Here is a 72,089-nt window from a genome sequence, read left to right on the forward strand (position 1 = left end):
AAAAAATATAAAAATATATTATAATAGATAGATAAAAAAAAAAAAGTGAGACATGGCATCAACCTAACCTTAGTAATCATAATATAAAGAGCCAAGAATCCTCTTTTAAAAGTCATCATATCTTCATCCTTTTTTTCTTCTAATTCAAATTTGAACAGACACTTAGGTCATCAAATAAAGAATCCAAATTAAGAATTTCTAATTTATTAAATTTTCCCTTGAGCAATATATCTTCATTAAAAAACCCTATGCATTCAATCTCAACTCACATATGCTAACTAACAAGGGTTTGTTATGGAGTGATAAATACTCTTTTATTTTAATTAACTTTTTTGGTTCGAGCACCGAGTATATATTCGCATTTGTTAAAGAATGTTTTACCTCCAATGTTGGGCTTTCCGATGCGACTTTGAATTTAGTTCGGTTCCAATATCGATACCAGACATAACAATAATTGTGTTGGAGTAGTAAATATTCTTTTATCCTTAACAAAATATCTTGGTTCAAGCTATGAATAGGAAGTCGACTTTATTAAGAAACGCTTTAATCCCCAATATAAATTTTTCGACAGGAATCAAAAGTTAGTGCGGTTCCAGTACAGTTACTCGACATCGAAAAAAATAAATAAACAAAACTCACACATGATAGAAAGATAGTGGCTTTAAAGGGTCCAAATCAACAAGAAAAGAATTAATTAAGCAAAGTGTAGATCCCCCGTGATTTGCGGCTATCCTCTTAAACTTTGCCTTATTTTCTCCAAAATTTGATAATCATAATAATTTGTTTGGATTTGCAAACGTAAGAAAGCCATGGAATTCTGAAATCTTATTAGGCTCCATCTACCTTTGCACATGTTCCTTATATTCTCCAAATCATCCCACCCCACTCCCCATCTCCCAACCCCCACCCCAACCCCCCAATTCTTCCAACCCAAACTACACACTTGCCTCTCTTTAACTTAGAGCAGGGCAGCCCGTACACAAAGCATCTCGCGTTCACGTAATATTTGGGGAGGGGTCGCACCCTATGAGTGTGACGTAGATAGCTTACTCTAATATAAGAACTAACGACTACTTTCACGGTTTGAACTCGTGACTTATAGGTCACACGAAAACAACTTTAACCTAGTGCACTTGCCTCTCTTTAACTTTTTCTTTGTTTTTGGTTTTCTTAACTTACTTCCATCGTTGGATTTTCAAAATTATGATTTAGCGATTGAGGTATACGAGTAATATTTTAAGATCTTAATATGGTGGACAGTATTATACAACTCATGTGCTTGTATTATTTAGTGATCTCTCGATAATTTGCTCTATTTTTCCATCACATAATTTGTATAAAATTAATCCAAAATATTTTAGGCAAACAAGATTAGTCAGCTATATTATAGTAAATAAAAGTATTTCAAGTGTCGAATTTTTTATTGCGAACTTACTAGTGTAGTGAGAATGATATATTTTTTTTGGCAAATTGTAATTAACTAATAGCCAAGTTAATTATGCATTGTTCAGAACATGTTGTCAATTAAACGTTGTACGTTCACTTTTAGACTCGTCACATTGGTCAACGGACCACAACTCCATTTTTCATAGTTACTCACACTTCAAATTTACACCAAATCATTTATTATCTTTAAATATTAGTTTAGGCAAAAATATATACTCCCTCCGTTTCAATTTATGTGAACTTATTTCTTTTTTAGTCCGTGCCAAAAATAATGACCTATTTCCTTATTTGGAAACAATTTACCTTTATACAATGATTTATAGCCACACAAAATATATTTGCTTCATTTTACACCACAAGTTCAAAAATCTTCTCTCTTTTCTTAAACTCTGTACTCAGTCAAATTGGTTCACATAAATTGAAACAGAGGGAGTATTAATTAACTGTAGTCAAGAGAAAAAAAAGGTGTAATAGTATACATATTTAACACATTCATTCATTTGATATAAACATCGGTTATTGATTTGACCCCCTATTTGAGTCGCGACAAGGATCAAAAGACTTGACAAAATATCATAAACTCGAAATGTCTTGGCAAGATGTTTTTATAACCTAAGCTCATAAGTTACAATTGCAACTAAAACAAATATAAGCTTCATTATATTTGCTTCCTTAGATTAGGTATTGCAACTGGATTGGATTGAAGCAAGTAATGGATAAATCCACAAGATTTAAGTAAATCCAAATTCAACGTAAAAAATCATATAGGTTTCTACTATTCTCAAAATCTAATCTTCATTGAACATAAATTAAAACAACCTACAAATTCACAACTAACTCGTTGAATCAAAACTGTCTTTTCCACAAAAGAGAGAAAGAAAGCTAACAATTCTATTTATAAAAGAGAATAAAAGAAACATATAATGGCCCATGCAGTTTGTCTCAAGTAATAAATAGTGGAATGGGCTTGTAATGAAGGGAAGCGAGCATGCTTTTGCACGTACACATATGCACATAGCTTTTATGCAATAGCAAAAGCCGAATATTCATCAAGAGAATTCAAAAAATAAAAAAAGTAAACACGCGAAAAAGTTAAAGATTATCGACTAAGGAGGTTTGGACTGAACCCCCTTCTGACCATCTAGCCCCGTGCCAATACGTTTAAAAGATTATACGCAAATGGAATGGTTGAATCAAGTTATTGTGAAAGAATCGTTGTCGAGTGCTGTAGTAGGATGGACACGATCCCTTTACCTTTAATTAGGGATTTTGAGTTTGAATTTTGAGAATTAAAAAAATTCTGATAGAAATATTTTTTCTTTTAATAAGCGTTACGCGACAAAAATTCGAATTAATCAAAATTTTAAAATGAGTACCGAACACTGAATGAAAAATAAAAAAATTTAGTATGAAAGAGAAAGGGTGAATGCATGTGCACACATGGATGGGGCATTCCCTTTGTCCTAACAAAGTTAAACAGTCCTACACCCTTCAATCATTAGGGGTATATATATGACCCCTACCCACACACACTTCCTATTGTTCAAAAGTTGGGATATAGCTCTTTGATGTTAATTTTTTTCTTTTGATATTCAAAAAATAAGTAAAAATAATTAATTTCGAAACTCGTAAATTAACCGAGCTAACGTAGAATCTCAAACTCAAATCCATAAGGTTCAAATTTTGAATTATCCTCTATAAAGCATTCACTATCAGAGTTCTCTAGTATAAAAAATATATAACATGCATTTTGTTGGTGGGATAAGGGATATAATACATGCATAGTTATTTTATCTTGCGTTTGGTTGAATTTTCGAATCCGATATTAGAAATTTTGAAATTAATTTATACAAATTGTGGTATTTTTCTATCCCACATTTAGGATAAGAAAATAATTTCAGGATTATTTAATTCCTAAACAAAATACTACAATGACAAAGATGCCATATTTCAACTGTCTTCCCCTAAAGTTTTAAAAAAATCCAAGATTAAACCTAGAAATAAAAGTTTATCCTAATTTCTCTAGTATAACCAAACACATAATTTATTTTATAACCCGCATATCCCATTTTAGTTCAATGAACAAAATATCTTTCAGTAATATTATTTTCACCAAATAATTCTGTTACTATTTAATTTTCATATTATAATCTCGTCATTATAATCACGAAATAATTTATTTTCCAACCAAATAATCCCTAAGACTAAGAGTCTAAGACATTCGGTTAAAGGTGTAATAATTCCAACCATTCTACTACTCCTAACTGGTGTTGTCAAATTATATTACAGTTTTTCATTGGTTATACTTTTTCTTCTCTATCTTTAGTTTTTTTTTTTTTTTGGTTAAAAGATAATCCAAGATAAGCTATTGAATTTGTCTCTTATATTTGAATTTTTGTTACTTTTTGTAGTGAAGGTTATTTCGCTCTTACTGTGTCCAATAGAAATTGAAATTTGGGTTTCGAATCGTTTTTGGCCTTACTAATAGTGACAGCATTTTAACGGTAGAATTATGAGTTATAAACCAATCTATAAATACTTTTCTTATTTTGACAATTGAGGTAAGAAGTTTTTTATCTACTGGTTCCTTTTGTTAATAATATACAACTGTCAAAGGAAAAAAAAATAGTAGAAGTCCACAGTCAACGGTTCATTTAAATCAAGAAGCTGCTACCATATCCGTGATTAGAGGGTCTAATTATTGGGCAAATGATACTGAATAATCGCTCTGAAAATAATAGGCTAAAAAATATATATTTTTTGTATATATATATATTTTGTATGTTATATATAAAAATTATATAAATTTTATATATTTTTTCGACTACCAAATATAAATAAATTTTGCTGCGGACTAAAAGTGAAAAAAAAACTTTATTATTCTTAATTTTCTTCCCACCCACACCATCAATAACTTGCTAACAATTGTAGGAGAAAACAGTGGTGATCAATTATTGTGCTAAAAGGCCGAGGAAATATTTATGGGCATAGTTCTTTTATGCCAATTTATGTGATACGCTTTTATTTTTAATCTATAAAATATATATTTTTTATATTTAAAAGCAATTTAATATATATTAAACTTCTTATAGTATTGTTAATGAGATGATTTATAACTACACAAAATCTATTGCTTGTTTTAAATCATAATTTATCTATTTAAAAAAAAAATTATTTCTTTCTTTCTTATTAAATTTTGAGTCCACTCAAATATAATATCACATATATTGTGACAGAAGGAATAGGGAAAAATACTATGCTTGACGCCTAATATGGCTTTAAGTAAAGTAATTTTTGCCATGAGAAAGGAAAAAAGAAATATCGGAAAGTTGACTTTTTTGCATGCTTTGGGAAAGCAGGAAAGCTAAGAAAAAAACGACAAAAACTTTACCTTAACCTGATTTAAGTCCTAAATGTGTGGCGGGGAAGTGAGTTTTGAAAAATATGTTCCTTATGAACTCATTTTTATTCAAATGGAAGAAAATGACTTCTTACCAAAATGAGGAAAAATATTTTTTAAAACTCTATTTCAACTTTCGCCCACCCCGACCCTCATCTTGGCCCCAATCAAAACCCTCGTCACCTAGGCCACCAAATCCCCGATCCACAACTACTACGGCACCCTTTACCCACCCTCCACCCCCTAGCCAACCAACCACCCCCTGGCCCACCATCCACTCCTCTATGGGCCCCTTCCCCTAGGTCGGGGTTATGATTCAGGGCCAGGGGCGAGTATTAGGGTCACCGTTGGGGACTGAACCCCAATCGCTCTGCTCATCCCCTAATTCACCCATTTCATCTCCCACAATGTTTGCCTAGATTATATATTTTCTAAAAAATATTTTCTGTTATTTTTAAAGAAAATATTTTTCTTCCTACCAAACACACCCTTAACTGCCTCCACATTTGGTTTTCTAGCTCCTTTCCTTTAGTTAACGAATCCTCTACTTAATTCTGCTCCCTAAAGCTATGAAGGAGGAGCGGGTTCCCCGAGTGCTTTAACAATGACCTGCAATCAGAAAAAATATTAGATTAAACCGGATGATAAATGTTTAGCATATTAATCACCTCTAAGGAATCAATGTTGACTTCCAAAGTTCGAAGGCAAAGAGAAACAGTAACACGTGTAAAAATACACTGGATATATTATTATTGTCTTGTTGTTAACACTCAAAGGGCATAGAGAAGAAAAACACAAACAGTAACACAAAAATCATATGAAATAATTAGAAAAAAAGGAATTCTTTTGTAAATTTAACAATCCAAACTTAGAGCCCGTTTGGACATAAGAAATTTTTTACTTTTTTCGAATTTTTTTTATTTTTTTCGAAATCGGTGTTTGGTCATAAAATTTTTAATTTTCATTTGAAGATGCATTTTGGAATTTTTCGAAAATTTAAAAAATTCCATAAAGTTGTTTTTCAAATTTTTTACTCAGATCACTCACAAAACTTCAAAAACAACCCAAAATTATATTCATGTCCAAACACAACTCTAATTTTCAAATGTCATTTTCACTTAAAATGTATTCACTTTTTTTTGAAATTTTACAATTCTTATGTCCAAACGCCCACTTATATACTGAAATCAATCATCTACCTTTTTAATGAATAAGAAAAATACAAAATAGAATGAAAACTCAAAACCAACAACATACCCATCACATTAATTATATGAAGTGATATGCCACATGCACAAAATTCATATAGGTACGTACCATGATAAAGTCTATTGATTGTGACTTAGCAAAGAAAGTTGACCTAAATCTTTATAATAACCTCATATATTGAACTGCTGCCCATATATTTAATCATACCACTAGGCCCCGTCGAAGATATTGTTCTCTTTAGCATCTTAAACTTTTATATTCGATAATTACATACTTCAATATGACATTAGATATAAGTCGAAGGTGCAAATCTTATCACAATCTATTATCATAAGAATTTTCACTTAAACAAAAAAAAATCAAACTTGCATGTGAGGAAGGCAGTCGAAAAAACAATTAAGAGTGTACTATGTCTAACAACCTAAACTTATACATTATAGTAATTTAACCTATTATAAAAGATTACTTTTGTTATTTTCGTTTTACTAAATTCACTTATTATATGTAGTTACAAGTAATTACTCTCTCCGTTTCAATTTATGTGAACCCATTTGACTGGGCATGGAGTTTAAGAAAAGAGAGAAGACTTTTGAATTTGTGGTATAAAATGAGGCACATATATTTTGTGTGGCTATAAATCATTGCATAAAGGTAAATTGTTTCCAAATAAAGAAAGATATCATTCTTTTATACTCTCAGCTTACCGAAGCTAAAATCATGAATGTAACTTGTATATTATAGTAGTAATGTAAACAATTCTTATATTATCAATAAAATTTAACCTATTATAGCATATAATGTATCTGAATATCAGAATATATTACTAATTTTACTTATTATGAATAGCTATTTGTACCTATTATGCAGATGATTTGATAGTTTAAATTTTTTTTATACTATCAATAGATAAAAGATAACTTCTAAACTCATTTACATTCTCCTTATATCACGAACATGCCAGAGATTAGCAGATTAAAACCAACAAGTGGTCCATCACCTAAGCCACAAAAATTCTTTTTTTCTCTCTCCAATGTTTGGTACCTACACTGGAGCCCGACAAAATTTGAATTTGCGCCGGAAAGTCCCACATTAAGGGATAAAGCACTCCCTAAAAAAAGTGACTTCATACCCAACGCTCAAATCCGATACCTCTAATTAAGGATGACGGCAGATGCACGTGGAACGAAGCGTGACACTGCTTTGTCGAAATTTATTACGAAATATAGTAATATTGTATGGACACAATAAGATAAAGAAAAAGACACCACTTGACACATATTGTAATTTGGCACGCTGGTTAAGTTCCTGATTTTCTCTAGATAATATTTTTATCAAATATTTGAGAGAACTTCTATTATTACATTTTGAGGTTAGGTAGAATTGAACTCACAATCTCTTTTAACTTAATACTCAACAAAATCAATGGACTGAAGCTATCACAATCTCTTTTAACTTAATACTCAACAAAATCAATGGACTGAAGCTATTTACTGTCAAATAATGAGATAGTTAATGTTTTTTGTTCTCTATTTTTCTGTAAATATCGACACTGCTTAAAACAAATCCTACATATGCCCCTGGCTGGTAGCCACACAAAATCTTATAAACCAAAGATAGGATAACAGCAAAAAATTAGCCTAAAACGGACGAGCCAAATGAATTGTGCCCATGCAGCTGCCATAAATACATGCACGTGCAACTACTTGAATTGCCAACCTAAGAAAGAGACTTAGACTTCTTTATTTAACTCAAACAAGAGAGGAACCAGCCTACATGCCCATGACTTATCATAAGGAAACTAATGCACGTGTGTCTCATTAATTAGATGTTGATGTTCAATAGTTGGGTTGGGGGTGGGTAGTCTAGCCTGGGAAGGGATCTAGAGACAATTTCTAAATTTAGAACGGGTTCTGTAAGTTCAACTGAATCTTGCTTTCAAATTCATCTAATATTGCTCGGATTCTTCAAAATTATGTGATCGCACTTTATGTGTCGGGTCATATATAAACATGGGTAATGGCTTAATTAGCCCCGAGTATCGTAGGGAGAGAGAATTTCTGGTTTGAACTAGATTTAAAACGGGTTCTGTAAGTTTAACTAAATTTTGCTTTCGGATTCATCTAATATTGTTTGGATCCTCCAAAATCATGTTATCGCACTTGTACATGTCGGGTCATAAAAAGGGGGTGGTGGCTTAATTAGCAAGGAGGGAGAGAGAGTTTCTAGTTTGAGCTATATTTAAATATGTTATGTGAGTTCAACTGAATCTGTTACTTTAATCTCCCGTAAATATTAATTACTCGGATGCCACACTCGTACGTCATGCATGAATAATTGGAAACCATATTTTTAGGTTTAAATTTTAATTAATTTGAGTGGTTATACGTTGGAGCAGAAACAGGTGTAAGTGGTCAAATAAATTATTGTAATAACATTAATATGAATCTCCTATAGGTCAAGTCATAAATGAAATTCAATAATTTATAGCTTTTCTGCATCATTTTTATGATCAAAAGTGATAAAAACTGCATCAACCATTATTGCTGCATGATCAATCACACAGTTCAATTTGATGCTGCAACATAGAGCAGGAAGTGAAAGTTTGGATCAATATTTTAAGATTGGAAATTTTGGAGAATGTGATCGAACGGGAGTTGTACGCATGCAGAGGCGGAACCAGGATTTTAACGTGATGATGGCATCAATATTTGCTCAACTAGTGCCCCATCAAGGCTTTTAGTATCCAGAGTGTCAACTGGTTTAAATGAATCATTTTAAAGATATACACATCTACATATACAAGATTCCGGTCGAAGTTTACGAGGTCTAGTGACCTATCAAGATTACACATAGGTCCGCCTCTGTACACAGGGGCGGGGCTAGGGGATGCAAGGTGGTTCATTTGGACATCTTCGCCAAAAAATTATATTGTATATATAATGGTCCTTTTTTATGTATATAGAATAGATGTCGAATCCCTTTAACACAACCCGAGAGTTTTCACGCACGAATATCCAGTTCTAGGCATGCAACAAGGTGTTAAAATGTCCCCTATTGGTTAAAAAATGGGATATTATATTTATATATAGTCCCGGACAATCCTCAAATATGAGCTAGTTTATAGGGCCGAATTAAACTCAAGTTCCATTCCATTATCTATACAAAGAACAAGGTGCTAGTAAAGTTCTTCCGTCCAACAATAAAAAAAAGATAATGATCCCACATTATTATGCATTTTCCCACTACAATATACAACTATACTGAGAAGCAACTGATAACCTATGTGCGTGTCATCCTTGTGTAGAGGCCATGTTAATCGTTCTAATTTTATCGGATGTTCCCAAAGGGACATGACATCCTAGTTGTTAGGTGTCCTGATTTTCTTACCATATTTGATTCTTCTATTTCTTGAGGAAAGGGCAACATATTTACTATAATTAGATTTTCCTTCTTGTAGAAGAAAATTATATATCTTTCATATTTGGCTAGTCCCTTTTCTTGTAGGAAAAGGTTTGGACTTCTATAAATTGAGGATCCTTCCTTCTCACTCAGTAGCATCCACAGTGTAGCCATATGGGGTTTGAGAGTCGTGTTTAGGGGGAGAACTTTACGGGACAAGTGTTAGTGTGCCACTTGTGTTTGCCTCTTCATGAGGTTGTTCTCTCGATATTTTGTGCTCTCTTTTATATAGTGGATTGCTCATCTCCTCCGTGGACATAGCTCTATTGACCGAATCACGTTAAATGTTTGTATCTCTTTTGGTATATTTCTCGTTTGTTGTCTGATTTATCATCGTTCAGGTATTGCTTTATCAGCTTTCGCATGATACCTGATTTTTTTAAGTAGAGACCAAACAGCATAAAGATAACTGTATGTAAAGGAATATTATCTAAAGCATGGATTATATTTTAGAATAGTAGCATGTAGACAATGCAAATGTTGGAGATGCAACTAAACCAACATTAATACAAGGTGGCAGGTATTTATTCCAAGAAGTCTACACTGAGATTTTGGCAAGGTATTTACTACACTTTTGTTCAGTTCACATTAAAGAGCCAAACACATTTCAATTCAATTAATGTTAACATATTACAAGATACAAAGCTGAACTAACACTTGAAATTAAGTGTGTTGGTCCATAATTTGGTTTCTTCATAATGGGTCAATGACACAAATGACCTTTGAAATGAGCTCTTGAATTTTTGACCTACGGGGCAGGTCACCTTACAATTTGGCGAAACTTCAAAGTTTAATACGGTTTGCCAAGTATAAAACTTTTGACTTTTGACCTTGAAAGTTTACCTATTAACCTGCCTCAAAGGCAAAAATTTAAAGATCACCCCTTATGGTGTCTTATTTCTATTCTTTCCTGCTTCGTAATTATCTTAGGCCTTGAATTAAACTCCATATATCTGATAAAGGTTAGTGCTTTTAATAAATTTGTTCAGTCGGCCAAAATAATCACAGCCACTAGCTAAATATATTAAAAAAATATACACAGATACACTAATTATTATAAGGATTAGAAGAATTTTGGTCCCTTTACTACATAAAATTCATGTATGTAGTTATAAAAGCTTCTCGTTAAGGGTAAAATTGATAAAATAAAAAATTTAAAGTTGAATTATTTCCAATTGTAGAAATGTGTCATTCTTTTTTTAACGGACTAAAAAGGAAAGTGTGTCATCTAAATTGAAACAAAGAGAATATTTATTATTCTGGCCCAAATTAATGTAACCCGCCCAACCCGTTTATATTTGGGCAGGGTTGGGTCTGTAATAAATTGTTGACTGGATCACTTTGGGTTAATGCCTAATTCAGCCCACGCTTCTGACGGGTCATCTTGGGCTATGAGTGCAGCCCAAATGTGACCCGAGAAAACTCAAGAAGAATTAACCTAAATAGCTGCTCACCCAACCACTTAAACTAAAAATAGTCGATGGAAGTATAATATATGCATAATTAATATATATATATATATATGTATAATTATATATAATCTATGTATATAACTAAAAAAAGTAAATAATGAATAAGACCGGCTATTTGTGTACAGATCCCAAAACTCAAATCGTTCATCATAGACAAGTTAGCTTGGGCTGCTCTTACACTTCCTTCAAGTAGTACTTAATCAACGTTTACTACTTCTTATTATATCATAGGTAATTCATAAAATTAGTAGAATGAAAAACCAAAAAAAATTACTTCCTTGTTCTAAGAATTCCATCTTTCATTCTTAAAGTCAATAATTAATTATATTGAATTTAGAAATCTTTAGAAGCGATTTTAAATTAATCGAGATGAAAAATATTCAATTAAATTTTTCTTGATATAGTTTCTACTTTTTTTTTCAAAAAGATAATTTATTCCCTCATCATTTAAAAAAAAAATTAAATAGATCGGATATTCTTTATAAATATGCACAAGAAATTTGCATGCATTATGACATAATATTTCTGAAATCAAAATGTAAGAAAATAAAATAGAAAATGAAAATTATATGACATTTGAAATAATATGTGGTTTAGTCCATTTACATAATAGATATCTTGGTATTTTAGTAGCTCCAAATGAATAAAAGCTTAATTATCTAAGAAAATAGGACTTCAAATTTTTGTGATTGTAAAGTTAGATAAATTTATGAGCTTAGTAATATATATGTATGAAGACTTCTTTGTGTTTGTTAGCTTGAGAATGCTTATTGATATCTGTTTAAACTTTAAAGAAAGAACAAAAGTAGGGTTAAGTTGGGTGGGTTGAGTTGTGACCCATTGTTTAGCCTATCTTGACGCAACTCATCTTAGCACAAATAAACTTGGGTTGGGCCAGTGGCGTACGCATAGATTTTTATAAGCGATGTCACATTTAAAAGAGTAAAGAAATAAATTTGAAATGATTTAGCGAAAAAAAAATAATTTAGATCATATCAATCATTTTTAAAGATCCTAAGGGATTGTTAGCGACATAGAACATCCTTTTGCAGTAGATTCTCTGTTTGTTCTCTCTTTTTGATATTCGATGCACTTTATAAAGACTATTTTTATTTGGTTAAGAAATACAAAAACTAGCCCTAGACATACTGTCTAATGGATTTACAAAATATAAATAAAAAATATAATATTTGTTTACCCTATGTTAACCTAACTCATCTCATGCCATGTCACCTATGGACAAGTTGGACAATAACCCATTTATTTATTCAATCCATTTTGACCCATCTAAGTTCAACTCATATCACCCATTTGCAATTCCTTTGTTCGTTTATTAAACGTTATGGTGTACCAGTAACACATACAATAGGAAATATAGTTGCAGGTTTTGCTTTTCGTTTTTTCTTCTTTTTCTTTTTCAATCTACCAAGTTTTTGGTTTTCTTTGGATGTTGATTGATGTTTGGCATATTTCGATATGTGTTGATGTTACTTTACCCATGTTTTAACAGTTTTTTGATGTTATTTGATCTTTAAAATGCCCAACATAGTTTAATTATTGGTTTTATGACTAATTGAGTTGTGTGTGGTGAATTAGGGTGTTTGGAGTGCAAAAATATGAAGAAAAGGTGCTCTAGGTAGAGGAAGAGAGATTGGATGCGTCGCATCCAATCTAGAAAAAAATCAGATTTCGTGCACCCTTAGCAATGAAGTCGGCCCATAGTATCCGCCATAGCATCCGCACCTGGGCAAAGCTGAGATGGAGGAACAAGGGTTGGATGCGTCGCATCCACCCTCGCATGCAAAACTGAGAAGTAGAGGACGAGGTGGGTGCATCGCATCCACCTTAGCATCAATCCCTGAAGCCGATTTGGTAGGAGAACTTTGGCCCACGACTTTTGTACGCAATATATAAGCTAAAAACGCCTCCTTTAGGTCATCGAACATATTGGGAAGGGGGAAAAAGCCACGACAAAGCTGGGGAACCACAGAATTCATCTTGAGTTCTTATTTTTCCTTCTTTTATTGATTCTTATGTACTCTGGTAAATTATTTGATGATTGCATGAACATGAGTGGCTAAGAACCCTATTATTCTAGGGTCATGGGCGATACATGAATGTTGATATTTGAAGTTTAATTTGACAAAGTTGATTTTATCATATTGGGTTGCTTATTTAATTCTATTTTTAATTAATTTGTTGAGTAGCTAACAGTGAATTACTATCTACGAATCTAGAGTTGAACTCGAAAGTGGAAATTCTAGATTGCATATAGAATTAAATAGAGCAAGTTCTTGAACCCGGACATCGGGGAACGGATTCGCAATTAGGATAGAAATATACCTAATTGCCTTTCTCGGTTGCAATACAGGAATTGTAAATGCGTTCTTGTTAATCTTAATTCCATAGACATATAGGCATTAAGTTAGCTTGAATAGGCGAGTAAGAACTTGACAGAGTTTTATGAGTAATATCAACCATGTCAATCAACAATCCAGATAAATCAATTAGTTATTTTAAACTAAGAATGCAACATGATTGTTAGATAACCCGTGACCCTGGAATATTATATCCTATTGATTGTTATTCAAAACTATTTAAGTATTGTGGTTGATTCCTAGTATTTCATTACTTGAATAGTCTTTAGGTAGTAATTCAGAAAATTATCTATTTTGTGAGAAATCTTTTGAATCAATAAGGCATTTGAGTTAGAATCAGTCGAAAGTTAATCATAGGTCTTCGTGGGAACGATACTCTACTCATTACTCTATTACTTGACGACCACGTATACTTGCGTGAGTGTGCGTTTGGTCTCAACAAGTTTTTGGCGCCGTTGCCGGGACCTAGAAATTAGCTACTTGACTGAGTTAAGCTTTTATTACTTATTTGTTCAAGTTTTAATTTTCAGTTTGCCTTGTTTGTGTTAACGCAGGCTCTTCTCTTGAATGCGAAGGAGTAGAAGTGCAAACAACCTACTTCCTTTTGATCCAGAAATTGAACGAACACTTCATAGAGTGAGAAAGGAAGTCGAAGCTAGAACGAGAATAGAAAGGGAGTTGGACATCGTAGTTCAACCACAGCCAATAGAGATGGCAGGTAATGAAGAGCGTCCGGTGATAGAAGCCGCAAGGCCCAATCTTGCTAATATGACTCAGGCTATCATGAAGCCTGACATCACGGGGTATTTTGAACTCAAACAGTACATGGTACAGCTGATTCAATCCACATGACAATATGTGGGTCTATCTCATAAAGACCTGCAGAGGCACATTCAGAACTTCTTGGAAATTACGGACACTTACAATTATCCGAACGTTTCCAAGGACTATGTTAGGCTGACATTATTTCCCTTTTCACTGTTAGGGGAAGCTAAGGAATGGTTGCAAAAGGAGCCCACAAACTCAATCCACACTTGGGATGATTTAGCAAGGAAATTCCTAATCAAATTTTTCCCTACTAAGAAGACAAAATCGCCGAGGAGCCAAATTCTTGGGTTCCAACAACGGGATGGCGAGACACTTCGTCAAGCTTGGGAAAGATACAAGAAGCTACTCAGAGACTGCCCGCATCATTGTCAGACTGATGAGGTATTGGGTCACACTTTTGTTGATGGGCTAGACGAGGCATCAAAGATGAATCTGGATTCAGCTTGTGGGGGTAGTTGCATGGCGAGGCCGTACAGTGAAATTCAACTCTTGCTAAACAACTTCACAGCTAATGATCATAATTGGCAAGGAGATGGGGATGCAAGAAGAGCAATTAAACAGAAGTCAGCCGGGTTGATTGAGCTTGATGACTTCTCAGCCATGAGAGCAGATATTGCAAAGCTGGCAAATCAGATGAACCGAATGACAACACAACAAATGCAACATGTACAACAGATGTCTATTTGTTGCGAAATATGTGGTGACAGTCATATGAGTGACATGTGCCCCACGAATCCTGAATCTATATACTATGTGGGGCAACAAAACAGAGGCCCTATGAGTCAACATGCACAATATGGGAACACTTACAATCCAAATTAGAGGAATCATCCTAACTTCTCATGGGGCGAAAATCAACAGAATCAGAATCAGTATAGGCCTCAAGGAAATTTTAATCAGCCTCAGAAGCCACCCCAACAAATAGAAGAGAGTACGAATGACTTGCTGAAAAAGTTATTGCTAGACAATCAACAGCTCAGGACCGATTTCAGAAATCTTGAGAGGCAAATGGGGCAGTTAGCAGCAAATCAAAATACTAGACCTACAGGCTCTCTTCCCAGTGATACAGAGAAGAACCCTCAAGTTAATGCAGTTACACTTAGAAACGGGAGGGAACTAGAGGAAGTGCCAAAGAAGAGAAAGGACAAACCTATACCTGAGGGGGAGCTGACCCCTAAGGCAATACACGAGTCAAAGAAAAATGATGTAAGTTCAGAGCCAGTGGAGGCTGTAAGGCTACCACCACCTTTCCCCCAGAGATTGCAGAAAAAGAATGATGATCAAAGGTTCAACAAATTTCTCTCTATGCTGAGTCAGGTTTGTCACACCTCCTTTTTCCCGAACGGATGGGGGATAGGGGAGTTTTTCTAATTAAAGTGACATTAAACGAAATGGGATTATTTATTTATTTCAGAGTCGCCACTTGGAATAATTTATGGTGTCCCAAGTCACCGGTTTATTCTAAATCCCAAATCGAGGAAATTGACTCTTATTTATGGTCTGCGAACACAGAAGACCGAGTAAGGAATTCTATTAACCCGAGAGAAGGTGTGAGGCACTCCCGGATTCCGTGGTTTTAGCAAGGTCGCTCAACTATTATTAATTGGCCTAATTATCTGATTTATTACATGTTTGAACCTATTGTGCATTTTAGCTTCTAACCGCTTTTAATTATTTATGGAGTTTATTTGAACAAGTCGCGATGTCGCGCACTCATTGGTTTTTGTACACATTACGAATCGCGCCACGTGAAACGCACTTGCGACCTACAATGTGTTGATTTTATTATTAACATTTGAAGTTATGGTCGAGTCACGTGAAACGCACACTCGAATTGGGGTTTATGTATCATGACTAAGCCACGGGAACCGTACCCATAGTCACAATGATTTATTTATGAATCGCGCCTAAAGCAAGCTACGATGTTCATAAGTTATTTATTTAAACTACCATGAGATTATTGGTGAAGCTATTGAATTATGGGTAACAAATTCACATGGAAAATATACAAACCTGTATCCAACCCCAAATTATTTAACCATGTATAGTTAACTAACTAACAAAATCAAAGATCGGCTATATGAAACCATGGACAACTAACATTAACAGAACTATACTAACAGAATGTGGAAGCTTTTCTGAAATAAGGCCACAATAACAAATTAAAATAAACTAAAGCTATTGCTCATGCTTTCTATCACAAGAACCAAACGAAATATCATACAAATTAGCAAAATAAAAGGTGTAATAACGAGAGAGTGGACCTTTAAGCCAAATAATTTTCCATGACTTGATCTAGTAGACAACTCCAAGTGAGATTTACAGTAGAGTAAAGCCGACAAAACTTGAGCGGCGAACAACAAAAATAGCTTGGACGCCTTTGACCGGAAACTCAAACGGCAACCTCGGGGGCAGCGGTTATGGTTGTTTGTTAGTGATTTCCATAGTGTTTTGTGGGAGTAAAGGTGCTGTATTTTTAAGGGCTATTTGCAGCAGGTTTTTTGCTGCCTTTTGGACTTATTTTCACTGGAGTTTGGGGAGGAATTTGTAGTTTTGTTTGATGAAATTGTGAGGAAGAAGAAGAAAGCTTCCTCTTTTGCCCGTCCCCTCTCGTGTTCCTCCTTTTTAGCAGGCTGCAGCTGTTTTTCTTGCTGAGCTCTTAATGTTAGGGCGGGGAGGGTCTCCTCTGATATGTGTGTCCGTTTGGTGGTGTTAAAGAGTAGGTATTTATCTTTAGGTAGGGAGAAGGGGCTTAGGGTTAAGGGATTGGGCTTGGATTTAGGAAATTGGGTTGGGTCCATGTCTTGTTGGGTTTTAATTTTGGGCTAAGAAGACTAAAATAATATAATATATTTATAAAAATCACTCTTAATAAACTACTAAAATAAAATTAAATATTAAAAGTAAAACTATATTTTTGTATTTTTAAATATTATAATAAAGTAAAAAATAGAGAAAATAGGCTAAAGTCATGGTAAAATTAAAATACTATAAACATAAATATACTAACTGACCTTAAACTAAAAATGAAAATATTTTTTGAGTTTTTAAATTGTAATTTGAAGTAAAAATTGATTGAAACTCTATAAAAATTAAAGTTAAGTTAAATAAATATTTTAAACACTAAAATAGCTCAAAAACGTGCCGGATCAAAAATTACGTGCTTACAGCTGCCCCTCTTTGCTTGGAAACACGAAGAGTTTTCGGAGCAAAGAACAATAAGCAACGTAATTGATTTATGACCCGATGCTTATTTAAAACGAAACAAAGACGGATAAAAAATTGTGACCGAGCCCTGATATCTGAAATACCTACATATCCTTAGCTTTAAAGGAATCAGGTCACGTGTAGTTCAGAGGTGAATGCAGTGCTGGAGTGTGTGGAGAGGATGACAGAGTCGAGTGAGGTGCCGTTCCGTCGAGGTTCCGGTCCGCGGCCTGTTATTACATCAAAATCAAAAAATAAAAAAGACTAACTAAGCATGTCAGCTATGAGTTACAAGATTCCTATCTATAAGTCTTCTGAAGCTTGATCTTGAGTCTTGAATGGTTCTTCATGCGGACTTTTGACTTAAACCTTGATGTTTGCTAGCTGCAGGTGCTAGGTCTCTCTTCTTCAGCTTTTCGGATCAAGACGGGACATGCAAAGCTTGTGACTTCAGCCATGTCTTGAGCAGTTCACATCTTTCATCGGCTTCTGCATTTTGGATTCACCCTTTTCCTTTTATTCTAGATTGAGACTTCTTCCTTTGGTTATCTCGGACTGTCAGCTCGCATTCTTGAGGCGAACTTTTGCTACTTCTAACTTGGATTGGATTCTTAAGTGACTTCCCTCGTTCTCCAGGTGGGCGCCTGATGACTTTAAACTGAAATGAATTCCCTCGTTCTCCAGGTGGGCGCCTGATGACCTAAAAACTTGAAATATATTCCCTCATTCTCCAGGTGGGCGCCTGATGACCTAAAAACTTGAAATATATTCCCTCATTCTCCAGGTGGGCGCCTGATGACTTAAAAAACTTTGAAATAAATTCCCTCATTCTCCAGGTGGGCGCCTGATGACCTAAAAACTTGAAATATATTCCCTCATTCTCCAGGTGGGCGCCTGATGACTTAAAAACTTGAAATAAATTCCCTCGTTCTCCAGGTGGGCGCCTGATGACCTAAAAACTTGAAATATATTCCCTCATTCTCCAGGTGGGCGCCTGATGACTTAAAAAACTTTGAAATAAATTCCCTCATTCTCCAGGTGGGCGCCTGATGACCTAAAAACTTGAAATATATTCCCTCATTCTCCAGGTGGGCGCCTGATGACTTAAAAACTTGAAATAAATTCCCTCGTTCTCCAGGTGGGCGCCTGATGACCTAAAAACTTGAAATATATTCCCTCATTCTCCAGGTGGGCGCCTGATGACTTAAAAAACTTTGATATAAATTCCCTCATTCTCCAGGTGGGCGCCTGATGACTTAAAAAACTTTGAAATAAATTCCCTCATTCTCCAGGTGGGCACCTGATGACCTAAAAACTTGAAATATATTCCCTCATTCTCCAGGTGGGCGCCTGATGACTTAAAAACTTGAAATAAATTCCCTCGTTCTCCAGGTGGGCGCCTGATGACCTAAAAACTTGAAATATATTCCCTCATTCTCCAGGTGGGGGCCTGATGACTTAAAAAACTTTGAAATAAATTCCCTCATTCTCCAGGTGGGCGCCTGATGACCTAAAAACTTGAAATATATTCCCTCATTCTCCAGGTGGGCGCCTGATAACTTAAAAACTTGAAATAAATTCCCTCGTTCTCCAGGTGGGCGCCTGATGACCTAAAAACTTGAAATATATTCCCTCATTCTCCAGGTGGGCGCCTGATGACTTAAAAAACTTTGAAATAAATTCCCTCATTCTCCAGGTGGGCGCCTGATGACCTAAAAACTTGAAATATATTCCCTCATTCTCCAGGTGGGCGCCTGATGACTTTAAACTGAAATGAATTCCCTCATTCTCCAGGTGGGCGCCTGATGACTTAGAAACTTGAAATAAATTCCCTCATTCTCCAGGTGGGCACCTGATGTTGACTTAAAGCTAAAATGAATTCCCTCATTCTCCAGGTGGGCGCCTGATGCTGACTTAAAACTTGAAATAAATTCCCTCATTTTCCAGGTGGGTGCCTGCTGACTTAGAAACTGAAATGAATTCCCTCGTTCTCCAGGTGGGTGCCTGCAATTATGACAACACAGACAAAACAGAGAAAAGTTTTTGCCCCAGTTTGTACCAGGAACATTCATTGATTGTTAGTTGCATCCCATTATCCAGGAGGGTCCTGAAAAGTTGAAATTAACTCCCATTGTCCAGGAGGGTCCCGGAAACTTAAAACTGAACTTATCTGGAACATGCTTTCTCATGGAGGATTCTTGGCAAAGCAAACAAGATTTCTTGCCCCTGCTTGAAACAAAGAAAATTTTGTCAGTTTGAAACTGTGGCGGTTAGTTTGTGGCATCTTTGCTGAAGGTGTATGCTTCTGTCACTATCCCGCTTCACAAAGAATTGTTTGACCTTTCAATCGGACCTCGACCACAAAACCTCTGAATGACTTGAATCCCTTACACTCAAATCGCCGTATGGTACTTTCATTCTGACAACTATCGAACCTTTGCATTTCCTACAAATTCACGAATCACTTGACCACCTGAACTTCAGTTACCCCCGCACTGCTAATTCTACATCATGTCACTTGGGATGTGCCTGGCCGAATTTCGCTTAGTGCAAATAAAAAGTTGGTAGTGGGCTTTGAAGTCCTTTCTTGCTTGCTTAACAACAGACTAATTTGACTGAGACTTAGAAGAATAGACCCAAAAGAAACGAAGCGAAGTGACTTCGAGAATTAGGAATAAAACAAAAGAAAGAAAAAAAAAGCGATGACTATTTGAAGAAAAATGGAAAAGAGACTTATCTGAATGAAGCAACTGGCTCCAATGATCATGACATGCATTTCAGACTGATCAGCCTAATCCATCCAACTAATCACATTTCAGTTCATGCCATGTCTTCATACTTCAAAACCGGGTTTTCCATAATTCAATTTCTTTGTAAAGTCATGAACCTGATTCAGCTTGTAATGCCCCGAGGGGTTTTCACCAGCAAACCTCTCTCATTTGCTCCTCTCTCAACTCATTGTCGCCTTACAGTGCCCGTAAGGGTTTTCACCAATAAGACTCTCTCATTTGAATTTTCTCTCGACTCACCATCGCCCTATGGTGCCCGTGAGGGTTTTCACCAATAAGACTCTCTCATTTGAATTTTCTCTTGACTCACCATCGCCCTATGGTGCCCGTGAGGGTTTTCACCAATAAGACTCTCTCATTTATTCATTTTTCCTTGTGCCCATGAACCAAGGTGTTACCCGTGATGTAAATCGCACCTCCATCTCATTTGGCTTGGCATCCTCAAAGTTGATCAGAAGGTCTTTCTTTGGACTGTAGTGTAGGTTTCGGACAGGGTTAGAAAGAAAGGGTAGCATGCGGGCTCAAAATAATTCAAGATGAAGGGGTTCAAAATTACAACTTTTGGAATCAGATCTTTTTACAAAACTAAAACTTCTGCCCCAGTTTCTTCGAATTTGGGGAATTTTGGACTTTTATTTTGAGGGGACCGAACCGTGTAAGGTTGCCTACGTATCCTTAAAAGGAATCAGGTTGAACGTAGTTCAAACATAAGAGTTTTGCTTTTGTTACTTTGCTCTTCTTTTTCTCCTCTCTTTTCTTTTTTTTTCTTTCTTTGCTTTTCTCTTTTCTTTCTTTTTTTCTTCTTTTTTTCTTTTTTTTTTCTTGATTTTTTTTTCTCTTCTTCTTCTTTTCTCTCTTTTTTCTTTTATATTTCTAACACTGCTTTTGATTCCAAAAGAGAGGTATGAAAGAAAATAAATAAGGCTCAAAAAGGGTAACAAATGATAAAAGTGTTTGGGATAGCAGAATAAAATGCCTTCGTCATTCCAACTTTGAACGTGTCTAGTACAAAATGCGATTGAAGATAAGCAAAGAAATCATACATAATATCTCTTGACTGCATCATAATTAATAGCCATATCCACACATTTACCTTCTATGTCTGTTAAATACAAAGCACCATTGGGCAACACCTTTGTCACAATGAAAGGCCCCTTCCAGTTTGGGGCGAACTTGCCTTTAGCTTCAGCCTGATGTGGAAGGATGCGTTTCAATACCAGCTGACCCACTTCAAATTTTTGGGGCCGAACCTTCTTGTTGTATGCTCTTGTCATTCTTTTCTGATACAATTGACCATGACATACTGCTGCCAATCTTTTTTCATCAATCAAACTCAATTGCTCTAGCCGGGTTTTGACCCACTCATCATTATCAATTTCAGTTTCAACAACGACCCGCAGGGATGGAATCTCAACTTCCGCAGGTATCACTGCCTCGGTTCCATATACCAGCAAATAGGGGGTTGCACCTATTGAAGTGCGGACAGTAGTGCGATAACCTAGCAAAGTAAACGGTAACTTTTCATGCCATTGCCTCGAACCTTGTACCATTTTACGAAGTATCTTCTTTATGTTCTTGTTAGCAGCCTCAACAGCTCCGTTTGCCTTAGGACGATATGGAGTGGAGTTTCGATGCGTAACCTTGAACTGTTGGCATACCTCTTTCATCAAATGACTGTTGAGGTTAGCAGCATTATCTGTGATGATTACCTTGGGAATTCCGAACCGGCAAATGATGTTTGAATGAACAAAATCTACCACTGCCTTCTTGGTCATGGACTTAAAAGTTACAGCTTCGACCCACTTGGTAAAGTAATCAATGGCTACCAAAATAAACCTATGCCCGTTTGACGCTGCCGGCTCAATCGGTCCAATGACATCCATGCCCCAAGCAACAAAGGGCCAAGGTGCCGACATTGTGTGCAGCTCAGATGGCGGGGAATGAATCAAATCACCGTGCACCTGGCATTGATGACATTTGCGAACAAAGCTGATGCAATCACGTTCCATGGTGAGCCAATAATAACCTGCTCGAAGAATCTTCTTCGCCAAGACGTACCCACTCATATGTGGGCCGCAAACCCCAGAATGCACTTCGGCCATGATAGTCGAGGCTTGTTTAGCATCTATACACCTTAGTAATCCTAGATCTGGAGTTCTCTTGTACAATATTCCCCCACTTAAGAAAAATCCACTAGCCAGACGTCGAATGGTTCTCTTTTGATCGCCTGTGGCATGTGCCGGATATACCCCTGATTTGATGTATTCCTTGACATCATGGAACCAAGGCTCACCATCAAGTTCCTCCTCAACCACATTGCAATAGGCATGCTGATTTGGATTCGCAGAGGGTCGACATAAATCTCATCCGGATGGTGTAACATTGATGCCAGAGTAGCCAAGGCATCGACAATCTCATTATGAATCCTGGGAATATGCCTGAATTCTACCGACCTGAATCATTGACAAATATCATGCAGACATTGTCGATACGGTATGAGCTTCAAATCACGGGTCTCCCATTCTCCCTGAATCTGGTGAACCAGCAAATCTGAGTCTCCCAAAACCAATATTTCTTGAACTCCCATATCTATAGCTAGCCTCAAACCCAGAATGTATGCCTCATATTCAGCCATGTTGTTAGTGCAATAAAATCGAAGTCGAGCTGTTATAGGGTAGTGATGCCTTGTTTCAGAAATGAGTACAGCACCTATTCCGACACCTTTCATGTTAGCAGCTCCATCAAAGAAGAGTTTCCAACCTGGCTTTTCATCATGATCAGCCCCGTCAACATACATCACTTCTTCATCAGGAAAATAAGTCTTCAGTGGCTTATATACTTCATCCACCGGATTCTCGGCCAAGTGATCGGCTAGGGCTTGGGCTTTTATCGCGGTTCGAGTCACATAGATGATGTCAAATTCTGTGAGTAAAATCTGCCACTTTGCCAACCTCCCTGTGGGCATAGGCTTCTGAAAGATATACCTTAGAGGATCCATGCGAGAAATGAGGTAAGTAGTGTAGGATGACAGATAATGCGTCAACTTTTGCGCCACCCAAGTCAGGGCGCAACATGTCCTTTCAAGAAGAGTATACTTAACCTCATAAGGAGTGAACTTCTTGCTGAGGTAATAAATGGCTTGCTCTTTCTTGCCCGTGATGTCGTGTTGACCCAACACACAACCAAAAGAATTATCCGTGACTGTCAAATAGAGGATTAAAGGTCTCCCAGGTTCTGGCGGGACCAACACAGGGGGTTCAGCAGGTAATTCTTGATCTTATCAAATGCTTCCTGACACTCATCAGTCCACTTAACCGCAGCATTTTTCTTTAGTAACTTAAATATGGGCTCACAAGTCGTCGTGAGTTGAGCAATAAACCTGCTGATGTAGTTTAACCTCCCGAGCAGGCTCATCACCTCAGTTTTATTCTTTGGTGGTGGTAGTTCTTGGATGGCCTTAATCTTTGACGGATCCAACTCGATGCCGCGTCGACTGACTATGAATCCCAACAGTTTCCCCGACGGAACACCAAATGCATATTTCGCCGGATTGAGCTTGAGGTTGTACCTGCGGAGCCTTTGGAAAAACTTTCTCAAATCCCCAACATGGTCGGACTGCTTCTTTGACTTTATGATCACATCATCTACATAAACCTCAATTTCCTTGTGTATCATGTCATGAAATATAGTAGTCATTGCCCTCATGTAAGTTGCCCCAGCATTCTTTAAACCGAATGGCATTACCCGGTAGCAATACGTCCCCCATGGCGTGATGAATGCTGTCTTTTCTGCGTCTTCCTCGTCCATTAGGATCTGATGATATCCCGCATAACAATCCACGAAAGACCCGATCTCGTGCTTGGCACAATTATCAATCAGAATGTGGATATTCGGCAATGGAAAGTTATCTTTTGGACTTGCCTTGTTGAGATCACGATAATCAACACACACCCTCGTCTTACCATCCTTCTTTGGTACTGGTACCACATTAGCTAACCAAGTGGGATACTGAGTGACCCGAATGACCTTTGCCTCCAGTTGCTTTGTGATTTCTTCTTTAATCTTCACAGTCATATCAGTCTTGAACTTTCTTAACTTTTGCTTGACAGGAGGGAACGTAGGGTCGGTTGGCAATTTATGAGCTACCAAATCAGTACTCAAGCCCGGCATGTCGTCATACGACCATGCAAAGACATCTTTGTATGCAAATAGTGTTTTGATTATTTCTTCCTTTATTTGCGGTTCCAGATGCACACTTATCTTGGTTTCTCTGATATTATTTTGATCCCCTAAATTGATTGCTTCGGTTTCATTCAAATTAGGCTTGGGTTTTTCTTCGAAGTGTTTTAGTTCTCTACTGACTTCCTCAAATACCGCCTCTTCATCGTATTCTGTTTCATCATCACCCTCTACTTCTTGGATCGTTGTTTCAGAATTAGATTGGCTTTTAAGATTTGGCTGAAAATTCCTCATGCATGTCATGTCATTGAAACCAGCATAAAAGGAACTGTACAGAAAGCAAAAACAAAAATGAAACGCTGTCAGGATTAATGGAAAACGGGAAATTGTATTTCATTGAAAATAAAAGGATAGGAGGGTTTGTACATCAAAACAAGCAAAAAATAAAAATCTGGATTACAACCCTAGAATAACCCAGATAGCAGAAAGGAAAACAAAGCAAACTACCAAAACTCCTTCCGGGCGGGGAGAGGAGTAGCTTTCCAATTGCTAAGCTTCACATTTGGCCCAACGAGCTGCACATCGGCATTACTGGAACCTTCCCCGATTTCTACCATATTAACCTCATCAAACAAACTCTGGAACCTCTTGATCAACTCTTCATCAAAGTCGACCACAGGTTTTGGGACCGCTGATATTGGGCGTTTTGCGACCCTTGGCTTGACAAAAGACTTGGAGATATGTGGAACAGGCTTAGGAAGTGACCATGCCTTTCCTTTCAAACTTTTAGCCTTTTTCACATCCTTCCCTGTGAGTGTGAATCCCAAACCAAATGTACCAAAACTTTCACGTGGGCACACCGGATGCACAATACCCTGCAGAGATGAACCCAGACCTTTGCCTGGCAGAAAACCATTCTTCAACATTTCATTTGCTACCATGACAGACGCGGATGGTATCTTTGGACCTAGGATGCATTCTCCTTCGGGAATTTTCCCGACAGACACTGTTTCGAACATTTGGTAAACCCAAGGCCCTTTATCATCTTCAACTTCAATAAATGGAACGATTATGTCATTGTAAGCAGATAAGTTCTCATCACCGTGCACAACTATTTCCTGTTTGTCCCATTCGAACTTTACCATTTGATGCAGAGAAGACGGGATTGCCTTGGCAGCGTGGATCCAGGGCCTGCCCAACAACAAGTTATAAGAGGCAGTCACATCTAGCACTTGGAACTCCATAGTGAACTCAACCGGCCCTATTGACAAATTTAGCATTATATCACCGACAGAATCTTTCCCTCCTCCATCGAAGCCTCGAACGCATACATTATTAATGTGGATCCTTTCGGTGCCAATCTTCAACTTTTGCAAAGTGGACAGAGGGCAAATATTCGCACTAGAACCGTTATCCACCAGTACCCTTGAGACAGCAAAATCTTCGCACTTCACTGTGAGATAAAGAGCTCGATTGTGTTCTGTACCCTCTATAGGGAGTTCATCATCTGAGAAAGTGATCCTGTTCGCTTCGAAAATCTTGTTAGCAATCTTTTCCAAGTGGTTCACCGTGATCTTATCAGGAACATGGGCCTCGTTCAAAATCTTCATCAGGGCTTTGCGGTGTTCATCTGAATGTATCAATAAAGACAGAAGAGAGATCTGAGCTGGTGTTTTCCTCAACTGTTCTACAATGGAATAGTCTTGCATTTTCATCTTTTTCAGGAATTCCTCAGCCTCTTCTTCGGTGATCGGCTTTTTTACTGGGATGTGGCCGTCCTTGGATGGCTTGGTTTTCCTCAGTTCTTCTGGGGCAAAACATCTCCCAGAACGAGTTAGTCCTCCGGTTTCATTGATTTCTTCTTCTACTTCTTTCCCTTTGTATGTTATTACCACCTGTTTGTAATTCCATGGGACGGCCTTTGTGTCAACCATCGGTAACTGGATTACTGGCTTAATGATAATGGGGGTAACACGAGCCCCTTCCACGATTATGACAGGCTTGCCCGGGACCCCTGGCACGACCACCTTTTGCCTCTCCTGGTTCGCTTCAACATCAACCGGAGGCCCTTTCACAACCAATACAGAAGGCTTCACGTTGAGCGCGCTTGGCTTCTCCGACACCCTTTTGATTGCCAAGGACATTGCTTTTGCAGAATCTAGAGCTTTGACTGGATTACTTTCGCTATCCCGGATCATCATGACAGACTTGGAAGAGTTTTTGGGCTCCCCATCCTTATGAACTATCTCGATCATATGTGTCTCTGCATGGGCCGGCAAAGGATTTTGGTTGATGTTTGGCGCCTCCGGGCTCTGGACCACAATTTGATTTGTATCAATAAGCTCTTGGATCGCCCTCTTCAAATGCCAGCACTTCTCCGTGTCGTGCCCCGGAGCATCAGAACAATATGCACATTTAAGGGAGTAATCAAGGTTCCTTGGAGGCGGATTTGGTATCTTGGGCTCAATCGGCCTCAAAACGTCCAACTGCCTCAACCTCTGAAACAAACTGGTATAGGACTCTCCAAGAGGGGTGAAGGTTTCTTTCCGTTGTTGCCTCTCTTTTCTGTAATCTAGCTTCGGTCGAAAACTTGGACCAGTAGGGTTTTGGTATGGTTGTGGGGGTGTATAAAGATTTTGTGGAGTTGGAGCATGCCATTGCGGGTAAGGAGGGGGTTGAGCATATGACTGTGCGTGGTGAACATGGTATTGGGGTAGCTCGACAGAATATCGAGGGTCTTGTGGCGGGAGATAGTGCTGAGATGGATTATCTGGAGCTTGGGTGTAGGCTTGAGGTTGGGGTCGAGTTTGGGTGTACTGGTGAGGTGGACCCCTTGGGCCACGCCATGATCCAGAGACAAACATAGCGACATCTTCTTTCTTCTTTTTGCCTAACAGGCTTCCGGTGCCACTTTGAATTGCCTGTGTGGTCGCTTTTATGGCAGAGTAGCTCATGATCTTGCTTGACTTGAGTCCCTCTTCCATCATTCCTCCCATCTTTACCACATCGTTGAAGGACTTACCTATGGCTGAGATCAAATGGCCAAAGTAAGTGGGCTCTAGGGCTTGAAGAAAGTACTCGACCATCTCATCTTCCTCCATTGGAGGGTAGACTCGTGCAGCTTGTTCTCTCCATCTGAAACCATATTCCCTAAAGCTTTCATTGGGCCTCTTCTCTACCTTGGTCAAAGATAGGCGATCCGGGACAATGTCTATATTGTACTGAAAGTGCCGAGCAAAGGCCTGAGCCAAGTCATCCCATGTGTACCACCTGCTAGTGTCTTGGCGGGTGTACCATTCTAAAGCTGCCCCACTCAGACTCTGACTGAAATATGCCATTAATAATTCATCTTTCCCACCGGCGCCTCTCATATTGCTGCAGAAGCCTCTCAAATGGGCCACGGGATCTCCATGTCCATCGTACGGGTCAAACTTGGGCATCTTGAACCCAGCGGGCAGTTGAACATCCGGAAATAAGCATAAATCCTTGTAAGCCACACTTACTTGGCTTCCTATCCCTTGCATGTTCTTCAAAGATTGCTCTAGGCTCTTCACTTTCCTGAACATCTCGTCCTGCTCCACATTCCGGGATGGTTTCTCAGTTTCGACAAGAGGTTCAAAGCGAGGGGCATGAGAATAAGGATTCACGACTTTGAAAGTTGGTTCTGGAACATAATATTGGGTATCTGGAGCTTGGAACGCGGGTTCGCTAGAAGATCTGTGAAGGGTAGCTCGCGGAGGGGCTACGAAAATAGGAGCGGATGTCGGAGCAGGGTATGCAGTTGTTTTGGCTGGTGGAGCATGAAAGGTTTGGGACGAGGTGCCAGGGTAATGGTGATAAGGGATAAAGCCTGGTGCGTGCTGAGGGGAAAGGTCAATGGTAATGGGATCTTGGGCTTGTGATAGTGGTGGAATGAAAGCGGGATTTTCTGAGTAGTTAGCGGGGAATGAAGGTGGGGGATGCCCCCTGACCCAGGCTTGATACATTTCTGCCATTTGATGCTTCAACCTGTAGACCTCTTCTTTCAATTCAGACTCCGATTCTACAACCTCCCTTGGCGGGTCGACAACACCCGTGTCCAATTCTTTGCTAGTCATGACTGCCTTACACTTTGATCTGGTGTTATAAGGGTGACTTTCCAGGATGCCAACAAACTAACCACCTAAAACAAAACCTGTCTCTGTTCACACACAAAAACTTGGTCAGTTTTAAAAGCAATTTACAGATAGGTAATCGCACATTGGATATGCAATGCACCTGAGCAGTTAACGTTCCTAAATGCTTTGCGACGGTTCGTATGTTTCATCCCGGCTTTTCCAAATTCTCCAAATCCTGACTTTTCCCTCTCACCTCCTGCTATGTTTCGCTCTTTTAGTTCTTATTCTTTCCTCTCTTTTTTTAGTTTGGCCCCTTTTTTCTTTTAAGAATATGATCGAATCCTATGGGGATTGCCTACGTATCATGACGCCGCATGAATCAGATCATTACGTAGTTCAGAGCAATAGACGCGAAATAATTTATTTCATTAATAAAAGACAATCTTTTTGGATTTTCTATTACAAGGACTAAAGTAGAGATGACTGCAAAAAAGGAAAATCTACAGACTCGGCATAAAGTAATAGACAACTTTGACAAAGGCGAACAAGACTCAAAGAAAGTAAAACACAGACTACTAAAGGAAATCAAAAATACATAAGAGCATCCACTGGTACTCCGGAGGCTTGCGGGACATCAGCCGGTCTCCGCATAGGCCTGCAGGCAATATCCTCTTGGAGGCGGTCTAGGTCAACCATCACTTGTCGGACGAATGTCATTACAGAAGCAAAAAATATAGACTTGGTCATATCTTCACATTCATGGTATTTCATTACAACATAATCAGCTATCTCTTTAATCCTCATTCTGATGACACCCTTTTCTTGCAGCAAACGTCCAATCTGCTGGGCCCGAGCCTCGAATACTTGTGTATCTGTGTTGCTTTGGTCTTGTAACTGCTTCAGGCTTTCTTGTAGTTGGTAAATCAGTGCATAGCAATGCTCTCTTTCTGTCCTAAAATCCTTTGTTTGCTTAATCATTTCATTTTCCAGAGCAACCAACTTTTCCTGCAAAATCGCTACTTCTTTGTCATATTTCTGCTTCAACTGGTGGGCTAATCTAGCGTGTTCTTACGCACCTTTGGCCAGCTTTGCTTGAGCATTGAACAAATCCCCCTCGACCTTTGTCAAGTCAAAACCGTAATCATGCACTTTCCGCCTCAGGTTGGTAATAATTTTCTCATCTCTCTCACTTCTTGCTGGTGTCTCGGCGGCTATCTTCATTCTCTGAATTTGGGCTCGAAGGGATTCATTTTCCTTGGCCAACCTCTTCTTTTCCCCTGCATCTTTAGCTGCCTGCAAACTACCATCAAATTTGATTTTTTCAATTTGCCCTTCGAGCTTGCTTATGGTGGTCCGGTACTCCCTTTCTTTGGCTAACCAAGCCCACTGCTCCTGCGATTCGTCAACAAATTCTTGGATATGAGGTCTTTTAGTTGGTCGTTCAGGTTCACCACTCGTCGCGACTCTCTTTCCATACCAGGCAACATAACTAGGTAAGACCTCACCTTTAGACAAATCACGTACTCGGGTATTTGCCCCCAAATACTGGCATTCGCTCCAAATTTTACGAACCACTTCTTCGGGAAATTGGGCATCAGGACGGATTTCGACCACATAAGTGCTAAGATCTTCATCTCTAGGAACTGTCTGGCATCTTCCAAGCTGTCTCAAAACCCGGTACGGAGCATAGGGTTGGATGCTTCGGAGACCCATTAGCAAGAAGTAGGGACCAGTGGCGGGCATATAAACAATCTCATCAACGGGAAGCCAACCCAATGTCCATTCTACCTGATCTGCGGTCGTAGATTGAAGGCAGGTAATCCAATCTTTGACCCCTTTCGGCATCTCGAATCCTGTTACTCGTGCACTAAACTCTTCAATGCAGTTTTTTCCCGTAGACCCATAGTTCATGTATCGAGGACGATGACAGAGGTGTTCGATCATCCATACTTGCAACAACAGGTTGCATCCCTCGAAAAAACTGGCTCCGGCCTTACAGAACGTGAGGGCTCGGAATATATCTGATACGATCATGGGTGCGAGAGTACTCTTGGCCTGAGTAGTCAGAACGTGGACAACCCCGGCTATCCGCAAATCAATGTGCCCGTCCTCCCTTGGAAACACCAAAAGTCCTAAAAATGCCACCATGAAGGCAAAACATCTATGGGTTCCTTTACTGCAGAGTCCATTTTCAGGGTCTTCGAATCCCCCTAGATGCCCGTATCGCTGATATAGAAAATGAAAGGTGGAAATTCCCCATGCTAGACTTCCCGTCTTGATTTGTCTGCTTATCTTTAATAAGTCCAGAAACTTGTGGGGAGTAACAGTCCTTGGAGATACCAGGTACTTGTGTCTCAGTCCTTCCGTGCTCCCAGTATAACCCGCTATTTCTTCCAAAGTGGGCGTAAGCTCAAAATCTGAGAAGTGTAAAACATTATGAGCGGGGTCCCAGAATGCCACTAATGCCTCTATCAGGTCCCTTCTAGGTTGAATTTTCAATAGTCCAGTGAGCGCCCCTAGGTATTGGTTGACCATATCTCGTCCTTGTTTTCCCAAATCCTCCCACCACATGTGGAGTGCCAGTGGAATCTGATCCATAACCTTCACAGGTAAGTTCTGAACGGTGCTCATTCTGCACATTTTAAATTAGGGTGACTAGATTAAAATTTTGTACAAAACTGATCATGAAAAGATTACTATCATTATAATTTTTGAAAAATATAACCGAAAACAAATCACGGGCACTTTTGCAAATACGGCCTTTCAACGCTTCGGAGGAGAAGATTTTAGGGTTGTGTTTGCGAAGTGGTCAATTTTTATTTTTATTATTATTATTTTTTAAGAGAAAATATTTTTGGAATTTGATTATTCTTTTTTTTTTTAATTTTTGAAAAAGCAAGACTTCTAAAGAAAAAAGAAAATATTTCTTTTTTTTGAATTTTGATTTTATAATTATTTTTTCGGAATTTCGAAAGAAAAAACTTCTAAAAAAAAAGGAAAAGGAAAATATTTTTGGATTTTAATTTCATTTGTCTTCTTTTTCTAATGAAAGACTCCTACAGATAAAATATATACTTGTTTTGGTTTAAAATTATTATTTATTTATTTTTAATCTTTTATTTGTTTGGGATTTTCTTTAAAAAAAGACTCCTAAAAGAAGGAATTAAAGGAAATATTTTTTGAATTTTTAAAAATGGGGTCTCAAAGAAAGACTTTCTAAATAAGGAAATAAAGGAAAATATTTTTAGATTTTTGAAAATTGGGGGCCGGAACCGATGAGGTTTGCCTACGTATCTCACATCCGGTGAGAATCAGGCCCGCGTAGTTCGGTCATTTTGACGCGCAGAAAAATATGATTTGTTTTGAAATGATTCTCTCTTTATTTTTGAAATTTCGACAGAGTAACGGGATTTTTGAATACTGAAATTATTAAAACCAGGTGTTTTTCTGTCTTACCTCACTCTTGGTTTTTCTCTTTTTTTTTTTTTTTTTTTTGGATTTTTTTTCTTACTCACGAAGCCGGTCAACATACAAGCCAAACAAATTAATGCACAAGTAGCACGTAAAGAATGCATCAGGATGGTCTTTTAATTTTGGGTACACCTGTCCTAGACGGACCCAACCCCTGTGTTGAGTCCCCTAAGTCAAATGCACGTGATGCAAGCAAACGTACCTACTAGGGATCCGGCATGAGGCTGTGTTATTCTAAGTTTAAATCCTGGGTGTATTGTTCTAGACCTGGCTTACCCGAGCGGACAACTCGAGCCGGGGGGGGGGGCAACGTACTGGTAACCAAAAGGCCATCCGGCTTTGTAACTGATCCGATCCTCGTTCTAAATTAGGATATGACACTAACAGAAAAGAAGTCACGCCAGCATGCACTTCCCAGAAGATTTAGAAGACTCAGAGAGAGGAAAGATTTCGTAGCAGTTTATATACAATTCATACAATATCAAAGCGGTAAAAAAAAATGGCATTTAGCACATTAGGCTCAAACACCTAAAAATAAGACAATCATGAAAGCCAATCATAACAGCTATTCTAAGCTCGAATTCTGAATCCTGAACCAGAGATTCTGGGTTCGGTCCCCAGCAGAGTCGCCAGAGCTGTCACACCTCCTTTTTCCCGAACGGATGGGGGATAGGGGAGTTTTTCTAATTAAAGTGACATTAAACGAAATGAAATTATTTATTTATTTCAGAGTCGCCACTTGGAATAATTTATGGTGTCCCAAGTCACCGGTTTATTCTAAATCCCAAATCGAGGAAATTGACTCTTATTTATGGTCTGCGAACACAGAAGACCGAGTAAGGAATTCTATTAACCCGAGAGAAGGTGTGAGGCACTCCCGGATTCCGTGGTTTTAGCAAGGTCGCTCAACTATTATTAATTGGCCTAATTATCTGATTTATTACATGTTTGAACCTATTGTGCATTTTAGCTTCTAACCACTTTTAATTATTTATGGAGTTTATTTGAACAAGTCGCGATGTCGCGCACTCATTGGTTTTTGTACACATTGCGAATCGCGCCACGTGAAACGCACTTGCGACCTACAATGTGTTGATTTTATTATTAACATTTGAAGTTATGGTCGAGTCACGTGAAATGCACACTCGAATTGGGGTTTATGTATCATGACTAAGCCACGGGAACCGTACCCATAGTCACAATGATTTATTTATGAATCGCGCCTAAAGCAAGCTACGATGTTCATAAGTTGTTTATTTAAACTACCATGAGATTATTGGTGAAGCTATTGAATTATGGGTAACAAATTCACATGGAAAATATACAAACCTGTATCCAACCCCAAATTATTTAACCATGTATAGTTAACTAACTAACAAAATCAAAGATCGGCTATATGAAACCATGGACAACTAACATTAACAGAACTATACTAACAGAATGTGAAAGCTTTTCTGAAATAAGGCCACAATAACAAATTAAAATAAACTAAAGCTACTGCTCATGCTTTCTATCACAAGAACCAAACGAAATATCATACAAATTAGCAAAATAAAAGGTGTAATAACGAGAGAGTGGACCTTTAAGCCAAATAATTTTCCATGACTTGATCTAGTAGACAACTCCAAGTGAGATTTACAGTAGAGTAAAGCCGACAAAACTTGAGCGGCGAACAACAAAAATAGCTTGGACGCCTTTGACCGGAAACTCAAACGGCAACCTCGGGGGCAGCGGTTATGGTTGTTTGTTAGTGATTTCCATAGTGTTTTGTGGGAGTAAAGGTGTTGTATTTTTAAGGGCTATTTGCAGCAGGTTTTTTGCTGCCTTTTGGACTTATTTTCACTGGAGTTTGGGGAGGAATTTGTAGTTTTGTTTGATGAAATTGTGAGGAAGAAGAAGAAAGCTTCCTCTTTTGCCCGTCCCCTCTCGTGTTCCTCCTTTTTAGCAGGCTGCGGCTGTTTTTCTTGCTGAGCTCTTAATGTTAGGGCGGGGAGGGTCTCCTCTGATATGTGTGTCCGTTTGGTGGTGTTGAAGAGTAGGTATTTATCTTTAGGTAGGGAGAAGGGGCTTAGGGTTAAGGGATTGGGCTTGGATTTAGGAAATTGGGTTGGGTCCATGTCTTGTTGGGTTTTAATTTTGGGCTAAGAAGACTAAAATAATATAATATATTTATAAAAATCACTCTTAATAAACTACTAAAATAAAATTAAATATTAAAAGTAAAACTATATTTTTGTATTTTTAAATCTTATAATAAAATAAAAAATAGAGAAAATAGGCTAAAGTCATGGTAAAATTAAAATACTATAAACATAAATATACTAACTGACCTTAAACTAAAAATGAAAATATTTTTTGAGTTTTTAAATTGTAATTTGAAGTAAAAATTGATTGAAACTCTATAAAAATTAAATTTAAGTTAAATAAATATTTTAAACACTAAAATAGCTCAAAAACGTGCCGGATCAAAAATTACGTGCTTACAAGGTTCAATTAAATATTTCATTGGTAGAGGTACTTCGTGAAATTCCAAAGTATGCTAAGTACATAAAAGATATAATGGCTCACAATAGGAAATTGACTGAGTTCAAGACAGTTGCACTTACTGAGGAGTGCACTTCAAGGGTCCAAAACAAGCTTCCCCAAAAGCTTAAGGATCCTGGCAGCTTCACTATCCCAGTCCGAATCGGTAATAGTGATGTGGGTCGTGCTCTTTGTGATTTGGGGGCAAGAATAAATCTAATGCCCTTGTCCTTGTTTAAGCAATTGGGTTTGGGAGCTCCAAGACCAACCACTGTGATGTTGTAATTAGCTGATAGGTCCATAGCCTACCCGGAATGAGTGATTGAAGATGTGCTGCTGCAAATTGGGAAATTTATCTTCCCAGCTGACTTCATTATTCTAGATTTTGAGGCTGATGAACAAGCTCCAATCATATTGGGACGACCTCTCTTGGCTACTGGTGATGCAATAATTAAAGTGAGAGAGGGAAAAATGATTATGAGGGTGGACAACGAGGAAGCAGTCTTTAATGTCTACAAAGAAATCCAACTTCCCCGCCACTATGAGGAGCTCTCTATGATATCTGTTGTGGAGGCGGACGAGCAACTTCTTGACACAAGTGTATATCTAGACAACTCTCTAGAAAAAGCACTCATAGTGTTCGATAGCTTGACGATTGATGATGAGGTTGAGGAGATGATGCATATCCTAGATACATCATGTGCTTACATACAAAGAATACACCCGTTTGAGCCCCTGAATAAGCCAAGCGGGCATCCTCCAAAGCCATCAATTGAAGAAGCTCCAAAACTGGAGCTTAAACCCCTACCCCCTCACCTTCAATATGCTTATTTGGGTAGTTCTGACACTTTACCTGTTATTGTTTCTTCTCACTTGTCTAAATTGCAGGAAGAAAAGCTATTGAGAGTGCTACGTGAGCACAAGCGAGCAATTGGGTGGACAATGTCTGACATTAAAGGCATTAGTCCAGCTTTCTACATGCACAAAATCCTCATGGAGGACGGACACAAGCCAAGTGTAGAGCATCAATGCCAACTAAATCCAATCATGAAAGAAGTGGTAAGAAAAGAAGTGATTAAGTGGCTTGATGCAGGTATTGTATTTCCAATCTCTGATAGCAAATGGGTAAGCCCCGTTCAATGTGTGCCAACGAAAGGGGAGATGACTGTAGTAGTTAATGAAATAATGATTTAATTCCTACAAGAACTGTCACTGGATGGAGAATTTGCATAGAGTATAGAAAATTGAACAATGCCACCCGGAAAGACCACTTTCCCCTTCCCTTTATTGACCAAATGCTTGATAGGTTAGCTGGCCAGGAATACTACTGTTTCTAGACGGTTATTTGGGGTATAATCAGATTGCTATAGCCCCAGAGGACCAAGAGAAAACTACATTTACGTGTCCTTATGGCACGTATGCATTCAAGAGAATGCCCTTTGGTCTTTGTAATGCACCTGCGACTTTTCAAAGGTGTATGATGGCTATTTTTACTGACATGGTTGAAAGATTTGTAGAAGTGTTCATGGATGATTTTTCTGTGTTTGGATGTTCTTTTGATAGTTGTTTGATGAACCTTGATAAAGTGCTTGCCAGGTGTGAAGAGACGAACTTGGTGCTAAACTGGGAAAAGTGCCATTTCATGGTACGTGAAGGTATAGTTTTGGGGCACAAGGTGTCAAAAGATTGTCTACGGGTGGATAAAGCAAAGGTGGAGGCGATTGAAAAATTTCCCCCACCGACATCCGTCAAAGGCATTCACAGTTTCTTGGGCCATGCAGGTTTTTATCGTTGATTCATTAAAGATTTCTCGAAAATTTCTTGTCCGATATGCAGGCTCCTAGAGAAAGATGTCACCTTCAAGTTTGATAATGCATGTCTGAAAGTATTTGAGGAGCTAAAGGGAAGATTGGTGACTGCACCAATTATCATTGGCCCAGATTGGGCACAACCATTTGAGTTGATGTGCGATGCAAGTGACATAGCAATCAGAGCGGTTTTGGGGCAAAGGAGGGATAAAATCTTTCACTCCATTTATTATGCGAGCAAAACTATGAATCCAGCTCAGATGAATTATACAGTTACTGAAAAGGAGTTGCTTGCAGTGGTGTGGGCGTTTGACAAGTTCAGATCCTATCTAGTGGGAACCAAAGTCATCGTCTACACAGATTATTCAGTTATCAGATACTTGTTTGAAAAGAAAGACGCCAAGCCGAGGCTGATTCGTTGGGTCCTCCTCTTGCAAGAATTTGACTTAGAGATCCGAGATCGAAAAGGGATAGAAAATCAAGTGGCTGATCACTTGTCCAGATTAGAAAGTCAGAACCACGTAGCTGAAGGAGGGTCAATCAAAGAAACATTTCCTGATGAGCAATTATTAGCAGTCACCTCAGGTGAAGCCCCATGGTATGCAGATTATGTGAATTTTATTGCAAGTGGGGTGACGCCACTAGAATTGACACCTGACAATAGAAGAAGATTCTTACATGATGTGAGGCTCTACATGTGGGATGAGCCATTCTTATATAGGCAGTGCGCAGATCAGTTGGTGCGAAGGTGTGTTCCTGAGGAAGAGATGAATGCTATACTGCATGACTGCCATACTTCGCCATATGGAGGTTATCACGGCGGGGATAGAACCGCCCAAAAAGTGCTACAATCAGGTTTCTATTGGCCAAAATTATTTAAGGATGCACATGCCTTTGTTAAAAATTGTGATAGATGCCAAAGAACCGGAACTATCACGAGGAAGCACGAGATGCCCTTGAAAAATATTCTGGCAGTAGAGCTTTTTGATGTTTGGGGGATTGATTTCATGGGACCGTTCCCATATTCTAATGGGCACAGGTACATCTTGGTGGCGGTCGACTATGTTTCTAAGTGGGTGGAGGCCATTGCTCTTCCTACTAATGACGCAAAGGTAGTGGTAAGCTTTGTAAAGAAGCACATCTTCACACGTTTTGGGACTCCAAGAGTGTTGATAAGCGACGGGGGAACTCACTTTTGTAACAAATTGCTGAATAATATTCTTGCAAAATATGGAGTTAAGCACAAGGTTTCCACTGCCTATCATCCCCAAACGAGTGGTCAAGTAGAAGTTTCCAACAGAGAGGTAAAGCAGATTTTGGATAAAACAGTAAGTGGGAATAGAAAGGACTGGGCCGGGAAGCTGGATGACGCATTATGGGCGTATCGCACTACATACAAGACCCCCATAGGTACTTCTCCGTACAGGTTGGTTTATGGGAAGGCGTGCCATTTGTCCATCGAGATTGAACACAAAGCATATTGGGCGATTAAAAAGCTAAATATGGAGATGGACTTGGCCGGTGAGAAGAGATTGCTACAACTCAACGAGCTTGATGAGTTTCGATTGCATGCGTATGAAAATGCCAAATGGTATAAAGAAAAGACCAAAAGGTGGCATGATAAGCACATCCAACATCGTGAGTTTGAGCCAGGTTAAGAAGTTCTCTTGTTTAATTCAAGGCTAAAGCTTTTTCCAGGAAAGCTTAAATCTCGATTGTCGGGTCCGTTTGAAGTGGTTAGTGTGAAACCTCATGGTGCGGTGGAATTACGTGATACGGGTTCCAATGCGACATTCTTGGTAAATGGCCAAAGAGTAAAACACTATTGGGGTGGTGACATTGCACGTCACAAGACCTCGATGGATTTAGTGGAGGCATGAAGAACGTGTTGCGTCGTGCCGCGACGTTAAATCAGGCGCTTCTTGGGAGGCCACCCAAGTTAGTTAGTTCATTATTTTGTAGGAATTAGATCTTGTATGTATATATAAAAAAAAGGGGGTCTAGAAATGGGAAAACGAGGCGGATACGTTGCATCCCCCTCAGCATGAAAAAATTGATGGACTAATTGCACAAGGCAGTGAAGTCTGCCCATCGCGTCCACAGCAGCGTCCAAAAATAATTCAGAGAAGTCACTTAGGACGCGTCGCGTCCAAATACGCATCCCAGGTAAGTATTACTTAAAACACTTAAACCACCTAAATCCCCTCCCTCACAATTTTCCCTTCAACCCGTCTTCCTCGTTCTTTCTTTTAATTTAATTGGCAGTCTTGAAACATCCGCAGTCTTGCGACGCATCCAAACACGACAGGTACGTATCGTCTTCCTCGTTCTTTCTTTTTCTTCTCTCCTAATTCTCCTCTCTTCCCTCTCTCAATGGTAGCAACAAGTTAGGTTTTGCCAACTTCAAATATCACATATGTGATTAAGAGAGGAACTAAAAAAGTTTGAGGTTTAGGGCTGTCGTTCTTGTTAGTTGTAATGGTTGCGAGATGATAAACTATAATTCCTTTCATCTCGTTAATTTTGGGAGGGTAGTCGAATTACACAACTGATAGAATGAACTAGGCACAACTGTTGCATATCACATGTTCGACGAATTGCCCGTGAGGTAAATTTAGGCGCCGGTGAAGTCTGAGTAACCGAGCAACATTAGTATATGCTAGTGAATAAGTGTGAGGTTGTTTGTGTTGATTGTGTACAACAATGTTTTGAGCCTATGATATATTGTCTAAATAAATTGAACATCCGGCACATGTTAGACATCGTGAATTATAAAGTGTTACTCGATTTAAATTGTGTGAGCGCTATACGTAATGGTATGTCATGAGAATAAGTGTGGGGTCGAGTGAGGTGCTATGTGCAATTGAACATGGTTAGTGAGCGTCGCTCGGATAAACCTCATGTTGGGCATAATGATATCTATATAGCGCAATGCTTATTTGTAAAATTTGAAGAGAGTTATCACATCCTTGCTGAAAGCCATGAGCTATAGTTTCATGAAGTATTGAATGGCATGACTCTGTGAATAATTGGAAGTGCAAGCTGTTGCAACTGCTTTATAGCTGAACTTCACTGTTTTATACGCTAATTGTTGATTTCTTTGCATTGCAGGTACTTAGGTTCATAAATGGCAGCAACGAGTATACCGTCCAAGCAACAAGACAAAGATAATAACAAGCAACCGCCCAAAAAGCCTACCGGAAAGGCAGCAGGTGCCCCAAATCCATAGAAAAAAAGGAAGCGGACTGAGAAGGAGAAGGAACTGCAGACTAGGCAGTTGATTGATGAATCAGAGCAAGAAGAGGAAGAACCATTAGTAAGGAGGACACTGAAAAAGGGTATTACAACAACATCATTAAATCCACCAAGCAAAGGGATAGAGATAAGAGAACCTGTGACATACCAGAGAAAAGCCTCCAAGCAGAGTGACCCGAATGATAAAGGAAAGCAGAAGATTACTGCAGAATCTGAGTCCGAGTCAGATTCGGATAATGAGCTTCTACATGGCGACATGAGTGACGAAGATGAGGGTGAACCAATAGACCGAGCTGCTTGGGAGAAGAGCTTTGTTAATGAAAAGGCATTTCGAGCTTATAATAAGATACTGGGTTCAAAGAAGTACATCCCAGAAAAGCCTATAAACATCGGAGCACTTAAGAAAAAGTACCCAGAGTTTCTAAAATCAATTCGAGAGGTGCAACAATGGGGACCTATTTTGAAGGGCCATGGCAAGGCCATCCTCACTATCGTCAGAGAGCTTTACGCCAATTGGCGTCACTCCAGGGGTAGCATTGTGAGAGTACGAGGGTTAGATATTAATGTGTCAGATGAAGCTCTGAATAATTTCTTAGGGGTGCCGCACATACTAACAGATAGGTTTGACTCCATATGCAAAATACCAGATTATGCACACATTAAGTCTGTCCTATGCCCTACCAGGAAGGATGCAAATTGGAAGCATGGGAGTATGGAGTACCATTCTATGGCCAAGGAATTCATGAGTGTGTTAGCACGTGTGGCTCTAAATTTCATATGCAACCACCTGATGCCATGCCAACATAAAACTGATGTCCCTCGACACCGAGCACTAGTATTGTATGCTTTATTGGAGGGGATACCGCTTAACTTGGGAGCCATCATGCATGACCAAATGCAACGTACCAGGATGAACTACAAGTGGAGGTTGTTCTTTGCAAATACCCTATCAGCTTTCTTGACAGAGATGGGAGTACTATGGGACAAGGAGAATGATGACGTTGAGCCTAAAGCTCCAGGACTATATGATGTTACTCAGGTACTAGAGCCGAACAAGGGAAGGTCTTCTAAGCTCACCATTCAACAGTTGTTTGAGCAAATGCAAGCGGATATGCAAGAGAACAAGGCTGAGTTGATAGCGACTCGTGTAGAGTTGAGTGCCACCAGAGACGAGTTGAGTCAGACTCGTGCAGATCTAAGCTGAGTCCAGACTGAGCAGGCCACGATGATGAGGGAGATATCATTACTCCTCAGAGCTCTGGTTCAACGTGCAGATATAGACATCTCACAGCTGATTGCATCGTCCACTGTCGGACCATCCACTCCTGTTCCTCCTATAGTCCCTGAGGCTCCACACACCAGGCCTACTGAGGTCGCTGTACCACCTGCTATAGAATCAGCTCCAGTTGGTGATGATAGGACAATGACAGCTCTCCCTATGCGTGAGGATTATATTGCAAGGCCGGAGGGGGTCTTGATGAATACCATGGATGCAGATGCTCTTCCACAGACTGCGGATGAGCCTTCCACCTTGACTTGAGGGAGTTTCTTCTCACCCTACTTTACCTTATTTGTGTGCATTGAGGACAACACACAGTTCTAAGTGTGGGGTGGGGGTTATTCATATTTTTTGTGTGGATGAATGTACTTAACTGTTACAATTTGACTGTTGGGGGCTGTAATATTCACTGGATTAATGGCATGTAATAGTAGTAAATTCATCTATATGGAGTAACTCTTAGTTGATTCTTGAAATTAGTGTTAGTATTAGGAGATTGACAGAAAACTAAAGAAAAGCACAAAAATAGAGTAGTAGCCTTGAGTAATTAGTAAAATTTTTGTGTAGGTAGTAATAATTCCCTGTGGTTTTTCTTTGTGCAACGGTTCTTTTCCATGGGATGTATTTTGAATCGGGTAGTAAATTTTTTCTTTTAGAATAGATTAGAGTTAGAAAATAAATGGAGGAAGAAATATGAGATTTCTAGGGGGCTCTTGACTTATTTGATAGTAGCATATTCAGGCTTTGGCATGTGTAATGCCTTTGATCATGAAGCCTTTATAAATTGGATAGCAAGTTTTGTGACACCTATGTCTCGTTTACATGACTTATGTTCACTTTGTGCTTAATGCTTAATATCTCGTTGCTCCATGAATACATACATTGTTTGAAAGTCGGAATGTGATCGTCCTTAGTGAGTCATGTGCCATGTGGGGTGAGGTTTTTGTGTTATTCATGTATTGTACTTGTGTCTAGAACTTGCCCGGTATGTGAGTTGAAGCGAAATTTGAGGTGATGCTCGGTTTGAAAAATGATTTTAGGCTTTCTTTGATCTTTTTGAGCTTATTGCTTATCATAAATAAAATTTATCCCTAGTTAACCAATTTGAGCCTATTGACTTTTATTTGGTACCCACATTACAAGCCTATACCCTTTTTATTCTTAATTGACATTGTTTTGATCCTTTTACCTCTTGAAGCACTTTAGTTGTTAGATGAGCGCTAAAAGAAGTAAGAAGGAACTAAGTGTGGGGTGGCTTTTGAGTGAAACCAATGAAAGGAAGAAAGGTGCACTTGTTTTGTAAAATAATACACCACTAGCGGAAATTGAAAAAAATAGTTGAAAAAAAAAGAAGGAAAAAATAGATGAATAAATTGTTGTCTTGTTCTTGCTAGTGGGTATGAATTAAAGTAGTGCTTAAAGAAAGAGGAAATATTGTTGGGGATGATATTATTTTTGAAATTGAAATGGTGTTGAAGAATTTGCGCTTAAGTTATTTGGTGATGTGTTAAAGTGCTTAGGAGGTTGAGTCACTATTCCTAAAATATATCCTACCCGTCCCTTAGCCCACATTACAACCATGAAAAAGTCCTAATTGATTCTAGATCGAGCGAGCTTACATTAGTAGAGATTTACATTAAGGGCAAGCCTATGGTACCAATTGCATGCATGTGACTTCTTTGTGAGAGTGAGCGATTTTCTTTGATATATGTGAGTCATTAGAATATATTTGATCATGAGATTTGAATGTGTGGATTGAACTCGCTCTCTTGTTCTTGTTGTAAGGGCACATGGTTTCACGAGGGATATGTAACGTTATTAGACTTCTCTATGATGTTGGGTGTTCAAGCCATGAGTGCATAGTGACATTGAGTCGGTTTTTGAGGTTAGGATTGTTGTGAGTATGTTGTCTTTGTTTGAATATTTTTAAAAGAATGACACAAGTAAAGGTAAGTGCATATGATGCATATTCTAGAGCCTAATTGTGGCAAATAACTATGGTCATAGGTGTGGTGTTCTTTGAATGATAAGATCTTAATTTTGTTTTGTCTACTATAGTGATGTTTGTTCGAGGACGAACAAAGGTTTAAGTGTGGGGTAGTGATGTTTGACATATTTCGATATGTGTTGATGTTACTTTACCCATGTTTTAACCGCTTTTTGATGTTATTTGATCTTTAAAATGCCCAATATGGTTTAATTATTGGTTTTATGACTAATTGAGTTGTGTGTGGTGAATTAGGGTGTTTGGAGTGCAAAAATATAAAGAAAAGGTGCTCTAGGTAGATGAAGAGAGATTGGATGCGTCGCATCCAATCTAGAAAAATCAGATTTCGTGCACCCTTAGCAGTGAAGTCGGCCCATAGCATCCGCACCTGGGCAAAGCTGAGATGGAGGAACAAGGGTTGGATGCGTCGCATCTATCCTCGCATGCAAAACTGAGAAGTAGAGGACGAGGTGGATGCGTCGCCTCCACCTTAGCATCAATCCCTGAAGCCGATTTGGACTAGGAATATGAGAACTTTGGCCCACGACTTTTGTACGTAATATATAAACTAAAAACGCCTCCTTTAGGTCATCGAACATATTGGAAAGAGGGAAAAAGCCACGACAAAGCTGGGGAACCACAGAATTCATCTTGAGTTCTTATTTTTCCTTCTTTTATTGATTCTTATGCACTCTGGTGAATTATTTGATGATTGCATGAACATGAGTGGCTAAGAACCCTATTATTCTAGGGTCACGGGCGATACATGAATGTTGATGATTGAAGTTTAATTTGACAAAGTTGATTTTATCATATTGGGTTGCTTATTTAATTCTGTTTTTAATTAATTTGTTGAGTAGCTAACAGTGAATTACTATCTACGAATCTAGAGTTGAACTCGAAAGTGGGAATTCTAGATTGCATATAGAATTAGATAGAGCAAGTTCTTGAACCCGGACATCGGGGAACGAATTCGCAATTAGGATAGAAATATACCTAATTGCCTTTCTCGGTTGCAATACAGGAATTGTAAATGCGTTCTTGTTAATCTTAATTCCATAGACATATAGGTATTAAGTTAGCTTGAATAGGCGAGTAAGAACTTGACAGAGTTTTATGAGTAATATCAACCCTGTCAATCAACAATCCAGATAAATCAATTAGTTATTTTAAACTAAGAATGCAACATGATTGTTAGATAACGCGTAACACTGGAATATTATATCCTATTGATTGTTATTCAAAACTATTTAAGTGTTGTGGTTGATTCCTAGTATTTCATTACTTGATAGTCTTTAGGTAGTAATTAAGAAAATTATCTATTTTGTGAGAAATCTTTTGAATCAATAAGGCATTTGAGTTAGAATCAGTCGAAAGTAAATCATAGGTCTTCGTGGGAACGATACTCTACTCATTACTCTATTACTTGACGACCACGTATACTTGCGTGAGTGTGCATTTGGACCCAACAAGTGTTTGACTTAACAAAATAAACTGAACAACACAACACGAGACATATGGCAAAAAATTGGAATTCAAGAATTTAGTATCTGATGTACATAGTCATTGGAACATAACAATATATATGCATTTATAAATCATAAATTTTCTTGTTCAATTGAATCACTTAGTGAATTCTAAGCCAACCCCATTTTCCTCTCTCTTTCTCATTGTAAGAGAGAATTCCAAGAATCTATTTTTTTTAAATATTGGGGATTTTTCATGAGTTTCACAAATGGAAATAATTAATTTGAGAACTTAAGTTATATTAAATTAATTAATCTGTCTTTTTGAGACTTGACACTGGCTTTAGACCATGTTTCATAGCAGCTTCCCAAACTAAGTCAATTCTGTCTACATCAATAGCTCCAACTTCATGGTGTGTCCATCCTTCTAATGAATGAACCACTCCTCCTGCATGGCATGCATGGACTACCCCTCTTTCCATTGTATACTGTTTAATTATTCATCCCAAAAAAAAATTAGTTATGAGAAATAATAATAATAATAATAATAATAATATGAGTTGATTCGTTTCATTTTATAAAAAGTGCTTGATTGGGTATGGAATTTACGACAGGAAAAAAAACTTGGAGCACTTTGCGAAAAATATCTTTATAAACTATATACATGCCATGATATTTCTGTTGTTATACCAGCATGTTATTAGGAAAAAAGGGCAGCCTGGTGCACTAAACTCCCACTATACGCGGGATCCGGGGAAGGGTCGGACCACAAGGGTCTACTGTACGTAGCGATTGTTTTCACGGCTCGAACCCCTGGTCACATGAAAGCAACTTTACCAGTTACGCCAAGGCTCCCCTTCCAGCATGTCATCAGGAGTAACATGGAACATTGGAAGATAAAGAGTTTTTCAAATTATATAAATATGTCTTTCTTTCTTGAACTTGGATTAGACGGAATATAAAATAAAGGGGTTTCAAAGAAAAGTTTTATTGTTCTCTCGAAATTATGTACCGAAGTAGAATGCATCTTTGGGTGAAATAGGATAAATCACTACTATAAAAACATGACTTAGCGACGGATAAATACTGTAGCTAAACAAAAAAATTTATTGTTAATCCTATTTACCGACGGATTAATGATAGATTATCAAGAAATTCTGTTAGTTACGAGCGATTTAGCGACAAAGTTCGTAGTTAAATCTTATTCTTTTGTAATGAATTATCTCAAGAAATAGTAAAATGATGAAAAATTACAAATTGATGGATATTGTAATGAAAATTACTGACATACCTCACAAGATCCAAGTCCTTGAACATCTTCAGGTAATCTCATAGCAGCAAGATCACCATATGTACAATCTCTTCTAAAGGACAAAATTGGAGGAACCACAAATTGATGGAAATGAGTTCCTTTTGGTGCATAACTCTGCTCTCTTGGTGTTATCCATTTTCCAACTATCCATGTCTATAAATATTATAACCAAACAAACCAAAACTTTAATATTAGATAAAAGGATGACAACAATCATAACATAATAGTAACAACATTTCTCACTTTTTTCTAATTTCAATTCAGTATAATTTTTATACATTGACGGTATAAATTTTTCTTTACTCTATCTGATCACCTTATAGTTAAGTAAAAAAATTCATAAAAGGTGGGATTAGTAATTAAGAGTAAATACACACACACTTTTTTTTTCGATAGTGGATGTATCTTAAATAACAGGTGTATATTTTGGTTGGCACCCTAAGATTCAAAGTTTAAGCAACTGCATTGGTCAATTTAAGAGGCACAACTTGACTTTTAATGCACTATTTTGGTTCGACTCTCACTCCAACACCCGCTCAAACTTTTTTTCGATAGAGGTGGTCTTGCCACTTTCAAATTCTGGGTCTGCCTCTGCTCAGGTAAATCCTTTGCATTTTTATATTGTCTAATGGCTACAAATGTTGATGCAAACCTACACTTCTAGAAGGAATTTCATTTTTTTCTGTGTGTTTTTACTAAGATTTTAAAATTATTTTGCAAATTCTGAACATTAATATTTGCAACCTGATAAATGAATATATACCTTACAATTTCTGGCAGCTTCATACTTTGTCACCTGGACTAAGTACTTCTGGTATTCAGCAGGAGCTTCCTTTTGGATCTTTTGAAATCTTTCGGTTGATGATGTTAGCATCTGCAATTTTGTATGAAAAAATTCGGTTAGTTACGAGCGATATTTAAACCAATATGTTATCAAGAGTACGACAACCCATTGGAATATAAAGACAGCTCGATGCTCAAAACATCTCGAATTCATATAAAATCAGGAGAAAACTCGTATTTCAAGGGGCGTGACGTAGACATCCTTTCATCTTCCAAAAAAAAAAGTAAAATTTTCAATCTCTACAATAATTATATTGGCAACTCTGCATTTTCCAAGTACAATTAACACACAAACTTTAACATGGACTTGTCTCAAAAGGACAAATTTGGACATTGGACACTATAGAGATGTTGTTATAGAGTGGTCTGACTATATGTGTAATTCATATATAATATGTGTATAATCATTTATAATCATTGTATAATCTATGTATATGCCGGCAAAAAAAAGTAAACAGTGAGTTCAGCCGGCTATTTGTGTAAAGATAGAAGAATAAATTGTTTGATACTTACAAGTACACGAACTTGTCTTCTACAAAGGTAAAGAGCAATAACTCTTCCAAGTTTAGAGGTGGCTCCAGATAAGAAAGCCTCAGTTACATCCTCTGGAATTTCTTTAAGTATAACAGCTGCTGTTAAGGTATTTCCATGAACAACTCTTACTTTAAGGTTAGGATGTTTGTTTACAAATAATGTCCCTCCTCCATTTAGTGCCTCATTCTGCATTAAAAAAAAGAGTTTATGTTTTGTGTACTGTATATATAAAAATATTTACGCAATCAGTTTATTTATAAGGCAATTACGCGTAATAATATGTACCGCCTAAATACTATAAAAGGAGAAATGCTCTCTATAAGAATTATTTTATGAGAAAAAGTTAAATGCTATTCCTCCTATCATTTTTAACATTAGAATAAGGACATGGATTCAGAGGCGGACCTACCGTTAGAGTAGGAGGGTCACAGGACCCGAAAATTTTGAAAAACAAATTGTATATACGTGTATATATCTTAAATAACAGGTATATATTTTGATTGATACCGTAAGACTCAAAACTTCGTCAACTGCACTAGTCAATTTAGGGGGGCACAGCTTGGCTTTTCAACTGCATTATCCTCATGAGTTCGATTCCTACTTCAGTATTTCTCAAATTTTTATTTGATAGTGATGTCCTCGCCACTTTCAATTACTAGGTCCGCCTTTGCTTGCGTGGACCCTGTAGTACTTGAAGCGTATGTCATTTTCATCATAAATGATTAATCAATGATCAATTGATCACAGCTCTGAGATAAGTGTCAAGGCAGTTTCCTTTGACAGCAATTAATAGTACTACTACGTTCACAAACTTTATTGTAGCATTAAATGAAGGTCGACTTGCGTAGCAAAGTTTTATACTAACTTTCAGCCAACTACCATGTCCGCCACATGCAAATATCAAAACTTATACGTCAAATGGTACAGTTTTATTTCATGGTTTGACAGGGGCGGATCTAGTGAATCGGTTATGGATTCGGTCGAATTTAATATCTTTTATTCAAAGTTTGTGTTTGATTTGAATCCAATATAAAAGGACTAGTAGCCTGAATCCATAAGCTTCAAATTCTGGTATCGACTTTAGTAGTATAACATATTCTAGTCTACGCATTAGTCCTTCTTGAGATTTTCACCATGTGACAAGATCTTCATGACTACTAATTGTAGATTTTTTACGTTACTTTTAGAATTATTTCAATTTTATAACCGTAAACATATGATTTTTAGTAATTAAGATACGTGAAACATGTTCATGTTTTACAAATCAAGGGGTTGGATAATTTCATCCAAAGGTTTACTTTTATGAATCTGTAAGTGTGAATTTGCTCATACTGTCGATCTCCAAACTCAAATAAATTGGAGGGGGGACAGGGAGAAAGTTGTGGTATGTTAACAACAAGCATAAAATTAATATGATAAATTCTCAGACAACATAATTTAAATATTTTTATATACAGATGGGGGAGGGGTGGGAGGGTGGGGGGTGGGTAAGTACCTTGTTCAATGCAGCAAGGCTAATAACTTTGACTCCCAATCTATCAGCTCTAAGGATTGCTTGCTCTATTTGATTATTAATCCCTTCAGCTGCGAATGGCAAGAAATACTGCCACACCCAAAAAAAAAAATTATAGTAAACAATTTGAGTTAAACAACACTTCAAAGTAACAACTAAAAAGGTAGTCTGGTGCACGAAACATCATGTATTACACGGCTCAAACCCTTTGGGGTCTAGGGAAGGATGTTATATATACAGTCTACCCTGATGTAAGCATTAATGACCTATAAGTCACACAGAGACAACTTTACCGTTGCTCTAAGACTCCCCTCTAAAGTAACAACTGAAAGTACATCACATGTTCGAACTCTGCCGGCATAAAAGCTTGGACAGAAAAATAGGTCATTATCGGTCGAGTTTCGAACCGTACGCAACTGACCCTCTGCATTTCTCAATTATAAAGAGAATAGAGGGCTAAAAAAGAATATTTACAAACCTGAAAACCAAAGCGAGGAACCACCCAAGTTTGATGCAATCGACCCCTTAAGTTGTAGAAAGAGTTCAAAAAGACCTTGGAATATGCCCACATAACCAACATAACTACAAAAGTAATGGGCAATAAGGGAAGCAAGAAGAGCCTGGTACTGAAAGGTTTTGACCCAAATGATCTAAATAGGAATGGAACGTGCATTGCAGATGTCAAATCCACTACATGTGCCAAAAATACAAAATCTGGTACCCTCCCATTTTTGCCTGCAATTTTGCAACAGTAGAAGTTTTAGTAGCCATTTGGATTTTGGACATTTGAAATTGAAAGCAAGTAAATTGTATGGTAGAAGAATCAACTCATATAGTCGTCCACTCAACCGTTTTATATTACAAATAGCAAACATATAATATGGTTTCTCCCCTTTAGCTGGATCAGAAAAGATTGTATTAAAGTTTCGATCGGTTAATAAAATGTTGCCCCTGCTAGTATCGAAAGTGATAATAAAAGTGAGAATGTTGTCACTAGAAAGGCTGGAGGATCGAATCTTAACTAACTCATGTATTGTAATATCAACCAACCTTTAGAACCAGCCGATAATAAAATCAAAAGAAAGAAGATTGGTTGGTAAATCTAAAGTACTATCGATGGACTTCATATGTAACTCACTTTTCCTCAAATCGTTTTTAGTTAGAAGGTTGGATGCATAATATATATATAATTTATGTATATTATATTTTGTACACAAACGGGTAGGTGACAATTTTCTTCACCATATGATACAAATATTTTCCAATGCTAATTAAGTATCTCACTAGTACAACACATAAAGATGGATTCAAGATTTTGAGTCGGTGGATACATTTATAGTATTGCAGATTTTCTTTTTCAACAATCAATGTTTACACTAAATCGATTAGTTAAACCTTAAGAGTCGCATATATTAAAGTGATAATGCATATTAATAACTCATATATAGTGATAAAAATTTATTAGAATAACACATGTCATATACTTATTGATTTGATGCGACTAGTCGTATATATGTAAGTTCTTTGTTGTACTTCACCTACTACTTCTTTATGACAATACATACAAACTTAGTATAAATGTATACATTTAAAATTTGTTCAATTTGCTTTTTCTCTAGTGAATCGCTGTCTCATTAATTGTCCTTGGGCTATTATGTTTCCCTTTTTATATGTTGTCCTTGTCTTAGTTATTATAGTTTAAAACGTTATATGAAAAGCCTACCTAGAGCAATGTTAGTTTCTAAGAATAGATATAACCTTGTTTAATTCTGTATAATACTTTTTATAATCTATATTAAATAATTTAAGATTGAGTACTTTTGCACCAATAAATTTAAGTTCTCAAGAAAAGTCGATATATTTACATAATATTGAAATCCAAGTAAGTTAAACTCGATCGATAAACTTTAACATCTACTCTAACTCTGGCGTCAACCAAATAACATATCCATAATAGCTTAAAAGAGATCATTAATAAGGTCAATTACTTGCTACAATATGTTAAATTATATATATATTGTGTAAAAATTCTTTATTTTATCGGTATATAAAAGTTAAATCGAATATCATTGAGCTATGTTAAGATAAGTATTTACCTGATTCAACACTTAATTTTGTGTGCATTTCCCATGATTTTGGATTTAGAGTATTCCCTAAAACATCAAAAAGTGGCATAAAGAGGCAATAATTGGTCTCCATTTCTGTGTGGTGTAGGCTGTGATACCTGTCAATATTATGGCCAAAAAAATGAGGAAAGAATGACAATAAATGAGTTATTAAAAAAATAGAAAAATAAATTTGGGATAGGTGAGCAAAAAGGAAAACTTATTGTTTTTTCTTATATAAAATATAATTTGATACAATGGCATTAAATTTTATTAGTTGTCTATGGCAGAGGGAGGCACCAACTTTTTTCAACCACATAATTCCTTGAAAGTGTAATAATAGCTGTAAATAGACTTTAGTGCATTTAGTGCTTATCAATATGCCCAAAAAGATTTGCTGAAAACATTAAATTCACTTGTTCTAACTTTTTCTCGTTTTCGATTTCACGAGGTACTGTGCAAAATTAGTCACCAATTTACCTTTTTTATTTTGGTCCAAAATAAGTGTCCATTTATTTAATCAAGAACAAATTTAATTTTTTTCCCCAAAATTACCCTTATGTGCGTATCCCTAAAAAGTCTTTTACTCCTCACATTAACTATGCTGCAACATTTAATTAAGGGTAGTTTAGTCACACTAACTATTTTTGTCTAGAATTTTATATTTTCTTAATGAGTGCATATGCCCAAGGCAAATTGGTCACTTATTGTGGACCAGAGGGAGTAAAACATAACTCGAGTCTATATCATCCATCTTTTAAAGTTTTTGTGTAGTTTTAGAATTTTTTTTAATAAAATCAATGATAAGATTATTTGTCTAAAATACATTTTATTTCTCTCTTAAACGTTTCACTTAATTAATACTTCAGTAATTAGAGCAATAAGAATAATGAATTAAAAAAAGTTTCTTTAAAACATCAAATAATTTGTCAAAACAATTAATATTTTAGGGCCGAAAAATAATGATTTTTGTGATTGACAAAGTTTGACATGTATATACTCCGCCACTGCAGAGACTTTCTGCACAAATTACTGAAACTAAGTCTCATTATCTACGCAAACAATAACTACACACACACACACACACACATATATATATATATATATATATATATATATATATATATATATATATATATATATATATATATATATATATATGTGTGTGTGTGTGTGTGTGTGTGTGTGTGTGTGTGTGTGTGTGTGTGTGTGTGTGTGTGTGTGTGTGTGTGTGTGTGTGTGTATATATATATATGACAAGTAAAACGGATCGGAGGAAATAAGTAATCACTTACGTTGGGGTGTAGAGAAGATATTTAAGAGTAGGAAATGCTTGAAATAGTTGATGAGGAATAATCTCAAAATTGCTATGTCCCAAACATCTTAAGCAATCAAAGATCAATATATAACCATATATCATAGTTATTGATCCATATCCCAAGAGACAAGTTCCTAAAATTGGAATTCCCATCACTGCAGCTAATATTATGTGCTCCAAAAGTGTAGCATGTCCAGCTGAATTTCCACAAAACACAAGGAGAAAAAGTTTAGAACATCACAAATATTATACATATAAAGTTTGAAAAGTTTGAATATAACTAATATTCACTGACAGTGTAAAGATATAAAAAGGGCATGACGGTACACAAAGTATCCCACATACACACATGGTGCAGGGTGCAGGGAAGTGTCGCACCCCTAGAGGTGCCCTAATACAAATACTAATGACCGCTTCCACGGCTCGAACATGTGATTACACTATTAGTATTATTTAGCTTGTTATATCGGGCCGTTGTCTCGCTTACTTTTCAAGTTGCTAGATGCATTCAATATGGGTAATTACCTGTAGTTATCTCTTAGGTGATTTAATAGTATAATTAAATATTCGTTTAGACAATCCGTTTAAAACGTCTGTTTAAACTATCAGATTACTTAAAAGATAACTATAAGTAACAACACATAATAATTGAGATTAGTAACCTGAAAAAAGGCATGTGATGACCTACTAATTTGGTTAAAACATATTAATAGTGAAAAAAATCTCTAAAAATATTTAATATAAAAAAAACTACATTTAAATGAAGAAATTACCTGTAAAGGGTTGGAGTACAGGTGACGAGTGATGGAGTGAATGATAATGGTTGAATAGATAGCTTCCATGAAATTTTTTATGCAAGAAATAATAAAGGGGTTCTGAAATTGCTATATGGAGAATTGCAACAGCCATTAATCCTTTGAAGTCCCATAAAGGAAGATTGATTAGGTCTTTAAGCATGTAGAAAACTAGTGAACCCATTATACCATGAAGCAATATGAAATTATCCCTGCAAAAAATAACAAAATTGTAACTAGTTCAAAATTTTGGGAACAGAAAATAGGCTTTAATAATATAATCATTGTGAATTTATATAGCCAATATATTGCTGATTAGGGCGTATAGCATAATTTCTTCGTGACAGCCTATGCACGAAGTGTCTCGCGTTCACGCAGGGTCCGGGAAAGGACAGCACCCAAGGGAGTTGCATAAGTGGCTGATTTCACTGCTCAAACCCGTGACCCACATGCCACATGAATAACTTTATTGGTGCTCCAAGGCTCCGCTTCAAAAATAAAGGGCAGCCCGGTGCACGAAACATCCCACGTTTACGGTGGGTCCGGAAAAGGGCCTCACTTCGAGGGGGTGTGATGTACGCAGCGTACCTTGATGCAAGAATCAGAGGCTGATTCCACGGAACTTTATCGTCGCTTCAAGGCTCCTATTCCGGAATACAAATAAATTATAAAATAAAAAAAGAGATTCAAATTACCAGTCCCACTCATTGTCAATTTGCTTAAAACCAACACCTTCCTTGTTTATTTGTCTGTTTCGAGTTAAGAACAACATGCCACTGAAAGTATTCCAGGTATGATGCATACTGCATCTAAGTAAACATATAATGAGAATATGTAGACACCATGTTTCCTTGATATTGTCTTCTTGATATCTTGAGTACAACCATTTTGCAAGCAAAGGTCCATATAGTAAATACTGTTCCAAAAATAACAAGAAAAAAATACATAGTAAGTACACATTATTCCCCCATGTAAAAAATTTATTTCACTACTAGAAACACGTGTTTTCGGCGGACGGTTGCATCAAAATCTTGGCAAAAATCTAAAATTCCCAAGGAAATTGATGCAGCCCAGGGAGAACCAGTGAGGTGGGAGAATCCCAGGCTACATGAACCCCACATCAGCGCATTGTAATACCGATGTGGGACTTAAGTCTCATACCTTACGATGGACCAAAATAAACCACCACGCTTTGCATCCCTAGCCCCCGATGGCCGTGCGCTAGACATTTCTAGCCCCGGGCGAACACTGCTACCGACATCACCATCCAAGGCACAGTGGGCATAGAGGGTGGTGGGTGGTTCTGATACCATCGATATAACTCAGGGAGAAGCACAACCCCAAAAACTAGCTATAAAGGCGAGAGAGTCCAAGACTATATAAACCTGACATCAGCACATTGCAATAGCGATGTGGGACTCAAGTCTTATACCTTGCAATATGAGAAGTCCGTCGAAAAAATGCGTGTTTTTAGTAGTGAAAGAGCAGGAACAAAAAAAAGAAGATAAATAGATGTTTTGGAATTTTAAGTACCTTGAAACTTCCCAAGTTGTCCCATGGCCAAGTTGACAATGGAGCTTCCATGTTAAACAAGAAAAAAGTACTCAAAATCTTCTTATTATTATGTTTTCTGACTAAGAGTTTTGCTCTTGAGAGCAAATAGAAGATAAGAACAGATCCCAAGATGAAAAAAAGAACTTGAGAGAAAGAATGGGAGGAAGATTTTGTTGTGTTTTATAGTTGAGATTTGCTCTGTGGTTCTGAGTTCGTTTTGTTTCTCAAGAAAGTAAATTAAGGGAACTATGATAACATGGGCTGTTCTGACATATATATAGATGAAAATGGAAACAAAAAAAGAAAGAAAATTATAAATATTTATGTTAATTCTACCCTCCTATCTAAAAGGCAGGTCCGCCTCTTTTTGTTTATGGATGTACCAGTACTTACTGCTAACAACCTTTAATGGTTCTAAAAAAATATATGTATACATCTTAAATAATTGGTATATATTTTGATTGACACCCTAAGATTTAAATCTTGGACAGCTGTATTAGTTGATTTGTAGGAGGATAACTTGACTGTATACTGCGTGAGTTCGATTCTGACTCTAGTATTTGCTCAAATTTATATTCGACAGTGATGTCCCCGCCACTTTCAAATCCTGAGTCCGCCTCTAATTGAAGGTCTCAAGTTCAAGCCTAGGTATGTATGGAGTCATTTTTGGTAGGAAACACTTGGCGTGAATTCGAACTAAGCGGGTTCTAAAGGGAATACCGGAACATCGGATAAAAAAACAAAATAATTTCTACAACTACTTAGAGAATATTATTTTTATTTTAAATGCACACAGTTAGAGTTCCTAATGTGTCTTTATTAGTGTTTGTAACAGACAAATGGTCTTTGAAAAAGTGAACAACGCGTCAAATTTGTTCCATTGAAATAGGAGTAAGTAGCACAGCTGTAGGGATGGTGAGAATTTAATGTGACAAAAATGTGTATTGTATTGAGTGGTCATTAGGGGTTGGAATTGTAGGGTAGCAATATGGGCAAGCATACTGGGGACTGGTCTTTACACTTTCTCACCTTTGCCTTGTGGGTCTTATTATTTCTTTTTTTTTTCTTTTTTAATAATGGTATCTGAACCAACTTCCGCGTGTATTAATTGCTCGCCAAATACTACTTTTCTCCCTTCATTACAGATAATCAGACTAGCTTCCACACCTTGAGTATTATTCCAGCAAATACCTGCTATAGTACATATACTTTACGTGCATTTCAACTATTCGCTAGGTACTAGTACCCTTGCTAGTACAGGTGTTCGGACCAACTTGTGTGAGAATACAATAGGTATGTTATTGTTATTGTTGTACTAGTACATGTGTCCGGAGCAGTTATTCTACTAGGTACATAATACCTCCGCCAGTACATGTGTCCAAATTATCAGGTTGCACACTTCGACTATTCTACTGGATACTTGATATCTCTCACCACTACGATATAGTATAACTTTGCCAATCAAGGAATAGAAAATTTTAAAAAAAATTACCTACTAGTATCTTTTGTCTCTATTATAAATTCACTTTATTGACCGCTACGCAGCACTTTTAAATATGTGTGGGCCTTAATTAAACACCACTGGATGCAATAACCTGTCACGTTGTTTTGTCCTCATTTTTATTGTTGGTTCAGTCGGTTCAAATTTTGCTGCTCCATGTTAAATATTGTTGGATCTTTAATTTGATTCATAAATGCATATACTAAACATTACAAGGGTTGGCTAGCTAGTGGGATGAATAGTCAATATATGGATCTGTAAAATAGACTATGTTGTAGTACTATGTTCACATGTTGGCAGAGAGGGTCCGGAATGGTAAAAAAATATCTGCACCTAATATTTACAGTACACAAATAGACATATAATATGTAGTTGTTAGTAGGATATAATAATTTAATCATGATTTGCAGTTTTATCTATCTTTTTAATCTGATACTTGCTGAGGCATATTTCAAGGGTTCAAAATATAAGAAAAAGTAAACAAACAAAAAAAATCACGTTGATTCAACGTTTACTATATACATGAAAAATATTTTTGACCTAATATATATAATGTAATTTTTTGCCGAAGGAGGTTTGGATGTATTCCATCCGTCTCTAGCTCCGCTTGGGTCTGCTGATAACTTTATACAAAAAGAGGAGAGAAATTCAAAAATAATCATATTTACAAGTGATAATTGAAAAATAGTCATCGTTTTAAAAGTAATAAAAATTTAGCCACTTTTCATGTAAAAGATAATCTAAACAAAAATACCGTTCAAAATCCGGAAATATTCCAGCACATTAATATGTTGGAGTTCGAATTTTTTACATGTGAACTTCTAGCATAACATGCTGGAATTCCATAATATGCTGGAGTTCCAACATAATATACTGAAAGTCCCTACACAGGTGCTCCAATCTTCAGTATATTATGCTGGAATTTTTCGTACACAGGTCAGTGCTCCAATCTCCAGTATATTATGATAGAACTTTTCGTGTTGCAGCAAAATAGTGGTTATTTTTTAATGATTTTGCTAACGCTAACTATTTTTTAATTACCAATCCAAAAACTGATTAACCCGTGCTATTTTGATCAAAAGGAGGTCGTAGCACCAGAATATTTGCTACTTAGGATTAATTGAGTCTCTCTTCCTCAAGAAAAATTAATAGTGGGCTACAAGTGGGTTAGACACTTGGAATATTGATGGATTCTATCGTATAACTCCTTCCGCTCTACATTATTGTGTGCTTATTTAATTGGAACTTTTCACAGTCAAAATCAACTGGCGCTTCTTGTGATAACTTTTCACATTCAATTTAGTGTTTGTACATAATTTAATAATTAATTCTACTTGTAGAAGATTTGCTAAAAAATTGCGATCACACATGGCTGAGTTCTGCCTGTTTATTTTAAGAAAGATAAGGACAAGACATTATTGCTTGAAATCCAATGGATAATTAAATTTCATCTGGTTAATGGCTTAATTATTTTTAGTATCAGCAAACAAATTTGAGCTTCATTGTATATTTCCATGACAACAAATTTGTCACGACCCAAAATCTCACTAGTCGTGATAGCACATAACCCAACCCATTAGGTAAGTCAATTTCCAACTATTAAATTCTAATGAAATTAATTAAAAGAAAATATCTAAAACCAATACATCTCTCAAAGAACTGGTAGTACAAATCATGAGCTTTTGAAAATAGATTATACAAAGCGGAAATGAAATAATACATAGTCTGTTTGAATAATACATAAACAGAGCTTTTATAAATCTAGGGCTACCCTGAATAAGAGGCAGCTACAACAGGAACGCAGGTACATCTTCAGATCCCGCAACCATTGAGCACAGTAACAACGACAACCAATATCTGCACGCAATGTGCAGAAGTGTAGTATCAGTACAACCGACCCCACGTACTGAGTAAGTAACAAACCTAGCCATAGGTTGAAAGTAGTGACGAGCTTCCACCAAGGTTGGGTCCAAAACCACTAGTCCACAACAGTCCATAACAACATAAAGCAAATAATACCAGAAGTAACTCAGAGATAAAATGCTCAGCCAAATCATGATTTCAAAAATAATAGTTCTTCCTTTCAAGTACAATAGTGAAAAACCTAAATCGTTTACCGAAATTTCAAAAAAAATATGAATAAATTTGAAAGCAATAATTTTTCCAAAATCCGTTCAATAATAAATAAAATATCTCATTTTCTTTCCCAGATAACCGATGTAAAACAAATGCCTCACTATGACCATCTGTCAACATGTGTGTGAAATCATGAATAATGTGATACCGTACAATATGAAGAAAACACATCTCTATGCATACATGTCATGTGTTCATGTCAATGTAATGTATCTCAGAGATTGCAGTCATGTACTCACACTCTCAGACTACTCAATCTCATTGTCTCGCATTCTCTCTCACTGTGCTCAGCATACTCAATCACTCAGCGCTATACAATACCTGCTGCGGCGTGCAGCCCGATCCCTGTTTATAGTCGACTGCGCTTACTGGGGTGTACAGACTCATGAGGGGCTCCTACAGCCCAAGCGCTATAAGCATGGACAACCCACGTACTGCACGGACAACTCACGTGCCATAATATAAATATCTGGATCCGCACGGACAACTCACGTGCCATAATATAAATATCTAGATCCGCACAACCAACTCACGTGCAATATTAATATAAGGATCTGCACGGCCAACTCACGTGCAATAATAATATCTGGATCCGCGCGGCCAACTCACGTGCAATAATATAATATATATATATATATAAAGCCAACATGGCCTGCTGCGGCGCGCAACCCGATCCCAAAAATATCCTCACAATCAGGCCATCGGCCTCTCTCAGTCATCAATCTCTCCAGTCTCTCTTTCATGGGCTCACAATGTCATGAGAATATCCCAAAAGAATGATGATATGATGTATCAATAAATAACAACAGAGATTGGGATATGATATGCAATGAAATGAATATGAGTGAGTATGAATTTTCATTTTAAAATAAATATTTCACAATAATTTGACCTCCGTGGGTCCCAATAATACTGGCACAGAGCTTCAACATGATTTTTAATATGCATTTCAGCTCAATTTCTTTAACTCATAAAATCGCATTGAAAATGCCAAGATCATTTAACTACAAAATTCAACAGAAACAATTATGCCAATAATTCTATAGTGTACGCCCACACGCCCGTCACCTACCATGTGCGTCACCTCCCAACAATTCACGAAATACATATATTGAGGGTTCATGCCCTCAACTCCAAGATTAGAAGAGTTACTTACCTCGAACAAGCCAAATCCAATAGGAAAATGGGACTAAGTCCTATTTTCTGAACTTAAACTTTCTGTCCAGACCACTCTTTTTCACGAACGCGACAGGTCCCTCGCGTTCGCGAAGCACAAAATGTGCTTCCCAACATTTGCTCTTCGCGAACGCGAGACACTGTTCGCGAACGCGATGCTTTACGGAGCCCTTCTTCGCGAACGCGAGCTCCCTTTCGCGAACGCGAAGGCAAAAAACCATGCCCACTATGTTTCCCTTCACGAACGCGATACCCCATACGCGAACGCGATGCACAACCCAGTTTCTCTTCGCGAACGCGAGACCCCCTCGCGAACGCGAAGAGTAAATCCTGCCCGTCTGAAATTCCTCTTCGCGAACGTGAGGGCCCACTCGCGAACGCAAAAGAGAAAATTCGAAAAATGCAGCAACAGATATTCAGCAATCTCACAAAGGCCAAACATGATCCGTTAACCATCCAAAAATTCACCCGAGCCCCTCGGGACCTCAACCAAATATACCAACAAGTCCTAAAATATCATTCGAACTTAGTCGAACCCTCAAATCACCTCAAACAACGCTAAAACCATGAATTATACTCCAATTCAAGCCTAATGAACTTTGAAATTTCTAGTTCTACAAACGACTCCAGAACCTATCAATTCACGTTGGATTGACCTCAAATTTTGCACACAAGTCATAAATGATATAACGGAGATATAAAAAATTTCAGAACTGGATTCCGACCTCGATATCAAAAAGTCAATGCCCCGGTCAAACTTTTCAAAATTTAACTTTCGACATTTCAAGCCTAATTCCACTACGGGCCTCCAAATAATTTTTCGAACACGGTCCTAAGTCCAAAATCACCAAACAGAGCTATTGGAATAATCAAAATTAAATTCTGGGGTTGTTTATACATAAGTCAATATCCGGTCAACTATTTCAACTTAAGCTTCCAACATGAAAATTCATTCTTCCAAGCTAACTCCGAAATACCTTAAAACCAAAACCGACAATTCACACAAGTCATAATACCTCGTAGGAAGTTATTCAAGACTTCAAATAGTTGAAAGAAACATAAATGCTCAAAATAACCGGTCGGGTCGTTATAATCTCAACCACTTAAACATACGTTCGTCCTCGAACGTGCCAAGAGTTGTTCTTAACCTTCAAATCTCTATTCCACCTTACCACGCACATACCCAGGGGTGATCTCATGTCACCCTATTCTATATAGGCCTGACCACACAATATAACTGAAAATTATTAATTTAACATTAGCCCAAAAACCTTGGAGCCAAATTTCTAATATCCAAAATTCTTTTCAAGACCCGAATATCCCATCTACACACTGTATAAGCCTGAACAATGTTGTATCAAGCTATAGCCATAACCCCAGATATGATCACATTGCATACTACACAACTCACATACTCGCAGCACCATTCCCGATCACAGTAATTACTCCAAACCAACATAGTACTAGTATAAAATCTCATATCAAGCCAAACCTCATTACAAAACATTCATACACTACCAATGATGAAGAAACAATCATAAACTCATAACCACTCATCAGATCAACTAGCCATGGAGCTCTCTAGCCCCAACCAAAACCATAACCCTCTTGAATATACCATAATCAAGCCTGATAGTACCCATTCTAGGTCCAATGACCTTATATTATTAAACACAAATATCCCACAGACACGCCGCATCAATATAAGTCTAGCCACCACTGCACAATCCATGTACCCAAATATGGGAGATGTCTCAAGGAAGAGAATCGTATTACAAGTTCAACTAGCACTACCACAGCCGCAATGTTACAACCAATTCCTTAAATTTCGTGAAGCCATAGGCGCATGTGCACAATTATAGAGGAAGAAAATTAATGAATCAGATAAATTATCATAGAAATAAAATTCCCACACACGACACGGACAACTCACGTGCCACGTGCCAATAATATGAATCGCCCGGCATGGTCACGGACCTCCAGTCCCAGCATATCATACATGAGAAATTAAATAAGTACACTTGTAAATGATAATAAAATAAGATTCCCATGCTCTTGGACTAGTATAAATAATACGCCATAGTGTAAGCATGTGCAAAGTCTGCTATCACACTTCAAATCGGCAATTTTACGTAGAATTAGTAACTACCCCGTTTATTTAGGGAATGATCTTCTTTGTAACCTCAAGTATAGCCCAGATAGTTCTCAACAAAGGTACGAATACGGGAAATGTTATAACTTTACGCTAAACAGTCGACTCTTGGCATATAATAGCCTAAGCATTCTTCCGAATATGAATACTTGCTCTAATGCCCGCACATAGGCTCCAACCTCACATATATGCACACTTATAGAGCGTAGCTATCACAAATAATTAACGCAACTAGTGCCTCCACTGAGTTATAATAAAATACTCACCTCAAACAGGCCGCAACCCGAAACAATATACTTCTGAGAACTCCCAGTCTCCAAATTCATCAATCACATGAATCACCGTAACTGATCCCAACTCCAGCACTAGAATGACTAACATATCTTCCATTCACGATCTTCCCATAAAGAATACTTTCATAATTCTTCCGTGCCATATAGCAATAATTTGAATATCAGCAGTCTATCAACCAGGTGAGTACTGCAATACCAATGCGCACCCTTTTCAGGGATTACCGAGCAGTTATAACATTTATCTAATTATCTGAAATTTGACCATTCTGTCCAAAATTTGTGATCTTCCTTTCAAGAATGAGCTGCCACCTCGTACATGCAAATCTTAATCCCGTGCCACACACCACATCTATCATGTCATCATGTGACAAGCACGAGAATCTCATTATCAACTTTGGGTAACCAACAAATTACATACCCGGTCATTCAGTAACCTTCATCTTGCTTCCTTCCAGGAGGAATTCATAATACACAACACGTTCCCTACACCGGTAGAATATATTCGGTTCAACCCATGGTAGAAACTATTAAGAACACTTTGAAACCATTTGTACATAACCAAGCTATCAGAACTAAATCCTTATAACTCTACCAAGCTACACAAGTTCCCAAATCCGAGAGTATTGTCACAAAACACCCGTAAAGCCTTACCTCATCATAAGAACTAAAAGAACCGAGCATACCATTACCATATTGATCCAGCATGTTGCCCATTTGTCCTATTTCCTTCGAGTTTCTTCTGGATTATCCTCAAGTTGCCATTTCTCCTTGTCAGAACACCACTACTTTACCCAAAGCTCACTAAAAGACATCCTAACATAAAACTACACCGTCCTAAGGCCCATAAGCCATTGTATTCTCCTTAAGCACCTCCATAAATACCACAACTGTAACACTCACTCTGAAAATACCTTATGCGAGTCTAAAATTGTTCCTCTTTCCTTTCTTATACTGAAATGTAGAATCCATAGTCAAACAGAATTACTGCACATCCCGATACCATCCAATGTAAGTAACTGATTCTAGTGATATACAAATTCGAAAAATTTTCAATTTCCATATATACATTTTGAATCCATTAAAAACCTCTCGAGAGTCATTCACTCTACTCAATTCTAATTTACTCCGCCCCAAACGAGCCGAAAGATATGTTCCCCTTTAGCACTATCAATACTCAAAGAAGTAAACCTGCCTTAACATGACCAATCGAATTCATACTTCGTGCGCACTACATCCTTCAAATTAACAGCTTAATCATTCCATAATTTTCATATTTTCATAAAGTTAAATGTAACCCGTATCCAGGAATTTACTTACCCGAGTCATCCTCGATCTTCACCTCTGTAAGTCATAACTAACCCACAAGTATGCCTCAAATCAAAACTAAAATTTAACATATATCCATGAAATTGAATTGTCAATAACAGACTTCCCCACTTGGCTCAAAGCCATAGAACAAAATATTCCATAATTCACAATACCCATACCCTATTACTGTCATAATACCGTAGTCAGTGCAACAAAATTCTTCTCAAGCTCATGCAATGCCGACCATAAAAATATCCCAAATCATCCGCTAAGATCGCAATCATTCTCTTGATACTCAAGTTAACTTTCTCAGCCAAATTCGAATTCAAATCTCCACACATACGCCCCACTAGCAGAAAAGAAACCCTCCACTCACATTACAAGGAACACACCTACATAGATTACTCTTCAGGAGATAACCCACCTCCCTAGCCTCAATTGGCATCTTGTTATGTATTTTCGCAACCACAATTTCTATGCAATCACTAAATCTTTCCAAGTCCAAACTTATTAACAAGACACAAGAATTTAGTCTATCCCAAAATTTAACAATGTAAAAGATCCTTCAAAATATTCATACTCGAGACTATACGTCACATCAAAACGAAAATCAAGCACCCAACGACCTTCCTTTACACATCAAGGAAACACTTCTCGCCACATTCACATTGTCTTAACACATCTTGCAGTTACATCATACTCATCACAAAGCCATTTCACCGCTCATCGAGCCACAAATTCCACTATAGGGTCATTACCGGACATATGAGTACAATTGTACAGGTTATAACTGAAGCTACCGAGCTCAAGCTACGGTCTAACCATGGCCTCAAGTCCTCCAGACTGGCCCATCACCAAAACACAGAATACTTACCTCGAACCTCATTCCTAGAATCACAAGCCGGCGATGCCACAACTGATACCGAGCGCTCATGCGCGCATACGAATACGTGAAAGGAATTCAAAGAGTTATGTCCCAAGCTGAATCAATCCCGAATGATAAGGAAAGAAAGATGGGAAGTATATATTCTAAATGCCTTGTAGCCTCTCGAAGATAAGTATGGACGTCATCAATACCGATCCGCAAGACTCTACTAGACACTTGCTCATGACTTGTAGAACCTATGAACCTAGGGCTCTGATACCACCTTGTCACGACCCAAAATCTCACTAGTCGTGATAACACCTAACCCAACCCGTTAGGTAAGCCAATTTTCAACTAACCCATTCCAATAAAATTAATTAAAAGAAAATATCTAAAACCAATACATCTCTCCAAGAACTGGTAGTACAAATCATGAGCTTCTAAGAATAGAGTATACAAAGCAGAAATGAAATAATACATAGTCTGTTTGAATAATACATAAACAGAGTTTTTATAAATCTAGGGCTACCCTAAACAAGAGGCAGCTACAACAGGAACGCATGTACATCTTCAGATCCCGCAACCATCGAGCATAGCAACAACGACAATCAATATCTGCACGCAATGTGCATAAGTGTAGTATCAGTATAACCGACCACATGTACTGAGTAAGTAACAAACCTAGCCATAAGTTAAAATTAGTGACGAGCTTCCACCAAGGTCGGGTCCAAAACTACTAGTCCACAACAGTCCATAACAACATAAAGCAAATAATACCAGAAGTAACTCAGAGATAAAATGCTCAGTCAAATCATGATTTCCAAAATAATAGTTCTTCCTTTCAAGTACAATAGTGAAAAACCCAAATCGTTTACCGAAATTTCAAAAAAAAATATGAATAAGTTTGAAAGCAATAATTTTCCCAAAATCCGTTCAATAATAAATAAAATATCTCATTTTTTTTCCCAGATAACCGATGTAAAACAAATGCCTCACTATGACCATCTGTCAACATGTGTGTGAAATCATGAATAATGTGATACCGTACAACATGAGGAAAATACATCTCTATGAATATATGTCATGTGTTCATGTCAATGCAATGTATCTCAGAGATTGCACTCATGTACTTACACTCTCAGAGTACTCAATCTCATTGTCTCGCATTCTTTCTCACTGTGCTCAGCACACACAATCACTCAATGCTATACAATGCCTGTTGCGGCGTGCAGCCCGATCCTTGATTATAGTTGACTGCGCTTACTAGGGGTGTACAGACTCATGAGGGGCTCCTACAGCCCAAGCGCTATAAGCACGGACAATTCACGTGCTGCACGGGCAACTCATGTGTCATAATATAAATATCTAGATCCGCACGGATAACTCACGTGCCATAATATAAATATCTGGATCCGCACAGCCAACTCACGTGCAATAATAATATAAGGATTCGCACGACCAACTCACGTGCAATAATAATATCTCGATCCGCACGGCCAACTCACGTGCAATAGTATAACATATAGATCCGCACGGCCAACTCACGTGCAATAATATAATATATATATAAAGCTAACATGGCCTGCTGCGGCATGCAGCCCGATCCCAAAAATATCCTCACAATCAGGCCCTCGTTCTCTCTCAGTCATCAATCTCTCTAGTCTCTCTTTCATGGGCTCGCAATGTCATGAGAATATCCCAAAAAAATGATGATATGATGTATCAATAAATAACAACAGAGATTGGGATATGATATGCAATGAAATGAATATGACTGAGTATGAATTTTCATTTTAAAATAAATATTTCACAACAATATGACCTCCGTGGGTCCCAATAATACTGGCAATAGCCTCAACATGATTTTTAATATGCTTTTCAGCTCAATTTCTTTAACTCATAAAATCGCATGGAAAATGCCAAGATCATTTAACTACAAAATTCCACAGAAATAATTATGCCATAATTTCTATAGTGTACGCCCACACGCCCTTCATCTAGCATGTGCGTCACCTCCCAACAATTCACAAAATACATATATTCAGGGTTCATACCCTCAACTCCAAGATTAGAAGAGTTACTTACCTCGAACAAGCCAAATCCAATGTCGAGCAAGTTAAGCAATGCTCCAGAAATTCCACTCTGCGTGTATCAATTTCCAAACGGCTCGAATCTAGTCACAATTAATTTGATTCAGCCCACTAAATTTATAGAAATTAATTCCATATAAAATACTAATATTTTTACAAAATCCGAAATTACGCCCCAAAAATACTTGTGGGGCCCACATCTCGGAATCCGACGAAAGTTACAAAATATTAACGCCCATTCAACCACGAGTCCAACCATATAAATTTTACTCAAATCCGACATCAACTCGACCCTCAAATCTCCAAATTAAACCAAGAGGTTTTCCAAATATTTTCCAACTTAATTCACCAATTAAATGTTAAAAACAACCATGGATTCCGGTGATTTAACCAATATTGAGTTAAGAATACTTACCCCGTTGTTTCCTCTGAAAATCTCTCCCAAAATCGCCTCAATCCGAGCTCCAAATCGTTAAAATGGAAAATGGAAGTCCTATTTTCTGAACTTAAACTTTCTCTCCAGACCTCTCTTCTTCGCGAACGTGACAGGTCCCTCGCATTCGCGAAGCACAAAATGTGCTTCCCAACATTTGCTATTCACGAACGCGAGACACTGTTCGCGAACTCGATGCTTTACGGAGCCCTTCTTCGCAAACGCGAAGGTAAAAACCCATGCCCACTATGTTTCCCTTCGCGAACGCGATACCCCATACGCGAACGCGATGCACAACCCAGTTTCTCTTCGCGAACACGAGGGCCCACTCGCGAACGCGAAAGAGAAAATCTGAAAAATGCAGAAACCAGAACTTCAGCTATCAAGCCAAGTCCAAAAATGATCCGTTAGGTATCCCAAACTTACCTGAGCCCCTCGGGACCTCAACCAAATATACCAACAAGTCCTAAAACATCATACGGACTTAGTCGAGTCCCTCAAATCACTCAAACAATGCTAAAACTATGAATTACACCCAATTCAGGCCTAATGAACTTTGAAATTTCTAGTTCTACAAACGACTCCGGAACCTATCAATTCACGTTCGATTGACCTCAAATTTTGCACACAAGTCATAAATGACATAACACAGATATAAAAAATTTCAGAACTAGATTCCGACCTCGATATCAAAAAGTCAACTCCCCGGTCAAACTTTCAAAAATTCAACTTTCGGCATTTCAAGCCTAATTCCACTACGGGCCTCCAAATAATTTTTCAGACACGCTCCTAAGTCCAAAATCACCATACGGAGCTATTGGAATCATCAGAATTAAATTCCGAGGTCGACATATAAGTCAATATCCGATCAACTATTTCAACTTAAGCTTCCAACATGAAAATTCATTCTTCCAAGCTAACTCTGAAATACCTTAAAACCAAAACCGACAATTCACACAAGTCATAATACCTCGTAGGAAGTTATTCAAGACTTCAAATAGTTGAAAGGAGCGTAAATGCTCAAAACGACCGGTCGGGTCGTTATAATCTCCCCCACTTAAACATACGTTCGTCCTCAAACGTGCCAAGAGTTATTCTTAACCTTCAAATCTCTATTCCACCTTACCACACACATACCCGGGGGTGATATCATGTTACCATATTCAATATAGGCCTGACCACACAACATAACTGAAAATCATTACTTTAACATTAGCCCAAAAACCTTAGAGCCAAATTTCTAATATCCAAAATTCTTTTCAATACCCGAATCTCCCATCTACACATTGTATAAGCCTGAACAATGTTTTATCAAGCTATAGCCATAACCCCAGATATGATCACATTGCATACTACACAACTCACATGCTCGCAACACCATTCCCAATCACAGTAATTACTCCAAACCAACCAAGTACTAGTATAAAACCTTATATCAAGCCAAACCTCGTTCCAAAACCTTCATACACTGCCAATGATGAAAGAAACAATCAAAAACAGATAACCACTCATTAGATCAACTAGCCATGTAGCTCTCTCGCCCCAACCAAAACCATAACCCTCTTGAATATATCATAATCAAGCCTGATAGTACCCATTCTAGGTCCAATGACCTTATATTATTAAACACAACTATCCCACAGACACGCCGCATCAATATAACTCCAGCCACCACTGCACAATCCGTGTACCCAAATATGGGAGATGTCTCAAGGAAGAGAATCGTATTACAAGTTCAACAAGCACTACCACAGCCGCAATGTTACAACCAATTACTCAAATTTCGTGAAGCCATAGGCGCATGTGCACAATTTTAGAGGAAGAAAATTAATGAATCAGATAAATTATCATAGAAATAAAATTCCCACACACGGCACGGACAACTCACGTGCCAATAATATGAATCGCCTAGCATGGTCACGGGCCTCCAGTCCGACCATATCATACATTAGCAATTAAATAAGTACACTTGTAAATGATACTGAAATAAGATTCTCATACTCCTGGACTGGTATAAATAACACGCCATAGTTTAAGCATTTGCAAAGTTTGCTATCACACTTCAAATCGGCAATTTTACGCAGAATTAGTAACTACCCCGTTTATTTAGGGAATCAACTTCTTTGTAACTTTAAGTATAACCCAGATAGTTCTCAACAAAGGTACGAATACGGAAAATGTTATAACTTTATGCTAAATAGTCGACTCTAGGTATATAATAGCCTAAGCATTCTTCCGAATATAAATACTTGCTCGAATGCCCGCACATGGGCTCCAACCTCACATATATGCATACTTATAGCACGTAGCTATCACAAATAATTAACGCAACTAGTGCCTCCACTGAGTTAAAATAAAATACTCACCTCAAATCCGAGAGTATTGCCCTATAACTCCACCAAGCCACACAAGTTGCCAAATCCGAGAGTATTGCCCCAAAACACCCGTAAAGCCTCACCTCATCATAAGAACAAAGAGAACCGAGCATACCATTACCATATTGATCCAGCATGTTACCCATTTGTCCTATTTCCTCCGAGTTTCTTCTGGATTATCCTCAAGTTACCATTTCTCCTTGTCAAAACACCACTACTTTACCCAAAGCTCACTACAAGAAATCCTAACATAAAACTACACCGCCCTAAGGCCCATAAGCCACTGTATTCTCCTTAAGCACCTCCATAAATTCCACAACTGTAACACTCACTCTGAAAATACCTTATGCGAATCTAAAATTGTTCCTCTTTCCTTTCTTATACTGAAATGTAGAATCCATAGTCAAACAGAATTACAGCACATCCTGATACCATCCAATGTAAGTAATTGATTCTAGTGATATACAAATTCAAAAAATTTTGAATTTCATATATACATTTTGAATCCATTTAAAACCCTCTCGAGAGTCATCCACTCTGCTCAAATCTAATTTACTCTGCCCCAAACGGGCCGAAAGATATTTGCCCCTTTAGCACTATCAACACTCAAAGAAGTAAACTTGCCTTAACACGACCAATCGAATTCATACTTCGTGCGCACTACATCCTTCAAATTAACAACTTAATCATTCCATAATTTTCATATTTTCATAAATTAAATGTAACCCGTATCCAAAAATTTACTTACCCGGGTCATCCTCGATCTTCACCTCTGTAAGTCATAACTAACCCATAAGTATGCCTCAAACCAAAACTAAAATTTAACATATATCCATGGAATTGAATTGTCAATAGCAGACTCTCCCACTTGGTTCAAAGCCATAGAACAAAACATTCCATAATTCACAATACCCATACCCTATTACTGTTATAATACTGTAGTCAGTGCCATAAAATTCTTCTCAAGCTCATGCAATGCCGACCATAAAAATATCCCAAATCATCCGCTAAGATCGCAATCATTCTCTTGATACTCAGGTCAACTTTCTCAGCCAAATTCGAATTCAAATCTCCACACATACGCCCCACTAGCAGAAAAGAAACCCTTCACTCACATTACAAGGAACACACCTACGTAGATTACTCTCCAGGAGATAACCCACCTCCCTAGTCTCAATTGGCATCTTGTTATGTATTTTCGCAACCACAATTTCTACGCAATCACTAAATCTTTCCAAGTCCAAACTTATTAACAAGACACGAGAATTTAGTCTATCCCAAAATTTAACAATGTAAAAGATCCTTCAAAATATTCATACTCGAGACTATACGTCACATCAAAATGAAAATCAAGCACCCAACGACCTTACTTTACACATCAAGGAAACACTTCTCGCCACATTCACATCATCTTAACACATCCTGCAGTTACATCATACTCATCACAAAGCCATTTCACCGCTCATCGAGCCATAAATTTCACTGTAGGGTCATTACCGGACATATGAGTCCAATTGTACAGGTTATAACTGAAGCTACCGAGCTCAAGCTACGGTCTAACCATGGCCTCAAGTCCTCTAGACTGGCCCATCACCAAAACACAGAATACTTACCTCGAACCTCGTTCCTAGAATCATAAGCCGGCGATGCCCAGCTGATACCGAGCGCTCATGCGCGCATATGAATACGTGGAAGGAATTCAAAGAGTTATGTCCCAAGCTGAATCAATCCCGCACGATAAGGAAAGAAAGATGGGAAGTATATATCCTAAATGACTTGTAGACTCTCGAAGATAAGTATGGACGTCATCATACTGATCTGCAAGACTCTACTAGACACTTGCTCATGACTTGTAGAACCTATGAACCTAGAGCTCTGATACCACCTTGTCACGACCCAAAATTCCACTAGTCGTGATGGCACCTAACCCAGCCCGTTAGGTAAGCCAATTTCCAACAATCCAATTCAAATGAAATTAATTAAAAGAAAATATCTCTAAAACCAATACATCTCTCCAAGAACTGGTAGTACAAATCATGAGCTTCTAAGAATAGAGTATACAAAGCGGAAATGAAATAATACATAGTTTGTTTGAATAATACATAAACAGGGCTTTTATAAATCCAGGGCTACCCTGAACAAGAGGCAGCTATAACAGAAACGCAGGTACATCTTCAGATCCCGCAACCATCGAGCATAGCAATAATGACAACCAATATCTGCACGCCATGTACAAAAGTGTAGTATCAGTACAACCGACCCCATGTACTGAGTAAGTAACAAACCTAACCGTATGTTAAAAGTAGTGACGAGCTTCTACCAAGGTCGGGTCCAAAACCACTATTCCACAACGGTCCATAACAACATAAAGCAAATAATACCAGAAGTAACCCAGAGATAAAATGCTCAGCCAAATCATGATTTTAAAAATAATAGTTCTTCCTTTCAAGTACAACAGTGAAAAACCCAAATCGTTTACCGAAATTTCAAAAGAAATATGAATAAGTTTGAAAGCAATAATTTTCCCAAAAATCCGTTCAATAATAAATAAAATATCTCATTTTCTTTCCCAGATAACCGATGTAAAACAAATGCCTCACTATGACCATCTATCAACATGTGTGAGAAATCATGAATAATGTGATACCGTACAGCATGAGAAAAACACATCTCTATGCATATATGTCATGTGTTCATGTCAATGCAATGTATCTCACAGATTGAACTCATGTACTCACACTCTCAGAGTACTTAATCTCATTGTCTCGCATTCTCTCTCACTATGCTCAGCACACTCAATCACTCAGCGCTATACAATACCTGTTGCGTCGTGCAACCCGATCCGTGTTTATAGTCGACTGTGCTCACTAGGGGTGTATAGACTCATGAGGGGCTCCTACAGCCCAAGCGCTATAAGCACGGACAACTCATATGCTGCACGGGCAATTCACGTGCCATAATATAAATATCTGGATCCGCACGGCCAACTCACGTGCTGCATGGCCAACTCACATGCAATAATAATATAAGGATCTGCACGGCCAACTCACGTGCAATAATAATATCTGGATCCGCACGGCCAACTCACGTGCAATAATAATATAAGGATCCGCACGGCCAACTCACGTGCAATAATAATATAAGAATTTGCACGGCCAACTCACGTGCAATAATAATATATATATATATATATATATATATATATATATATATATATATATATATATATATATAAAGCCAGCATGGCCTGCTGCGACGTGCAACCCGATCTCAAAAATATCCTCACAATCAGGCCCTCGGCCTTCCTCAGTCATCAATCTCTCCATTCTCTCTTTCATGGGCTCACAATGTCATGAGAATATCCCAAAAAATATTGATGATATGATGTATCAATAAATAACAACAGAGATTGGGATATGATATGTAATGAAATGAATATGACTGAGTATGAATTTTCATTTTAAAATAAATATTTCACAATAATATGACCTCTGTGGGTCCCAATAATACTGGCACATAGCCTCAACATGATTT

At 37.7% G+C, this 72,089-nt stretch overlaps 1 protein-coding gene and 1 pseudogene across 2 annotated transcripts; both read right to left on the reverse strand.

The window, feature by feature from the left end:
- Positions 1 to 21,225: 21,225 nt before the first annotated feature.
- Positions 21,226 to 27,231, reverse strand: LOC142173024 (uncharacterized; annotated as a pseudogene).
- A 17,073-nt stretch (positions 27,232 to 44,304) lies between these two features.
- LOC107794456 (very-long-chain aldehyde decarbonylase CER3-like) lies at positions 44,305 to 54,476 on the reverse strand. Of its 2 annotated transcripts, XM_075236541.1 has the most exons (11): positions 54,206 to 54,476; positions 53,368 to 53,588; positions 52,652 to 52,884; positions 51,856 to 52,075; positions 50,552 to 50,679; positions 48,934 to 49,190; positions 48,438 to 48,545; positions 46,922 to 47,128; positions 46,329 to 46,439; positions 45,545 to 45,718; positions 44,305 to 44,741 (listed from the first exon to the last, which is right to left on the reverse strand). In XM_075236541.1, the coding sequence occupies exons 1-11, from the start codon at positions 54,254 to 54,256 to the stop codon at positions 44,565 to 44,567; spliced, it is 1,887 nt and encodes a 628-aa protein (XP_075092642.1). In that variant the 5' UTR covers positions 54,257 to 54,476; the 3' UTR covers positions 44,305 to 44,564. The 2 variants fall into 2 exon arrangements, with proteins under 2 accessions (XP_075092642.1, XP_075092643.1); XM_075236542.1 differs by lacking the exon at positions 46,922 to 47,128.
- Between the last annotated feature and the right edge of the window lie 17,613 nt (positions 54,477 to 72,089).

The sequence above is a fragment of the Nicotiana tabacum genome, chromosome 18 (assembly GCF_000715075.1).
Source record: "Nicotiana tabacum cultivar K326 chromosome 18, ASM71507v2, whole genome shotgun sequence".
Classification (NCBI taxonomy): domain Eukaryota; kingdom Viridiplantae; phylum Streptophyta; class Magnoliopsida; order Solanales; family Solanaceae; genus Nicotiana; species Nicotiana tabacum.

Excerpts from the sequence above, each read along its gene's own strand:
- LOC107794456 (XM_075236541.1), bottom strand. The coding sequence starts at position 54,256 with ATGGAAGCTCCATTGTCAACTTGGCCATGGGACAACTTGGGAAGTTTC. Across the intron at positions 47,129-48,437 it reads GCCTTGCTGCATTGAACAAG|AATGAGGCACTAAATGGAGG; the intron begins GTACTTACCCAC and ends TTTTTAATGCAG. Across the intron at positions 44,742-45,544 it reads AAGGACTTGGATCTTGTGAG|TATACAATGGAAAGAGGGGT; the intron begins GTATGTCAGTAA and ends ATAATTAAACAG.